The sequence below is a fragment of the Hibiscus syriacus genome, unplaced genomic scaffold, assembly GCF_006381635.1.
Source record: "Hibiscus syriacus cultivar Baekdansim isolate YM2019G1 unplaced genomic scaffold, ASM638163v2 tig00110482_pilon, whole genome shotgun sequence".
NCBI classification, from domain to species: domain Eukaryota; kingdom Viridiplantae; phylum Streptophyta; class Magnoliopsida; order Malvales; family Malvaceae; genus Hibiscus; species Hibiscus syriacus.
In genome coordinates this window covers 1,631,174-1,703,262 of record NW_024062758.1, presented here as the reverse complement: position 1 = coordinate 1,703,262, position 72,089 = coordinate 1,631,174, and the positions used below count along the sequence as shown (strand labels likewise).

General features: G+C 33.6%; 4 protein-coding genes, 1 long non-coding RNA gene and 2 pseudogenes across 6 annotated transcripts; 2 read left to right on the top strand and 5 right to left on the bottom strand.

Moving 5' to 3' along the window:
• Nucleotides 1-2,032: 2,032 nt before the first annotated feature.
• LOC120128762 lies at nt 2,033-8,619 on the bottom strand. The gene is made up of 5 exons (XR_005516657.1): nt 8,412-8,619; nt 5,569-7,671; nt 5,000-5,444; nt 2,672-2,734; nt 2,033-2,388 (listed from the first exon to the last, which is right to left on the bottom strand). It is a non-coding gene; the product is annotated as an uncharacterized LOC120128762 (long non-coding RNA).
• A 7,840-nt stretch (nt 8,620-16,459) lies between these two features.
• LOC120128905 lies at nt 16,460-17,426 on the bottom strand. The gene has a single exon (XM_039146510.1). It carries the CDS (start codon nt 17,211-17,213, stop codon nt 16,692-16,694), a length of 522 nt encoding a protein of 173 aa, XP_039002441.1. The 5' UTR covers nt 17,214-17,426; the 3' UTR covers nt 16,460-16,691.
• A 5,023-nt stretch (nt 17,427-22,449) lies between these two features.
• Nucleotides 22,450-26,306, top strand: LOC120128904 (prolycopene isomerase, chloroplastic-like). Of its 2 annotated transcripts, none has more exons than XR_005516671.1 (13): nt 22,450-23,196; nt 23,374-23,574; nt 23,665-23,764; nt 23,858-23,940; nt 24,057-24,113; nt 24,193-24,345; nt 24,461-24,539; nt 24,633-24,781; nt 24,904-25,038; nt 25,189-25,302; nt 25,572-25,680; nt 25,788-25,896; nt 26,124-26,305. XR_005516671.1 is itself a non-coding variant. In XM_039146509.1 (13 exons), exons 1-13 carry the CDS (start codon nt 23,144-23,146, stop codon nt 26,195-26,197), a joined length of 1,437 nt encoding a protein of 478 aa, XP_039002440.1. In that variant the 3' UTR covers nt 26,198-26,306. The 2 variants fall into 2 exon arrangements, 1 of the variants encoding a protein (XP_039002440.1); XM_039146509.1 differs by having other exon boundaries at nt 23,144-23,215; nt 25,189-25,308; nt 25,576-25,680; nt 26,124-26,306.
• A 347-nt stretch (nt 26,307-26,653) lies between these two features.
• Nucleotides 26,654-29,291, bottom strand: LOC120128902 (annotated as a pseudogene).
• A 4,560-nt stretch (nt 29,292-33,851) lies between these two features.
• Nucleotides 33,852-34,232, top strand: LOC120128641 (VQ motif-containing protein 8, chloroplastic-like). Its single transcript, XM_039146291.1, has one exon. The coding sequence runs from the start codon at nt 33,852-33,854 to the stop codon at nt 34,230-34,232; it is 381 nt and encodes a 126-aa protein (XP_039002222.1).
• Nucleotides 34,233-34,959: 727 nt separating this feature from the next.
• On the bottom strand, nt 34,960-37,480 carry LOC120128903 (myosin-binding protein 7-like). The gene is made up of 4 exons (XM_039146508.1): nt 37,321-37,480; nt 36,049-37,017; nt 35,434-35,958; nt 34,960-35,059 (listed from the first exon to the last, which is right to left on the bottom strand). The coding sequence occupies exons 2-4, from the start codon at nt 36,838-36,840 to the stop codon at nt 35,012-35,014; spliced, it is 1,365 nt and encodes a 454-aa protein (XP_039002439.1). The 5' UTR covers nt 36,841-37,017; nt 37,321-37,480; the 3' UTR covers nt 34,960-35,011.
• Nucleotides 37,481-39,177: 1,697 nt separating this feature from the next.
• LOC120128640 lies at nt 39,178-64,273 on the bottom strand (annotated as a pseudogene).
• Nucleotides 64,274-72,089: the final 7,816 nt, after the last annotated feature.

Below are 72,089 nucleotides of genomic sequence, written 5' to 3'. Positions count from 1 at the left end.
TAGTTGGGTTTTAGGGTTTCTGATGGGTTTACTCAGTTGGGCCAAAATTGGGCTCCTGTTTGGGTTGTAATTTGGGCCTGTAATATATAATAAATAATATTATTAATAATAATACTAATAAATAATAATAATAAAAATAAAAAAACCAAATGTAAAAAACTAGTGTCTTCATATACTATTTTATTATTTTATTTTAATTAATTTTAGTAGGTATATTTTTTATATTTAAGGTCCATATCCTTTAAATTTACAGTTTATATTTATTATTTTAATTATTTGTCTATTCTCTTAATGTTTATTCACATTATAGTATATACATATTTTTTATTTATTTTATTTATCTCTATTTACTTTTATTTATCCTTATTTATTATTTTCCTTTTATATCTTCTCTTTATTTTTTATTATTCTTGTCATATATATATATATATATATATATATATACTATTTTATTAGTTTTTAATAATTTTGGTATTTATACATTTTTCCTTTATTTTTCATAGCTTTTAGATTTACTATTTATATTTTTAATTATTTTTCGTTTTCATTAATTCCTTTTATTTTAACTCTTTGCATTATAATGTTACCATGATAATTGAATTGATTCTTTGATTTGTTTCTTTAAACTTTTTTTAATATTCTATGAAGCATGTTGTTTGATTGCATGACATCTTTATTTATTCGGATAAGCATGATATCCTCATTCGCATCGCTTAACCTTTTTCATAATAAATTAAAAGACAATGCACATTTAATTAAATTATCAAAGAGAGTTATGTTAATTCACCCGAGTAGTTTAATTCATTAATTTAAAGCGAATGTGTATCCTTCAATGAAACCATAAATATATGATAACTTTTAAAATTGATTAGGAGGGTAGAAAGGGAAATATTTAGATATTTAGATTTATCGAAGGTGGGTGGAGGTTTAATTTCGATACTTATAAATAGGAATATTCAAAACCATGTGCCTGTATTTTCGGGTACCCAAAGTACCGGGTACCCGGACTGTTTGGGTATTAAAAAATCGGCTCATGACCCGACCCGTAATATTAGGGTATTCACAAGTCGGATACCCGCATAAACAAGGTACCCGCTGGTTTGAGTAATAGGGTACCTGGTTTTTTTCTCTCCAAATTTTGTACTAACAGTAAACAATAATGCACTAAACAATAAATGATTATGCACTAACTTTTCTGTAAAAATAAAATTCTTAACTTGGACGCTTAAAAATCTGAATTACATAATTCAAACATAAAGTTAAAAAATTCAAATTGCATAATCCAAATATAAAATTAAAGGTCTATTTATTTCACTGAAAATGAATTTTAAAAAATGAATTACATTTCTGGAAAACATTTTTCAGAAAATATTTTACATTGTTTGGATGCTGCATTGTAAAATATTTTACGTTGTTTGGTTAATTTTTCTGAAAACAATTTACGAAATCTTTTTTTTTTAAATGTATACATTTTTATATCTTTTTTGTTATTTACCTTTTAAATTTTTTTTAAGTTATTTTTATAAAATTGTATTTTATAAAATTTTAAAATTAAATATTTTATTTCTATAAATACACCAAATTAAATTTGTAGATAATATTAATAATTTATGTTGATTGTGTTATAAATACACAATTTTAGGTTTAAAGTATTCATGATACTTATTTATTAGCATTTTTAAGATTAAATTTTAAAATTATAATATATGTAGGTTTAATTGATATAATCTTGATAATGTATTAAAAATATATTATCAAAGTAAATAATTAAAAATACAGCATTATTAAAGCAACAATAGTACATCACATTGGAATAATAATAATATTTTCAAAGTGTTTAATTAAAACTACACCACATCAAGACAACAATATTATCTAACCATAATTTACAAAGATATTGTCTAATTCATAATTAGTGCTACAACACATCAAACCAATATTGCTAAAGTCTATAATTAGTACTAGAACACATTAAAGCTTAAATATTGTCTAATTCATAAATAGTAGTACACCACATTAAAAGTTCACTTCTTAACTTTGAGGAAACTTTTGAAGCCAAATTTTCCTATGTTTTGATTTTTTTGCCAAGAAAGATTTGGACTCCATCTCATTTTTTGCTAAAAAAATCGAACACCTCACAATGAAAGTCGTCATCAAATCCTTCTTTCTCCATTGACATAACTTCTTCATAAAGATATGGTGTCTTATCCTCTGTAAATTTTTTTAGTGCTTCAGCAATCTCACCAAGTTTCTCACTTATAAATTGAATATGATCATCCTCGACATTCTCTTGAACATTCATCCTTTTACGTTTTGATGTACCATATGAAGAAAATTTTGATTTTTCCTCATTGATATCTTGAGTGTCGAAATTTAACGACATTGAACCTTCATTAACATCATTCAATTCTATATCAGCAAAAATTCTAGCAAAACTCTTTATTGTCATATATTTTGACCAACAACAAGTTCCATCTCATCATAAGAATCAATTTTTTTTGTTAAAAAATTGTCCAAATTTTGAGTGTGCCTATTAAATATTACATTTAAGCTTTTACCTAAGCTAAAGTTCATACTAAGTTTAAGCTTTTACCTAAGCTAAAATGGATGTAATTTATGTCGATATACTATTAAGAATTTATGTCATATATCATATATTTGAAAAACGTACCTCGTTTCTTTTTTTGATCAATGAAAGATTGTAAATTCCTTGGCTTTTGAATCAGTTTAGTTGCTGCAATAATAATAGCAAAAAATGTTAACTTGTATATTTCTTATTGTAAAGAAATAATAATAAGAAACCATAGCTAGTCTGAAAACTACCACATCCAAACTATTACTCAAGAATAAATAAACTATTACATAGTGCAGCATGTAAAGCTGGAAATTTCATGATGTTTTATAATCGATCTAGGCTAGTGCAAACTCATAAATGTGATTTTCAGGGTGAAAAACAAGCAGCATATTTTATAAAGCATTAACTATAATAGAAACATGAATCACATGAAATGTTAGTATATAAATTGAACTAAAACTAAATTCATACCATAGAAACAAGCAGCAGGTCCATAACGAGCAACCTTGACAACAACTTTAGTATTTCAAAAGTTCAATAATCAATATTTTCCAGCGTGTACCAAAAAAAAAATCAATATTTTCCAGGTCCAGAAACAGCAATAGCTAAAATGTTCACGATTCAAATCTCTATTCAACATTTTAATAAAACATAAAGCAACACTAATGATCATAAATGGAGCATAAAGAATATAAGGAATTAAAAACACCAATGGGGAATTATACAAAGACGGATCTACGAGACCTATCAGTCTGGCGGGAGAGACGGATTTTTTTAAGCACATACCTTATCATTCCCAAAGAAAAGAGGAAAGATAAATCAATTGACATAAGATGTATCGATCAAGGAAGTCTAATTGTTGATCTGATATATTGCACAATTCATGCTAAAGTAAATACAAATATTGGGAAGGCAGTGTGTCTTGCAGTAATGCAAACTATTTCACAGCCCTGTTCAAGGTTAAGCTTTTGAAAATACCAACAAAAATACAAAGAGAGCAAGGATAACTGAATATAATCAGCAGATGAGATTACTTTGTTCAGAATAACGAAGTTCTATTGGTAGAACCATGCAAAAAATTCAACGACCAAATCATGTAATCCTTGTAAATCACTCCCTGCCCTCTTTTTTTTCTAGCTTATAGTCGATGTTAGGAGTGTGCAAGTCTAGTTGTCACTCAGAGCCACTCGACCACTCCTCTTTCAGCCCTCCTTTCCTATGCCACTACGCACTTTCTAGACCTTAGACAAGTATTCATAAAACCAAGGGTACAAACACATGGATGTTAGGAAAACACCAAGTACACAACACAAGAAGGAAATCTACTTAAACCGCAATCTACATACAGAGTCATAACAACCAACTGGCGCATAATTCGCCATTGTATATGCATAATCTTCTCCGATTTGACCCACCGAAACCAGGAGGAATTCAAGAATAAATTTCCAGACAATTTAAAAGTAAGAAACAATAACTCCAAAAGTCTCCCAAATTAGCTTGACACAGATAGCTAACAGTTTACACTCTAAATGCTGGTAGACCAATAAAAGGGATTGGTACCACTTGGCATTGGTTACAAAGTACAAAATTCAACCAGCACAATGCTACCAAACACTGCACAGAGAGACAAGTTGAAGGGGACAAAAGAAAACAAAAAACCAAATATTAAAATAAGATCAAATATCACTAGAGGAATGCTTTTAAGCAATGACTGAATACATAAACACAGTTCTGCCATAAACAAAAGCTATTAGTATACAAGCAGTGATGACAATCAATATTGGAGACAGCAAAACAATGCGCCAAAAAGATGTTATATGGTACAATAATTCACACAAAAACACTAATGTCCAGGATTCTATTTGATGCCGAAGTTTGTGCATGTAAAGGTCCTTACATCTATAAACCAAACTGTACTACAAACACCAGGTATATAATGCAATACAAAAAAAAATTCGTCTTCACACATCTATAAACCAAAATAATCTGCTAAAATATCACACAGAGAATGTGTAAAAAAAATAGATAAACAACCCCAATGGAAGTCCATTCATGATGGCAAGTCCACAATCAATCGAACAGGGATATCATTAAGATTTTATTCAAATTGACAAGGATTTGTCAGAGGGTGGGGGCTTCCCTGGCTGCCGAGAGAACTAAGAAATGAAAAGGGAAGATTCTCTAAACAAGGACTGTAATAGGGCTAGGTCTCAACATTGCTAGCAAACACATTACTACAATTTTCCCAAATCATTCAGTAAAATAAATACCAACGCCAGGCTCATAGCTACTCTACACAAGAAAACGAAAGGCTCATAAAGTCTTTCTCAAGGCTGTAAACAAGGAAAAAGAAGAAGAATCTATCATTTGGAAAGAGGAGAAAGAGTTCTTAGGGATTCGGAATAATCCCAGACTTTACTTTACCTTGGAATCGTGGGCACTAGGATGTGAAACTGCTCACTCTGCTTTTGCTGGTACAAAATCTGCTGCTTTTGTTTTGGGCTGAGTAATCGTTTCTGGTGAGAAGAAGATGGTGATAGTTGATCGGAGAATTTTGGGTGTCAAAGGCTTTGAAGGGAAAGCATTAGGTTCGTAAAATGACCTCCCTTTTTTAGATGGTAAGTGGTTTTACGGGATTTAGGAGCTTATTTTACGTTGAACGTAAAACTTTTTCCATTGACCAAGTACTTTTACTTGAACCAAACACAGGAAAACATTATCCGTAAAATGTTTCCCCCCAAACAAACAGACCCTAAGATGTTAAAAGTCTAAAGAAAATGCAACTAAAGAGATATATTGCATTGCTCCAAAACTTTGCTCGTCTCATCAATGATAATTGTGGGTTGCTCCAAAGTCAAATCTTTCATTTCTACATAAAAACATTACAAATATACGTCAATAATAATATTATATGTTTAGAAATATAATTATTTAAATATAAAAAAATGTAGATAAATATTATAAAAATTAATAAATTTGTAATCGAAAGCTACCTTCTTCCATATTCTCTAATGCTTGCAAGCTCTCCTCTATCATGATGGGTTCATGAGAAGTGTGTATCCAATCTTGAGTACAAATAAGAGCATCCACCAACCTAGGAGTCAAAGAGGTGCATAAGGAATCAAGAACATGCCCTCTCGTGCTAAATGCGGACTCTGAAGCAACGGTAGAAACCGGAATGGCAAGTATATCACGTCTCACTCATAAGAATAGGATAGCTATTTGTTTGCACAGACCACCAATCTAAGATATCAAAATTATCATTATCACGAACATATTTATCCCCCAAATACTTGTCCAGCTCGGTTGTTGTTTCAGAAGTGTCATTTAGTTCTACCTTTGTCACGTAATCTTTTCTCAAATTTGTTCCTTTCAACTTCCTTATTTCTCTCTCACCACCATGAAGACCACTAGAATTAGGACCCAAAGAGTATGATCTCATTTGAGTTGAAGAAGGATGCAAAGAAGCATAATAATCAAACAACGATGTTAAAGTATCTTTAATCCGTTAACACAAGACATAAGAGTCACTAGGATCATAAGAACGACGAACGATCTATTCAACATATCTCAACTTATGCCTAGGATAAAAAACTAAAGCAATGAACATCAACACATTCACATTATTAACATTCGCCCAATATTTATCATATTTCAATTTCATTTGGCGTGCCATACTCTTAAGCCTGTTATTCAAGTCATCAACATAACGGTTAATTGTATACCCAATATCATATATTTCTTCCACAAAGGTATTACCAGACACATAGCTTGATCTAGAAAAACTCAATGTAGTCTCATAAAATATTTCAAGAAACGGCAAGAGAGATGCAACTTTATCCCAATCTTCATCATTAGAAGCACCACTGACCTTCCTAAGCTCCTTTGTGCAAGGAATGTACTTAGTTTTCATATTTTTGAACGCCTTCCTAAACACCAAGGCACTCTTAAGCATGGAATTTGTGGAATTCCATCTTGTTTCAATGTTCAAACAAACAAGAGACTTAGAACTTATACTCTCCTCTTCAACACAAGCTTTAATCTTTTGAAGCCTTGCAGGGGAAGACCTCACATATTTCACAGCAAGACAGACTCTCACAACAAAAACATCAACATCTTTCAGCCCATCTTACTTCAAAATATGTGCAACACATCTCATATGAAAAAAATTCAGCATTCAATACACTACCATCCCACAAGTTAAGAATTTGTTTCAAATACTTCATTGCTAGATCATTAGAACTAGCATTATCAACTATTATAGTCATGATTCTTTTAAGACCCCATTCTAGTAAACACTTTTCAATAACTCTACCAATAAGCTCCCCATAATGACTAACAATTGGACAAAAGTTTATGATCGTTTTATGCAATTTTCAGTCATCATCTATGAAATGGGCAGTAAGACACATATATGAAAAATTTTGACCAAATATCCATGTATCTGTTGTAAGACATAACCTAGAAGACAAATTCTTGAAATGATTTTTCAAATTCTTCCTTTTCTCAATAAACAAAGCATAGCAATCTCTAGTAATAGTAGCACGTGAGGGAGGAACAAAATTAAGAATTGCAATCTTACAAAAATGACGAAATCCTTCACGTCCAACAAAATTAAATGGAAACTCATCAACAATCACCATTTTAACAAGTGCTTTTCTAATCTCATCTTGATCAAAATGCCATAATCTAGGAACACTAAAAGTTTGTCAGTTTCAATAGGCCATCAGCATTGCACTTTGTCTTAAACTCAAAATCTAAGATTGTTTGTTTTGTATCAACATTAAAAGGAGCTTTCTTGCACCGATCAATGTGGCGTTTCATGGAATTAGTTCCATTATTAGATGCATAAGATATCTTTTGAGAACAATAAAGGCATTGCACATGAGATTTGTCACCCTCACATACTTTAAAATGATCCATATAGCAGAGGTTTTTTTCTTTTTTTCACTTGTAGCTTCAGCAGTATTTTTCCCTTTTCTTTTCTTTTTTGTATTTGTTGAAGTCTCCATCATCACATTTTCAGGTTCCTTAGATGACCCAGCTGAGGAAGATATCTTCCTTAAATCATCATTTTCCCCTATTATCGACATAATCTGGAAAAAAAATTGTTATATTACAAGTGAGTCATCAACAGTTTTATAGAATATAAATGATGATGATTATTTTAACTATCATTGCTCCTTAATTCAAGCTATCCGAAGATTACGGCGAAAGATTCGGACAACATATGTTCCTAAACATTCTAATAACAATCTTAAATTTAATCGCTCAAGATGCTCAAGATCCTTATCATAGAGATTTATGTAACTTAAACTCTTCTTCTAATTCAAAAAGAAAAGTTAATAAAAATATTTTAATAACTTTTAACCAATTGAGTTAATCGTTAATATCAACTTAATTAAAAACATTATGTATAATATATATTAGGATGATTTATCAAAATTCAATCAAGTTTGAGGGCTTGAAACAAAGTGCACTTTGGAATATTCATCCCACAAGTCTTTCCACACACAGACAAGTTCCCTTGAAGTGTTTGATCAATTTCCTTTAGTAATTGAAAAATCATATAAGTTAATTGATCCCTGAAGTGAATTGAGGAAAAGAAAGTAGAGGGAGAGCAGTTTTCCTATAAGTTAATCACCCTCACACACACTGCATTACTTTAAAAGCCAAATATCCCATGACTTCCACTTCAAAAATGTTTAGAGAATTCGATTCTTTGTTCCAATTGACCACATTTCACATAATCTCAAAGAAATGAAATTCAAATCCAGATCACAAATTATTTGGAATGAAAGAAGGCAAGTAATGAAACAATATTAATAACCCATACCAATTTTGGGTCTCTCGCTAATGCTTGCGACTGCTTGACGAGTGATTGTGAGGGACGATGATGATTAGATGGAAACACCGAACCAGTGAAGAATGCTCGCCTAACCGATCGCTTGAGGTCTGACGAGGTCGTGCGTGAGTGGAGTGGTGACTCGTGGCTTGAGAGTTTAGAGGTTGTGGCTCGTGAGGTTAGGGATTAGAAGTTTTAAATTTAGGATTACAAAAAGGGAAACGGGATAATAAAATCAAATTAAAGAAATATATAAAATATATAAAAAAAATTAAAATAAAATTAAAAGGTACCAGGTACCGGGTCAGCATGTACTCGGTTAAGTGACATATTGTGACTCGGGCTCGCCCCAAAAACTTAATAAAAGTAGCGGGTTGGGTATCTAACCCGAAAAAATCGGTATTTTCATTATAAATACTTTATATATTTTAGTCAGGTCAATAGGTCGGATCATCCGGATCGAGTATTTTTTAGCACCCATACTTATAAATTTATGAACATCCTCTATTTATCTTAAAAGCTCGGTAATTTCCATTAATAAGATTTTTATTTGTGATATAACTTTAGGTAAAAGAGTACAATTATCATAATATTTTTTGTTTCCTTTTGAATAAGGGAAAATCGTCACTCTATCTTATATTAGGTGGTGTTTCACTTTGGTTTGAAACATTGAAATGTTAACAATTTAACTTTAAATTTTTTTAGAAGAAAATTAGTGATTTACCGCTTTAGTTGGAAATAAGAGTGATGTCACTCTATCTTATATTAGGTGGTTAATTTTCTCCGATTAAATGCACGAATTGTTAATTTTCTCTCTAAAATTTTAATTGGTTAAATATCATTGTATTTGTTTAACTAAAAATGGATCATTAATTAAATTAAAATTTGAATTTGTAAATTTCATTGCAAAGACAATAATTAATCGACTAGGTATCAATTTTCGAACGTTGTGGGGAGTTAATCCTTCCCCACACATAATCAACTCCTGAAACCCTTTTTTTAGAAAATTAGACCAAAATGTTATTTTAATAATTTTTAAAATTAAAACATTTAAATATTGACATATAGTGGTTTGATTGAAATATTTAAATAGTTGAGTGGTTTGATTGATAAAATTGAAACATTAATGGTCAAAATGAAAACTAGTAATAGTTAAGTGGTTAGCCGTGTAGTTTACCCTATATTTTAGTTAAGCCTAAAATTAAAAATATTTGTATAAAAAAGTCAAAGATAAATTACATATTTAATCACTCATTATTCATATTATTTCATTTTGATCACCCAACTATTTTTTAATCGTCTAACTATTTTCTTTTTCAAAATCATCAAACATGTAGAAAGATCTTAAAAAGAAGCATGCAACTCTTCTTCCCATCATCTTTTTTACCAAAACCTAATTCTTGTCCGTTTTCCTCTCTTCAACCCCCCCCCCAAAAAAAAAAACCTCTTTCAGATCGCTCTTTCCTTTCAAAAGTTTCCCTTGCAGGGATGATTTTGAGGTTCAAAGTCATTTGAAAACAGGTTCCACTACTTAGTAGTGATTACCACTGACTGAGTCTTATATGAATGATTCTGATTTTAGTTGGAAATGCAAGAAGCTGAGACACCTTGATGAAGATTGCTTGCTCACCACATCCGAACAGGTTTATTATTAGTTATCTTCTACTAGAGGAAGTAGTTTGGTCCTTTACAATTATGAACTGTGGAAACATGCTTTTTCTTTAAGTTTTTTTTTTTCTATTTTAGGCTGTGACGAAGCCGAGCAAGCCCACTTCTCTATACAGAGATCTTCTTGAACTGTATAGAAGGTTTATACCATTCAATTTCATGTATTTATCCTAAATTAAGTATTTTCTAAAAAAGAAAAGCCTTCAAACGTTAAAAATTATTGTGCATGTGATTGCTTCATATATATTGTTTTCTTATTTATTTTTTCTCAACTGAAGGCAAATTTCGTATAACATATTCTTTAGTTTCCTTTATTTATATGTTTAGTTTATGAGGGTAGGGTTCATGCTCATCCTTTCTTCTCAAAAGTAGCTCGTACACCTGAACTTTTTATGTTAATCTGGTCTGGGTTGTTGAGCTTCAAAATCTTTATTTGACTAAACGAGCTAGATTTGCACCTTTGATCAGATGTGGTTTATTTCTTGGTTTATGTTGATGAAAAAAGGAATGACATTGTTATGTTTGAAGTCGCAATAACTTCCAATTCTTTGCCTTTCTTCATCTGCAGATGCCATGGGATAGGTGAAAACTTATCTCGTGCAAGCTGTAATGCGTGCCGTGGATGATTGCCTACCAACATGCCTTCATTGCAGCACTGTTGTTTGTAACAAGTTGTATAACCTCTATCATGTCATTTTGCTATATATTCATGACACTAACCTTTTACTTACCTATAAACGAATGGCTATTTCTAATTATAAGCTTGATACAACCCGACCATGCATTTTCTCCCTCAGTTTGCGAACCACGAGACGGAAGATGATTATGTTGCACTTGACGAATGGATGGTAAAAAAAGGTAGCAATTTGGGTAGAGGGGCGTTGGGGAAATAGTTGTATAGTGGCAGGTATATCGTTTTAGTGATTATTTTGTTAAATAAAATTAGTTGGGGTCGAAACGGAACTGTGAAAATAGTTGAATGACTAAATATATAATTTACCCTTTGCTTTTTTAATGTAGTGGTTTGAGACAAATGAGGTAATAATTTAAACTTTAGGAGCCAAAAAGTCACGAAAAATAATTTAAGAGACAACTCGATACAAATGGTATATTTGTGGGGGCAATAATGTATTTAAGTCTAATTTTATATAATTTTAAATTTAACATGGTATTAATATGATTAGTATAGTATTTAAACATATTTTATATTTAGTGACATCAATAGTAAAAATGAGTGTTATTTTTTCTAGAGGTTTCGAGTTCGAATATTTGTGTTTGTTGGGTGTGTGTATGTCAATTGACTAATAAAAATCTAAACCGATATTACTTTGTAATCATCAAAGACTAATAAATTTTTTTTTACAGAAATAAATATATTTTATTTATTCTTATCATAGCATATAATAGGATTCTAAGTTGATTTTTTTGTTAATTGAGATTATTATAAAATAGTATCTATTTAAAAAATTCTTAATTTATTGACATTGCATACACCCTGCAGGTGCAGGTATTCGAATTCATAACATTTAAGGAGAATAACATTTTCTTTTACTACGGATGTTACTTGATGTGTTCTTTTAAGTTAAAATTTTAATGATTAAAAATTACAGTTTTAATTATTGAAAATTTGGTTTAGAGCTGAGAATTCACCCTTAAATGATGAACAATTTGTTGGCAAGTATAAATAATAATAATATTTTCTAACTTATGAAGAATCCAAAAATAAGAAGGAAAAAACTTAAAGTTTTGAGTTTTAACATGTTTATTGTTGAACCAAATTCAAATAAATTTATGTGACTTGTGACAATTTCATGATTAACTTTTCGGTAAGTATAAGTAATAATATTATGGGTAAACTATACCGTTGACTATTAATTATAGTTCATTTTCAATTCAACCACTATCTTTTAATTATTGTTAATTAGATTATCCAATTATTTAAATTCAATCAGGCCACTAGCTGTTAACAGTTAACGGAAGTGTTGACGTGACAATTAATAAAATTGATATAATTTATATTTAGTCCTTATTACTTACACAATCAATCAAATTGATCATAATTTTAAATTAATTCAATATATTTAATCCTCTAATTATATGATGACATATGTCACGATATCATTGGAGGGCTTTTATTAATTTAATTTAAATATTTTTCTTTCAATTAGATGGTGACACGTTGCACCGTCTGATGGAAGGAAAATAAATTGAAAAAACATTGTCCTTGGTGGGAAGATAGAATCAAACCTTAGACTTCTTGGATGATAAGTAACAGCCTTAACCACTGCTCCAAGATTAATTTTTGGTATAATGTTTACATCAACTAATATTTATATTATAATATAATGAAGGTTAATACAATGAAAATAGAAGCAACACGAAAACGACTTGATTCGAATGAATTAATATTTTAAAATATATTGTTTATATTCAACCCGACCCACCCAGAAAATATATTGTTTATATTTGACTCGCCCTAACTTAATTCGAATAAATTAATATTTTAAAATAGTTAAAATAATATACTTATAATTATTTATTATGTTTTAAATGGTTAAAATAATATATTTTTACCTTAAACTCGATCCGTTTTGAATATATAAAAAAGGTAAACTAGTAATTTATATCGGTTGGGGTTGGGTCAGTGATTTCTTACCTTAAACTCAGCCTCGCCTTGATTCGAATGTGTTAATACTTTAAAATAATTAAAATAATACATTTATAATTAATTATTATAATTTAAATAGTTAAAACGATAACTTTTTCATTAAATCTAGCCCGATTCAAATATAGATATAGAAGAATAAACTAATAATTTATATCAGATTGGATCGAGTAGTTTTAGTGTTGCTTCTATTTTCATTGTTCTAGCCTTCATTATATTATAAGATAAATATTAGTTGATGTAATCATTATACCAAAAATTAGTCTTGGAGCAGGTTAATGTTGTTGCTTATCATCCAAGGAGTCTTAGGTTTGATTCCCCCTTCCCCTTTCAAAGACAATGTTGTTTCAATTTATTTTTCTTCCATCAGATGGTGCCACATGTCACCATCTGATTGGAGGCAAAATATTTAAATTAAATTAATAAAAGCCCTTCAATAATATCGTGACACATGTCATCATATAATTAGAAGATTAATTATATTGAATGATTTAAAATTATGATCAATTTGATAGACTGTGTAAGTAATAAGCACTAAATGTAAATTATATCAATTTTATTAATTACCACATTAGCACTTATGTTAACTGTTAACAACTAGTGGTCTGATTATATGCATTTAAATAGTTGAGTGGTTTGATTGACAAAAACGGTGGTCGAAATGAAAAGGGGCTATAGTTAAGTGGTTATCGGTATAGTTTGCCCTATTATTATTTTGGATTAAGAAATCTTAAATTTTTTAGTTTTAACATGTGTATTGTTGAACCAAATTGAAATAAATTTAACTTTTGATAATTTTATTATTATTAACTTGCAAGTTAGACTCTCATGTAAAAACTCAAACTTAAATTAGATTCACATTATTCCAATAAAATATTTTCAATTATATTTAAAAAAATGTTTAGATAATATGTTTAAGAAGTAATATTAAAGATAATAAATACATTATTTTTTTGAATAATAAGTACAATATTAATAAATATTAAAACACCATTCAAATATTAAATTAATTTAAAATAAAAACATGTAATAAAATTATAAACAAAATAATTATATATATAATTAAAAACATGTAACAAATAGATTAATATAAAAAACTATTATGTCTGATTCTTGGCATTCTCATCCTCTTAATTGGTGTAAGGTTAATATTGATGGGTCCCGTAACATAGGAAACATATTTGCTTCATATGGGGTGCTATTCGATCCTCGAATGGTGGTTGGATGCTTGGATTCTCTAAGACGATCGGAATATGTTCTATAGTTGAAGCAAAGTTATGGGGTATCTATGAAGGTATTTCTCATGCTTGGAATCTAGGGGAGAGGCAAGTCATGGTGGAAGCGGATAGTTTGGAGGTTGTCCGGATGCTAAAGGAAAACTCTAAGAGAGGCTCGATCTTTACCCTTATAGACTATGTTAGTGAGTTGATAAACCGAGATTGGAATATTACTTTGCAACATATAAACCGGATTGCAAATAAGGTGGCAGATAGACTAGCAAAGATTGCCGCAACAAGAAGTGAGGTTCACATGGTATTCTTCACTCCACCACTGGAAGTGGTCGATTTAGTTCAACAGGTAGTTGTTGGTTGCACTTTGGCAGTAGAGGCTTAACCTCTGTTTTGAAAATCGGATCAGATCGGTCGGTTCAACCGGGAACCGTTGCTTAGTCCGATTCAATCTAAATCGGTTGAACCGCTATTAGTGAACCGGTCAGAACCGCTGAACCGTTCGAATCGGACCGGCTGAAAACCGAAAAAAACCGGAAAAAAAAATCGGGATTTTTGTTTTTTTTGTTTAAAAAAATTAAACCAAACAACGTCGTTTGTTAAACGAGCCAAGTCAAACTCAAGTATTGCTGAGCTCGACTTGAACTTGAAAACTTTAAAAGTAAACTCAACTCAACTCAAACTCACAAGCTAAAAATTATCAAATTCAACTCAAACTTGAAATATAATATTGAAACTTGAACTCAAAAAAGCTGAACTCAAAAAAATTTAGAAGCTCGATTGAAGCCTAAAATTCGAGCTTGATTGAAGTGAAAGAATAGTCCACTCAATGCTCACCAAAAGTCTCCATGATTTTGAATGTCAAATTACCTCTATTATTTATAGAAGTTAGTTGTGATGCGCTTCTATGTTTCTTAGCCATGTGAGATTGTTTTGTTCTCATATTTTTACTCTTTAGACTTTTGGGATGCTCTTCTATGTTTCTTAGCCATGTGGGATTGTTTTTTTTTTAAAAAATTAAACCAAACAATATCATTTTGTTATGATTTTTTAACCCAAAATTTATTTTTTAATTATAGTTATATAATTATATTTATTATTTAATATGTTTTACCTTAAATATTATGTTGTAGTTAATTTGAATAATTTTGTTTCACTTGATTTTATGGTTTTTAACTTATATATGTTATGACTTGCTTTGAATATGACTTGTGATATAAAAAATTAATTTTTATTAAATATTTTTGGTATTTTTATTTAATTTTTTAAATAATTATGACGTCGTCCGGTCCTTTCGACCGGTCGGACCGGTTCAACCGGTTGAACCAATGAACCGGTGATCGGTTCGCTAACCGGTCCTGTTCTGAAAACCATGGGCTTAACTTTCTTTAGCTTATATCTTAGTTCACAAAAAAAATGATAAATATCTAAGAAAGTGATGAGAATGATATCATTTCAACTTAGGGATGGTAACATATTAGATTAGGATAAGATTTTTTGTCAATTTGGCTCAATTCGAAAATATGTATCTTCCAATGGAATTCGATCCGACCCGAAAATTATATATCTTCCATCTAACTAAAAAAATATATACCTTCCATTTCACTCTGACCCGACCGACCTGCTATAAAATAAGGATTTAACTAAAAATAATAAAAATTTTGAAGAAATTATATTATTATCCTTGAATTGGCTTGAGTCGGAGTTTTTTCACCCTTCATTCGATCTGATCCGACTTCACCTCTTAAAAAATTCAAGCCGAATCTAATTTTTAATAAAAAAATTGACCATGTTAGATCTGGTCAAATCAAAACTTGTCGATTTTAGGTTAAATTACCATACTTATTTCAACTAATAAAATGTTGGAAAAAAGGGTAAATTATGGATTTAATATTTACAATAAATTTATATTACTTTTAAATATTGCAAATTAAAATAATATTTATTTAATTTGAATAATAAAAGAGGAAATATATGTTTAATATTTAAATTTAAAAGATATTATTATATGTTTAAATTTAGATATTAAAAGAGTTTTGGTTTGAATAAAACTCTCAGGTTTAATATTTTAAATTTAGAATATATTTTTATTTGTTTAAATCTAAATATTAAAAGAGCTTGGTTGGAGTAAAACTCTTATGTTTAATATTTTAAATTTAAAAGATATTATTATATGTTTAAATTTAGATATTAAAAGAATTTTAATTTGAGTAAAACTCTCTCGAAATTTCTCTATAAATATTGAGCAATCCTCTCAGTTTTTCATATCTCATAATTCAATAAGGTTTCTTCTCGAGAAAAATATTTTATTTCCTTCTTAATTTTTATTTTATTTTCTTTTATTATAAAGAATTTGATTTTTTTTTCTCTTACTTGTTCTTAGGTTCTATTATTTACTGGAATTATTACTTTACTTGACGTAAAATATTACCGTTTGTATCTCTAGTAATCACTCCAAATGGAACTTAAAAATAAAATTTCAAAAAAACAAATCTCATTAATAAATAAATAGTATTGGGTACAGTGATTTGGAACAGTGTTATATATTACATTGTTTTGGTCTTTTGGATATGCTTCCCATTGCATTATGTTTCTTCATTGCCCTGCTCCTGTGAATAAAATGACCCCCCCTTAAAGAGAATTAAAGAAAACTCGTTCATGGCTTCAAACGCTGGTATTTTTGAATTTCGTCCTCGATAACTTTTTATTTTAATTTGCAGAATGTTTAATGGTGTGTGGGTCTTTCTCTCTTTGGGAAGGACTTCGCCAAAACCCAGTACCATGAAATTTTTCCCACATCTCTTTTTCAAGCTTAAACAAAGCTTTATCGTCTTCCTCCGAGACCTTCATATCCAACAAGATATCTTTAATACAAACCATGGACCCATCACTCGATTCGCCCTCTTCACAACCACAACCGTTCCTCGGTTGAAACAACCCTTTCTTCCGCAACATCCTCCGCCTTTTCAGGCGGCACAGCCCTGCCGGGACTTTATAAATCACTAAAACCAGAAGGTTGGCCAAACCACAAGGGCAACAACAACAAACAGCCGCGCAATCGGCAGTCGTCCCCCCACAAAATTCCCCGAAGTTCGCAATCTTCGTCTGACCGCTTCTATGGCTTCCATCGTTAACGCCGGAGAAAGACGTGAAATGGCTTTGCAGCAGCGGTTGCGGCTGCTGCTGGTAGACGGTACCGGTCGGCGTCCTGAGGATTATCCGATGAGACATTAAATAAAAGGGTAACTTTGATTCGATATTGTTTTGCTCCTCGTTGAATGATGATGTTTTTCAACAGAAATCCCAAAGAGTGAAACAGACGTGGTAATCTGGAAAGGCCAAAAGAAAACACAGCAAAAACAGATGAGCAGAAATGGGTAACGAAAATCAGAAACAGAGAAAGAGAAGGCAGAAGGGCATCTCCAATGTATCTTTAGTCTGGAGAATTTCTCACTTTGGAGATAATATTTTTCTCCAGCCCATCGCTAATGTGCGTCTTTAATATCACGATTTGGTACGGTACACGTCACATCTAGCCTGATATTATAGGTGCGTTACAATTCTTTTTTTGTAATTTTCTGATTTTTTTATATTCAAGAAAATTAAATTACAAAATAGATAAAAATACATTAAAATTAGATAAATAAATATATTAATTTTTTGAAACATAAACCCTACAACAAACAAAAAAACATAGAAAATATGATTTTATGTTTGTTGTAGTTTTTTTTGTAATTTTTTTGATTTTTTAAAATTCAAGTAGATTAAATTATAAAATAGATAAAATTATATAATTATGTAACCTATGTTTTTTGAATTATTATTATGAATTGTAATATTTTTATTTATTTGTATTTTTTCAATATTATTTATGAATGTTTTATTTATGTTTTTTTATCTTGACATTTATTAGAAATGTATATGTTTTATTTTATATTTACAAAATTAATATTATAATATTTAAATATTGTGAATAAAGTAGAGTTGATAGTAATGTAGAGATAGTGCTTTAGATAAATTATTGTTTCATTTTTAAAGTAAAGATAAAGATATTGTAGAGTAGAGATGAGGGCGGGAGACGACTAAAACAAAACCAAAGTGGAAATGTGAAGCTTTGAATTCTCTTCTTCTTATAACCCAAACGTTTTGGCCTTTTGGGTGTTTCAACAGTTTTGTTCCCCAAACTGATTTGTGCATACATTACGACTCGCCTTTATCAACCTTTTTTATTTTTAAGTTGAATTAAATTATTTGATTTTTATTTAGATTTTATAATAATTATTATATTAATTAATTTTAATTTAAACAACTTTCTATAGTTATATACTATGTACACATATATTTTCTTTATATTTTTTACTTGTGATATATATATGTCATGAGAGTTGAGGGTCTAGACTCAAGCTCGAAAATAAATCTATTAATTTTTAAAAATTTTGAGTTATTCAAGTCTTATTTTATAACTCAAATTTTAATAAAAAATTTAAAATTTCAAAATTACAAGTTAAATCACGTCGAGACAATCTTTTTTATACTGAATAAAGTAAAAAAATCATTTTCCTCAATCAAGTTAAATTTTGTTAAATTATAATTTTTTATATCTAAAATTTAAATTCCCTATTTTAAAACTTCATTAATTTACTAACATATAATAATTTTTTCAATAGGTTGTCTGATTCATATAATAAATTTATAAAAAAATAATTTACTAACAAGTCATTGAAAAATAAATAAGTAGAAAATTTAACATGCGACGTGAACTTGTATAATTCAGTATTAAGTGGCCATCAAAGTTTTTCCAAAATGACGTGCTTCCCTAACTTTATATCCACAAATGATTATTTATTATAAGATCTTCTAGAAATTTAAATATTTGTTTTTTTATTATTTAAAAGAAACTGTAAATTTTCATTTTGTCTTTGGGTTTACTCCAGTAGCCGCCCTCTTTGATTTACTAATAAATAATTTGGTAAAGTTGGAATAATTCGTTAATAAATTAATAACCGTTTTCTAATATATTCATGTGAACGAAAAGTCGTGGATTTCCGACTAGCAAATCGGGTTGACAGAGAAAAGAATTTAAACCGCTAATTTATATAATCCAAATTAAAAATAATTAGATTAGATATCAGGTATAGTTGTCGCACTTTAATTAATTAATTAATAAAAATTAGAATTGTGTAACTTTATTAAGATTCTAGATGAAGGGTAACTAAGCTGTAGTGGTGGGATCCAATTTAGTCCATTTAGGTGGGAGAACTTACCACGCGCGTTAGGTAAAAGTCAATGATGAAACGAATTTTGCATAGAACTTATCCCCCTATGCCTATTACATTGTTTCCAAACACGACATCGTTGGTACACGTAACATTCTCCCTAGTGATGGTCCCTATTTAGGTATAATAATTTAACTTAATTCTGACGGGTTTAAGATCAAATTTCTTTAAAATAATTTAGGTTTGGTCAAATTTGTTGAGGGGTGATGTCGGACAGGTTAAGTTAAGTGGAGAGTAAAAAATTCTAACCGATTCAATTTAACCCGGTAATAATAATATAATTTTTTTAAAATTATTATTTGTTTAATTAATTCTTTATTTTATACGGGATCTAGTTAAATTTATACTTTAAAAATTCGGATTGAATAAGAGTATAGTGGATGATATATATTTTTGGGTCGGATTGAGTTGGATGGAGAATATATAATTTTCGGGTCGGATTTGGGTAGAGTTTACATTTCCATCCCTAGACCTATTAGGGGTGAAAAAATTAATGGTAAACTATACATTTAGTAGCTAAACTATTATTTTTACTGTTTTGGTATCTAAACTTTTATATATTATGGAATATAATGAGATGCTAAAATAAAAATAAGACTTGATATAAAAATATTTTTTTGAAAGATATTTAAATAATTAAGATAAAAACATATAAATAAATGAAATATAACAATTTTTATATCCAACAGGAGATATTCTTAAAAAGAAAAAAGAATTAAATTTCATAAGAAATACTTGTAGGGTTAACTGTCTAATTGCTGCCAAAAGCAGGCAAAAATACCAATAGGCATCGAGCAATTTGAAACACACACAGGTAGAGTTTGGTTTGATGAAATTCCTTGGAATTGGGAGTAGAATATAATTTCATCACTTTTTCATGTTTGATTCAAGTTTTCGAAGGGAATTGGAATGCCTCATGGCTTCAACTTTCTATCAAATGAATGGATGTAATTCAATTCCCTTGTTGGAGGGAATTGAAATTTGATCATACTACCCTCATCAATCTTTTGATAACTTATTCATATATTGAATAAAAATATTTTTTTATTATTTCGGGTCGGGTCGGGTCGATGAAACTTTATTTTGGTCAGGTCGGGTCGGTTTTTTTAAGTGTGATATTCAAGTTGGGTCGAATTCGGGTTTAGGGTGAAAAATATCCGACCCAAAAATATATATAATTTTACCTTATATATTTAAGAATAATTACAATAATGCCCATCTTTATATATATATATTTTAATTAAATCACTGTTTTTTATTGAATAAAAATATTTTTTTATTATTTAGGGTCGGATCAGATTTCTAATTCATATATTCGGGTCGGGTCGGGTCGGGTGAAACTTTATTTTATTCGGGTCGGGTCGGGTTTTTAAGTGTGATATTCAGGTCGAGTCGGGTTTTTTTAAGTGTGATATTCGGGTCGGGTCGGGTTTTTTTAAGTGTGATATTCGGGTCGGGTCGGGTTCGGGTTTAGGGTGAAAAAAACCAGACCGACCTGAAAAAAATATATAATTTTACCGTATATATTTAGGAATAATTACAATAATACCCCTTTATATATAATCTTTTTCAATTAAGTCAATATTTTTATTGAATAAAAATAGTTTTTTATTAGTTTGTGTCGTGTCGGGTCGGGTTTCTAATTCATATATTGAATAAAAATAGTTTTTGGTATATTTTTTGGTAACTAATTAACATACTTCGATTGGAATGTATCAAAATATTGTTCTATCTTTTGATAACTTATTAACATATTTTAATTGCGACGATTTTAACTTATGATGTTTATTAGCATGATTTTTAAAATTTATTGAAATGAGTAATCAATCAATAAAATAAAAATTTAATATTTTTTTAATTTTTTATAATATATTACTACATGTAAGTTGTAAAACAAACTAAAATAAAGTAAAAAAACAATAAGGACAATTCTGTCATTTTACATTACTGAAATCAAATTCATCTAATATGTATGCGAATCAAACAAAATATGAAATTAGATTCTAATTCCATTTCCTGCCAACCAAACATAATATGAAATTGAATTCTAATTCCTGACAGATTCTAATTCCTTCACAGATTCCAATTCCCTCATAAACATTTCAACGAACCAAATGCCACCTAAGTGAATTGCATTTAATGCTACATTAGAATATTAGCATCTACTTCAATTTTAGTTATTGCGCAACTAACACTCACTTTTGTCAGATTCTTACATGTCCACGAAAAAAGTGTCAAATTTTTGCATCCATCAAATTAATTTAATATTATATTAATTAAAAGTAGAAAAATATTAAATTAATGTTTAAATTATAAAAGTAGAAATTATTATTGAAAATATTAGGGACTTTAATTATAAAATAAAAAAATGAGATTAAAAAATTAGAGATCTCAATTTTAAAAGTAAAAAGTGAAATTGAAAAAAATTAAGAGCTTAAATTATATAAGTAAAAAATGAGATTGAAAAAAATCAAAGACTTAATTATATACGTAAAAAAATATTAAAAAAAAATTAAAACCTCAATTATAAAGGTATAAAATAAAATTAAAAAATCATGAACTAAATTATAAAAGTAAAAAGTATAATTAAAAATTTTAGATCATTAATTATAAATATAAAAAATAGGCTTAAAAATTGAAAATCTCTATTATAAAATTAAAAGGTTAGGATTATGAAAATTTAAAACCTCAATTATAAAGATAAAAATTATAATTATAAAATTTAATTATAAAATAAAAATATAATAAAAAATTAGGAATCTTATAAAAAAATAAAGAGCCTGGCTGGTAGGGTTGCACCTAGTAATGGTAACGGGTCAGGTTAAGATTAGATTTTTGGTCAACCCAATCTCACCCGAAAATATTCACATCCACCCATAATCATCTGAATCGAAAATTTTATATCATATGCCTAACCCAAAAAATATATATCATCCATCCGAGTACAATTCAATCTAATTTTTTTAGAGTATAAATTGGATTAGATCCGATATAAACTAAGAATTTAATTAAAATAATAATAAATTTTTTAATAAAATTATTATTCTCAAGTCTAATCAGGCCAAATTTTTTTAACCCTCTACTCGAAGTCAATCAGACTTCACCCCTTACAAAAATCTTATCCGACCTGATCGGAATCTAATTTTTTTTAAAAAAAAATTCGATCCAATCGAATCGGAGTGCTCAGAACCCGTCGGATGTGAAATTGCCATCCCGTACGCCCCTAATAGGCGGCCCTGCATCAAGCCTTCATCATCATGTGGATACCACCATCCGTCACAAAAACCCGACTTGGGGTTCATTACCTCTTCACTCACCGCCACTCAAACTCCCTGGAACATTTCATTAACCCACTTCAAAATTCTCTATACCCATTTCCCCTAATCCCAAAGCTCACTGCTTGCTACCTTCTCCGTTCTCAAGCTTTTGGTCTTTAATGGTGGGAAAGTGCTAAACTTTCATCATCTCAGCTGATTTCAAACTCTTTATTTCCTTGAAACAGAGGTCTAGAAACATTAACTTAGGTTGTTATCAAACCCATCCAGTTCCCTACAAAATATAAGTCCGGATTTTTGTCCTGGAATCCATCGAAATGCTCACGATTAAAAGGTAACAAGATTGGTGGTGTCAAATTCGGAAACTTTCATATTAGTCACAGGAGAAAAGACACCAGGACGAGGTTGAAATCGATGTTGAGCGTAGACAGTGTGGTGGAGATAGAGGGAAAGGAAGGAGCGAATAGGGGGAGTAAATATGATGCAATTATTATAGGGTCTGGAATTGGAGGGCTTGTTGCAGCTACACAGTTGGCTGTTAAAGGAGCCAATGTTCTGGTATTGGAGAAATATATGATTCCTGGTGGGAGTTCTGGGTTTTACCAAAGAGATGGATATACTTTTGATGTTGGGTCTTCTGTCATGTTTGGATTCAGTGATAAGGTTGCTTTCTTTCTCATCTGTGTTTGTTTAGCCTCAGGTTCGGATTAGTTCATGTTTAGTTTTTTCATGCATTTGAAGTGGATTATGTAATTTGAGTAACTTATTGTGTTTAAGCATGTTTGAAGTTGCCATGGCTTTTAGTTTTCCTGGGTTGATGTGTGGTTTGATTTTTGGCAGGGGAATCTCAATTTGATAACTCAAGCACTGGCCGCGGTTGGGCGGGAGGTGATTCCTGATCCGACTACGGTTCATTTCCATCTACCAAATAAACTTTTGGTTATAGTACATAGAGAATACAGTGAATTTATCGCCGAACTCACGAGTAAGTTTCCACATGAGAAGGAAGGGATCCTTAAATTTTATGGCGAATGTTGGAAGGTCTGTTCGGATTGTGGTGACTGTTACTTACTGTGGTTTTCTATAGTTATACATTACTCACTTTTAGCACTTGTATGTGTATTTGGCTAGATCTTCAATGCTTTGAACTCGTTGCAATTGAAGTCACTCGAGGAACCAATATACCTTTTTGGACAGTTCTTTCGGAAGCCTCTTGAATGTTTGACGCTTGGTAAGGACTGCGAAACATTTAATTACTTGATGTGTAATTTTAAACATAAATAGTTTCATAGCGATCGAAATGATGGCCCCTCTTTGTCTACAGCTTATTATTTGCCCCAAAATGCCGGAGATATTGCTCGAAAGTACATTAAGGATCCCAACTTACTGTCTTTCATAGATGCTGAGGTGTGTGACAAAAATAATCTTTGTATTCCTAAAAAAAGAGAAGGGAAAATGAGTATTAGAGTCCGAGATAGTATTTATTTCAAGGTTTTTCTACTAATGCTGAAGTATTCCCGCAGTGTTTCATAGTGAGCACGGTTAATGCTTTGCGGACACCAATGATCAATGCAGGCATGGTAAGCTGTTCGATTAGTTTTTGGCAACTTTTGTCTTGTCTCTCTTATTATCGCGTCTCTCATCTGTAGATTGTGCCAGGTTCTATGTGACAGCCATTTTGGAGGAATTAATTACCCTGTTGGTGGTGTTGGTGGAATCGCAACGTCTTTGGCCGAAGGACTGATCGATCAGGGTAGTGAAATACTTTACAAGGCAAATGTGACTAACATCATACTTGATCAAGGGAAAGCTGTAAGTTCATTCTTAGTTCTGAAATTCAGTTCGATGCCTAAATCAATGATGGATCTACATGTTGTAAAATGTTATTTATTGCTTACAGAACTGTATTTCGGATCGACTTTTGTAGGTTGGAGTGAAACTGTCAGATGGAAGGGAGTTTTTTGCCCAAACCATAATATCGAATGCTACTCGATGGGATACCTTTGGTTAGTGTTAGGAAAGAACTAGTTACGTTCCGTGTACTGGGTTTTTCAGCTGTATTTTTGAATAACTGAATTGTAATCCGTGTGGTCTCTCAGGGAAGCTGTTAAAAGGAGAAAGCCTTCCAAAAGAAGAAGAAAATTTCCAGAAAGTTTATGTAAAGGCTCCATCATTCCTTTCAATTCGCATGGGTGTTAAGGCCGATGTTCTGCCTCCTGATACTGATTGTCATCATTTCATGCTCGAGGTATTTTCGTTTCTAATTGGCTTCCTTCGAACCAACTCTCTCAGACACGAAACTGATGAGTATAGATTTTCTTAGTAGTTAACTAATTGCTTCATTACATATTTGTTTCTCTATACGACAAGGATGAGTGGACAAGATTAGAGGAACCATATGGGAGTATCTTTTTAAGCATTCCAACTGTTCTCGATTCATCGTTAGCTCCAAAAGGCCGTCATATTCTACACATACTTACAACTTCTCCTCTAGAAGATTGGAAGGTAAGTTCAGGCCATATATTTAATCTAGAAGATCTTCCCATGTCCATTATCCCGACTGCCTATTTTTCAGTTATGTTACGGATTCTTTTTATATAATATGTTTTGGCTTATTGAATCATTTTATAAATATTATTATTTTGGTCGTACTAGGGACTTTCTCCAAAGGACTATGAGGCGAAAAAGGAGCTAATTGCAGAGGAAATCATTGGGAGGTTAGAAAAGATACTATTTCCGGGGCTTAAATCGTCCATTGTTTTTAAGGAGGTATATGCTTTATATTTATAATACTTTATGCCAATGTGGCTGTTACATGGTTATTTATTTATTTTTAAAAAAGGAAGAAAAAACAGTAAGATGTTGAAGACCAGAGTAACATTCTTATAAAAAAATGGAAAATGGGTTCCATCGTGAACTGAACAAAACCAACTTCTCGGTTTGTACACAAGTAAACACTCTGCATAGAGTAAATGCGACCATACTGTCCTAACAATTTTGATTCTACAGTTATGAAATCTTTTGAAAATCGCTTATAGGTAGGGACCCCAAAGACACAGACAGTTCTTGGCTCGTGACATGGGAATTTACGGACCGATGCCTCGTCAAATTCCCAAGGGCTTATTAGGAATGCCATTTAATACAACAGTGAGTCCCACAGTGAACTCCGCTTGGCTTTTTATGAATTAGGTAATTTTAACACTCTTTTAAGCTGTGCTGCTGGTTTGAGATGTACATGCAATGATAACTCGCAGGGTATTAGTGGTCTTTATTGTGTCGGAGATAGCTGCTTTCCTGGACAAGGTGTTATAGCGGTCGCTTTTTCGGGCGTAATGTGTGCTCATCGGGTTGCTGCTGATATCGGTTAGATGTCTCTTTTTTCCTAAACTAGTACAAAGATAGCATTATTGTCAATTTGAATTAGAAAAGAACGCATAGGAAGTGAGAATTTAATATAAGTCCATGTTGCTTGAACGTGGGGGCAATCATCCAACTAGAATACTTCGTTATTTTCATGTCAACTGCTTTGGCTATGGATGTTTCTGCCCTCCTGGTTGTCGTACATAGTTCTTTTTTCTTTCTTTTTTAAGGGCTTGAGAAGAAGTCTCCCATACTAGACGCCGCTCTTCTTCGATTGCTTGGTTGGTTAAGGACATTGGCTTAAGGTAACATACCTGGAGATACAACCCGTAAAACCAACATCTGCTTGGCAAGCATCACTAGCCGGCCGATTGGAGGTTCATAGAAATATTTTGTTGTTTTTTTCTCTTACAGGAAGTTGGACAAAAATATTTGTAGAAAAAGATAACATGTTAGTCGAATGCTTAAAGTTTCATTTTCTTTTTTGAGAAAATTTTGATCAAGTAACTTGATTTAATAAAACTTTACATTTCAACTGAATGCTTGAAAATGTTATCTAAATTTCCATGTCAGCACTTAAACAATTTGAACAAACAGACAACATTATAAAAAGTTGGACAGATCACATGGAATGAAAATACAGAGAATAAATATCAAATTTTAGAATAGAAAAAGGACCAAAACCATAATTTGAGCGAAGTAAATCATCTTTAAGCTCGGGAACACGTATTCATCTTCCGCAAAGACAAGTATGCCAAGAGACGGCACCATGTCCTGGTATTGAACCTTTAGAAGAAGCTTATAAGTGTGATAGTTAAAAGACATACCGAATCCAGGATATGAACACCGGCACTCTCTGCAAAATCGAAAGTGAATTTCAAACACGAATACTCGAACAAAAATGAATGGTCGGACAAACTTTGACTTCGGATTACATGAAGCTGTTCATTGTTGTTGATAAGATTTGTTAGCCTACCTCTACAAAATAGCCACCAGCCAGCATGAAGGTCATCACAGTAACTGAAGCCAGTGTGGTGGCTCTCTTTAAGTCCATTAAAGAGGCTCCAATTGCTAGTCCAAGACCCTGCAAAAGCAGCCATATTCCATGGTTGATATTACACATTAAAGGTATCTTTTGAACTATCAATTGCTGATGGGGCGAACCTGAGCAGCAACGATGCAGAGGAAGACTGTAACCATGCTGAGGAAGAAGGCATCAGCACTCAGTCTCAGGCCAGCCATGAAATAAACTACTAAAATGGAAAGCACTGGTAATATAAGATCGAGCGGAAGGTCGCTTGTGGTTCGAGCTAAGAAGTAAGCACTCGATCTATACATGTCTGCTGCTCTTCTTTGTTAAGCATTGCTCTTTCTTGAGGGAATGTGAAGATTGCTGTGAAAACAGGGAAGAAACCCCAGAAAACAGCGATGAAAAACAGCAGTCCCGCCTGCAAGTTTCTCCAGGTTATATTGTTAGTGTATTCGATTCGGAAAAACAAATCTTGATGGCCTCTAATGGCGAAACAGATGATAAAAAATTTACCTGATCTTGACGGCCTTAATTGGTTTTACTATCTGATTGCCACCATAGTAATCCCAAGATGACTGCTGTGGAAAGAACTTGAGTGATTCTCAACCAGCTGAAATAATCATGCATTCTTTCTTTGATCCCTCTGATGAACAACATGCAGTATTGTTGCCACCAGCTCGCTCCCCACTGCCGTTTCGAAGACGACACTTTCAGTTTTAGTTCTTCGTCTAAGGGAAGAGGAGCCATAATTTTCTTCTCGTTTTCTGTAAATCTTGACTCGTAGGCTTCCACAAGGTACTGCTTTCAAATGAAAGGACCATTAAGCATATTACTGTTTTCGACGTCGAAATTAGCCATGGAAATGGGAAGTATTTTACCTCGTGGACAACCTCCGGTGGTGGCTTCCCGTTTCGCGTTTCGGTTTCAGAATTCTCCATTTGAACTTTGTCTTCTAGTTCCGAGGGCACGGAGATATCATTAAGGTTCCCATTTGCGAGGTCGAGCAGAAACTCTGCTGGATTCATGGAAATTAGAGGTGAGCATCCTATAGACGAGAAATAAACCATTGCTTCCGAAGCTTTCCCGAAGTACAACAAACTGCCTTTCCCTAAGAGAATCAACTTATCGAATTTGTGAAAGAGTCTACTTCATGGCTGGTGGATCGTTGTTATCACAGTCTTCCCGGCCTGCAGATAAGTGTGCAAAATAAATTACAAAACATTTTCGAATTTCGAATTACAGGTTTGGCTTGAGATATCAAACCTCAGCTATGTCCTGTAATGTTTGAACTGTCCTTAAAGCTGTTGTGGAATCCAAACCGGAGGTCGGTTCATCGAGGAACAGAAGGGAAGGGTTGATTATGATCTCGATACAAACTCGTTTCCTCTCCCCGCCTGACATGCCGCGGACGAACGAGCTGCCGATCATCGTGTCCTGGCATCTATGTGTGTCACAATTGCAAGAACAAGTTTAGAGACTCGAAAAAGCAAAGCGTATCGGAGAAAGCTGAGATGAAGTACCTATCCAAGCCTAGCTCATAAATGACATCTAAGGCTCGTTTTTCCTTCTCCTGTCTCGTCAACGCCGGCGGCAGTCGCAGAAGAGCTGCATATGTCAATGTTTCTTTCACCGTAAGGTGAGGAAACAAGACATCATCTTGAGTCACGAATCCAATCCTGTCGTGAATACGACTAATATTATTCCAATTCTTATAATTTGACACGTCCAATTCACCGAAGCATGAAGTTTTACATTCTTACCTGCTTTTAAGAAACTTGGAGTAAGGCTGGTCGTTATACGAAATCGAGCCGCCTATCGTCGACTGAGTTAATCTGCCGCCGAGTAGATTAAGAAGTGTGGTCTTCCCACTGCCTGAAGGTCCCATAAGTGCAAGAACTCCGGGGTTTACTGAACCTGAGATTCCATACAATATATCCTTCTCTACACTACTTGTCATTCCTTTGATAATCACCTTGTAAGTCACATCTGTGAACTGCAGATTTTCAGGATTCAAATAAAACAACCTTTATTAACACTTGAAAACTTCTTAAAATATGTATATAAAAATAAAATAATCTATGCCGGACACATACTCGAATCCAAAACAATATAACAATTCTCCATCCTTTGCCTGTCCAAATAGATGGGTTACTAACAAACACAGATTTCAAGACCTGAAAATGCTATTGGGAGCGAATACTGGGATATCTTCACGTTTAAAAACCGTTACCTTCAAATAAATTGGCAAAGTAGGCTCTGTTTGAAATTTTGGCTTGCAAGTTCCAGCTTCAATATCTTCAGCTGCAATTTATTATTTGCTTAAGAAATCCAGATAACTGATAACATGATACCACTCATAATTCACTGATTAATATCTAATAAGATTTGCTGATAATCACATATTTCTTAACATGTGCTATATTTATGTTTATAAGAAGTTCAAGTACCACATATATTCCATTCCATACATATATATACATATATAGCACGAACGAAGTGACTTCAGCGGTAAAAAAATTGTTATTATTCTTTGAGGTCCCGAGTTTAAATACCATAAATATCAAGGATATAAGCGTTCAATATGAAAATGGTTGAGAATGTTATTTGAACATATATTATCTTGTATTTAACTAAGATTAATCAAATATATATATATAGGGGTAGGATCCAACTCTTTTAGTTTTACACATTTTTAAGATCATTGAATGAGAGAAATTAAAAGTTGAGATTAACGGTACAAAATGAGTTCTTCACTGGAAAAAAAAACAAGGAGTTATTCTCAGTATTTGATTTCCCTCAATCCAATAATCCTAAAAGTGTATAAAACTAAATTTTTTTTATATAATATAAGTGGATCTTAACGCGTGCACACACATTTAGATAGGGGTTTAGTGTATATATACATTTAGATAGGGCTTTAGTGTGTATATTTATTAAGCCTTTCATTTATAATAGATACAAAATTCAAGAAGCAAATGGAATTTTATAACTAAATCTCTAATGCCTTGCACGTCATCAAGCCACCTTAAGCCTACTTATCCAGTTTTTATTTCTTCTATCCGAGGCCATCATGTGAAAAAAGCCAGTGTTTCTATCAACTTCCAGAATCCATTGATTTCTGGGAAATGTTTTATAACTAAATCTCTAATGCCTTGCACGTCATCAATCCACCTTAAGCCTACTTATCAAATTTTTATTTCTTCTATCCGAGGCCATCAAGTGAAAAAAGCCAGTGTTTCCATCACCTTCTACAATCCATTGATTTCTGGACTTTTGTTTCCGTTCTCTTTCCTCTTTTCTTAAAAAATCGCACAAGGAAGATCTTAGCAATTATATTTCAGACTGCAGCGCATCATTTGGACCATCCTCATGGATCTGCAGCTCCAAGCCATTTATTTTCTCTTCAGTTTCTTTAATTTTGCCTTTCAGACTCAAACTTCTTTCTTTTGGTAATCATTCTTTGATGGCCACTTTTGAACCCTTGAGAAGATTTCCAATCCCTGAGCCTTGAAGTGAAGAGAGATTACCCTTTATCATACCATTGAAATTCAAATCATCCAACCAATGGTTAAAAAAAGTTGAAGGGTCTAGGTCCCGATCAGAATCTTTGGCAAGGATAGGGTTTTGGTCTGAAATTGATTTAAGCAGAGCCTCGAGCACCAGGTTAGGGAACATCTGAAAGATTTTAGGGGAGACCATCAAATGATCGAGTTTGCACAGTGTGGCGTTTTCTCTAAAATTACTCTAGTAAATCTACTTCCTTTGATGACATCCTTCAACCTGTAGGAAACCTTAAATTCTCTCCCACTTTGTTCTTTCATGTTATCTTTTGAAGACTTTTTAGACGGTTACCTCCCTCCCCATCAACATATTTAGCCTTCGATACAGCGATGAAGAAACCGTCCATCTTATGGTTATTGTCTTTTTCAATCGCCATCAGCATGCCTGCCTCTAAATTATATCTGATAAAAGTGAAGGTCGTTCTCTCAGATCTTTTTTTATTCCAGTAAGCTATGTAGACATCGCCAATCTCCCCATATGCCCTGAAAGCCTCCCATAGTGATCTTCTATGAATACGCTTGCTAACCCTATCAACACAAACTTTGAATCTCTTATCATTTCCAAAATCCCCGCTCTTTTTGCTTCTATCGCCTTCATGACTTGCTAACTGACTTCTTCTATAGTAGGGATTATAGTTTATGTCGAAAGATCCGCCTTCATCTCCACCTCGAATTGTTCCTCTTCTCTCGCCTTTTCTTCTCCCTCTCTCTCCCCCTCTCGCCTCTATTATAGTGAGCTGGATCAAGAATCTATCTTTTTTAAATGATTAAGTTGGTAATTGAAGATATTTATCTTTGAGCTGGCTGTTTGTGAGTGATGGTGGTGACTGGTGAGAGTAATTGAATGGTGAAGACGAATGAGGCAACAAGGTAGTCGGGTATCAGTTAAAGCGAGACTGTGAGAGAGATGCAAAAACGAGAGAGCATTTTTTATTTATTAAAATAATATATATATATATCAGGTACCGGGTAGTCGGTATCAGGTTTAAAGATAATTTTTTTGACTCGAGCCCGACCCGGAAATTCGAAAAAAAAGTGGGTCAGGTATCCAACCCGTAAATTCAGATCTTTTTATTTTGAGTACCTGATAGTTTTGAATCGAGTAGCCAGATAATCAGGTCGGGTTATTCTGGTCGAATATTTTTAAACAACCCTAAATTACTAATGTACATAGATGGACTATTGGGATATGTGAGACAGTCGTTCTCCTAAAACTTTAAGATATTTTTATATTTTATTTTATATTATATATTTTTTTGATAATTTATTTTTATTCTTTAAAATTTTATAAGTTTAATCCTCTAACATAAAATCTTACATTTATTTTTAATTACGTGTATTTGTTATTACTTCACATATATTGATTGTTTTCTTTTATGTTTCGATATTTAGGTTAGCAAAGACTTTTAGGTTTATTTCTCGTCTTTTATATATGAATTTTTTATTTTAGTTTTCTATGATATTGTGTAGACATATTATTGATGGACAACGAGTAAGATTACGATTCATTGTGATTCAAATAGTGACAAATGAAGAGATTTAATTGATGATTCAGTTCTTTTAAAATGAGGGAAATAAGTCGGTTCTAAGAGTGACAGAAGAAGAAAAGAGAAAAGGTTTTTCATTTTCTAAAATGATTAATTCAAAAAAATGTTATTTATCTTTACTTTTTGTATATTATGTAATTTGAATAGTATGAAAATTATATTAAAATGAAAATTTTAAAATATATTAAATTATTTATGTAGATTTTTTTAACAAAATAAAAATATATAAAAATTATAAATATTAAATGATGTATTTTTAAAGTAATAATACAACTAAACTTGGATAATAAAGAATAATTTTATTAATAGATAAACTTAAATAAAATTTTGAATTCATATATTACATGTGAGGCTAAACATGGGCCTTGTTGAATTCGGCCTAATCTAGCCCATTTATACCTCTACAAGAGACTCTACCACACGCCTACATGTACTTGTTAGTAATTTCGGTACGAGGGTGAAACTAGAAATTTTGTGTTGGGAAGATCGATGTAAAATTAAAAGATTCAGAGGGTTCAGTTGTGTCAAAATAATTTAAATTGAATATTAATATAGTTTAGGAAGCAAATGATTCATTAAATCTTATACTGATTTAGAATGTTACAACTTTTAAGGGGACTAGACAATAATTTTACCGTTTAGGGTCAGTCTGACAGTGCCGTACCGGCAAGTGCAAAAGGAAACCGTGATTTAAGCTAGGTAATTTAGACCTTTGAAGATATATTAGAAGACGTCCATTGCATGTGCATGCGTTTAATTATTATTGCCAAAAACAAATCGATTTCCATGCAGCCATCGGATGACTGATTCATAGGGTTTTACCATCCAATAGATCAGTATTACTGGCGGTTTTTAATATTAATAATATGATGTAATCAGGAGAAAATATTTTTTAAGAAAAAACAACTTGCATTTAATAATAGTTACAATCATATAAAATAACAGAGTTTCTGTAACTTCACAACTGTGTTGAGAGGTCGATTGGTGACACTAACTCAATCAAACATTTAATATATAATGTATATGATAGAATATTTTTTTTTATCTTTTTATAATCACTAATATTCGACTCATCGATTGATTAAATCCAAAATGAATGCTATAAAAATATGTTCAAAAAATTACTCTTTTTATAACGTTTTAGAACTATTGACTTGACAAATTTTTAAAAATTTTCAAAACCATATCTAAACTTACGTTTTAGTTATGTTTTGATCACCCGCCATTAAAAAATTAATAGAACTATTGACTTGACAAATTTTTAAAAATTTTCAATGATAATGTGATATTATTTTATGATGACACGTTAACACCACCATCAATTTTTAACAGCGCGTGATCAAAATGAGACTAAAATATAAAGTCAAGTATAATTTTTAAAAAAATAATTGAATGGTAAAAACGAAACCACGAGATAATTTGGTGACTAACACGTAATCTGCCCTTAATTTCCCAGAACATAAGGTCAAGGTTAGTTAATTGTGAAGGATAGTTGGTTTGGCATTTTTTTTCATTTATTTTATACATTAAAAAAATCTGGTTTGACATTCTTGGAATTAAGGATTGGATGGAAAAAAAAAAGACTTTGTCTTGACTGAATCTGTCTTAACTCCCCTTGCTGTTCCAAGTCTTTGAAAATGTAGCCGGCAGATTCTACCAAAACACAGCAGAGATATATTCAAAACCCAGACCCATACCCAGTTCTGTCTCTACCCAAGCAGGCATTGACTCTTTCTTGCTGCGGTATATGTATATATACACACACATGGTTGGTCACTAATTAAGCTTAAAACCTCAATTCACTCTCAAAAATCTTTTCTAATGGGTAGTGAAAGTCGTGAAACCAAGAACAACTCCAGTAGCGGAAGAAAACTGCAAGGTTCAAGGCCTTCAGCTTTAAGACTAGGCGGCATCAAGAAATCATCACATGGTAATCCGAACCGAATTTCCAAGGCTATTAAACCCCTTGTAATCTATCTCAGCTCACCCAAGATTATCCACGTAAGTCCGGACGAGTTCATGAACGTTGTGCAGCGCCTTACCGGGAAGGACTCGACGAACAAGCCGTCATCGGCATTGATGTCTCCCATAGAGGATGATGAATCGATGAAGAAGATGAGTAAGTGGGACACTTTGTTCGATGGTGATGATCAAGTCCTTGGAATGTCTCCAACTTCCCTGCATTTCTTAGCTTGTGTATAGGAAAATAATTCATTACAAACATGTTTGTTATCCATCCTATATTCATCTTGTTCTTGTTGTAGATGATACTATAAGATCATTTGATTTTTATGAATAAAATTAAATTCAAGTATCAAACATAAGTATATATATAACCTTTAAAATTATTATTATAATCAAACATTATTTATTTCTTGAAAACTAACCATTATGAAGCAGAAAAACTTGACACTATCAAATCAAAATAAACAACAATCACAATCAATTTACATGACGTTTTAAATCAAATATTAATACCAAATAAAACCAATTTTATATGACTATCGAATACCTAAATTCATTGACTAGGTATTATTACTGTTGTTAAAAATAATATAATCGTGAATATTTTATTATCATGAAAATTTTAAAATTTAAATAAAAAACTAAATCAAGTCATCAAATAACTTGAAATATCAATGAGATTAACAACGATAACTCTAGCGAACTAACCATTGCTGAGAAAAGAAAAGAAAAAGGAGAGGATACTTGAAGCGAAATCATACAAGAATCTGATATATACCGGAAACCAGAGCAATAAAAACATAGCTTAAGCTAAAATCTCATAAATCATAGGATTCATGCGTTCGCAGCAAAATGTATTCATTCAATGGTGAGAAAACTTTTTTAAAAAATGTTAAAAATGAACGAACGTAGAGCAATATACCAAAAGCTACTCCAATGGAGCCTATACATGAATTATGCTAGTTTTAAAGTATAGTAAAGTCCAACAGTAACTATTTACATAACATGTATACTACTTACTTGCTTCGACGATTCCGTTTCCAGTAAAATAAGGATATAATCCACTGAAAGAAAAATTTCACAAAGATGAGATGTCAATATTGAACCAGATATTCTTCATGTAATATGCAACTTATTTCTGCATAGTCTATCCTATAGGTAGGCAGTTCTAATGTCAATTAGTTTTGAAAACATGGAACTCATCTTGCAGAACACCTTTATGAATATAATAGTATATTCCAGCTATTTCAACAGTAATATAGAACATTATAACTAAAAGAAGAGTCAATTTGGAGAGCACCGAATAAAAAACCCCAACTAAATTGAAAAGTTCCAAGAATAAGGCCTCACAAAATATACAGACATGAGAACGTCAATAATAGAGCCAGATGGTGTAAAATATATTCAAAACGCAACCTTCTGTTCAATCAAAGATTACCTTGAAGAATGAAGTGAATGGAAGGCTTTCAAGAATAGATGGCTTCCTCACAGTCACTTGTCTTTCAGGTGACATTTCCTTGCACAAATGTTGAGCTATTTCCTTCAATAATACCAACTGTGCGTTTTCAGTTCGCATCGATATTATTGCTTGTCTCATTGATTCCCTATCAGCCTCAAGGGCCTGAAGCCTCGCGTACAGCTTCTTTATATCGGGATCACAAACATCGGGCAGATCAAATGCATCCCTTTGACTGTATCCATAATCATCACGATCTCCAACTCCAGGTATAGGCTTGGAGGTTCCCTCATATGGCACCCCGGTATGGATTGAATCAATCGTATAAACTCTGTCACTCATATCATCTTCAATTTCCGAAGCATTATCCATTCTTCTCGAGCCGGAAATCTTGTCCGTTTCTGAAATGAACTCCATCCTCTTGAAGCTATTATCGAACCTGGGAGAATCACCGATGAATTCTGAACCGGTCTCTTTAGGAAGGAACGAATTTGAACTATCACCATCCTTCAAAAAAAAAAAAGAAAAAAGAATTTGAACTATCACCCGAAAGCCTCCTTGAATGCTTGGTAGCCTAGGAGATTGACCAACTATTACCTTCTCTGAAACATTCTTTGTTGCAGGGTAACATCCATCCCCATGACTCAGATGACTGCTGCTCAGATTCCTCTCCATTATGCAGATCCTTTGTTCCAGATTTCTCAAGTATTCTCGGGGGGTCTCGACAAATGAATATTTCTCGATATCTTCAACATAATCACCAGGATTCTCGTTCAAACTGCACTTCGGAGGTGGATAATCATATGGAAGGAAATCATCTGAATCACCAAAGTTCTCAGCCATGTTGTGAAACTCCCCGTCCGGCTCACCTTCAACCTCTTCCTCTGTAAGCCCATAACTCAACATCCTATGTTTGTAAGCCTGAGCTTCGCATGTAAGAGCTTGAATAGTCTGCTCTCTCTTAAACAACAGATCCTCCAATACCATTATGGCCTCCTGGTCATGTGCCATTTTCTCGTCGGCATAACTCTTGAATTGCCGTGCCTCCATTTGGAGCTCCGCCTTCTCACTCTGCAACTTCAATATCATCGACATGGCCTCAGTAGCAGCCGATGATGAGGCATTTCTCTCTTCCTCCAAATCTCTATTCAACTCCTGTATTGTAGCCTGTTGGCTGCTAACCGTCTCCCGTAAAGCAGCACATTCATTCTCGATTTGGACTTTAGCATTGGAGTCAAGATCCAACTCCGGAACAGAAAACCTGTTTGTTGTCTCAAACTCATCGTATTTTCGTTTCACAGACCGAAACCAAGTACTAGAAGGATGACCACACTCGCAGCATTTTACCAAATCTCTTGGAATTGAAACTGAAGAAACTTTTGACTCCATTTATCAATATATGCATTCAAACTATAGCAATCTAATTATTTACTGACAATTAAATAAAATAAAATAAACAATCTAAAGAAAATATAAGAACTCATAAAAGTTCTCTCTTGAGTCTTGGATCCTCCAATGAATATTTGCCCTCCTTTTTACTCGACCCACAAGCTACATAAATTCCTCCTGGATAAATCAATCACAAAGAAAAGTTCCTGAAAAAAATTAATGAAAGGCATGCAATTAAAAAGTTCCCTTTTAGAAATAAATTCTACAGGAATCCTTACAAACAATTCAGTTAACATTCAAATACTAAAACTTTCTCCAGAAAATCTAATTGAAAAGGATTTTTTTTATGAAACAGAGAGAAGGGGAAAATGAAACTTGTCATTGCATTTTCCCGCGAATACAAACATCTAGAGATGAAAATTCAAGCTCTGTCTTGTTTCTAATTTTATCAAACTTGTCATTTGAAAGAAAACCAATCACCTGACACCGAGCCCAATAGCCAGAAAACGGTTTCCCAAGCGAAAACCGGTAATCATTGCAATTGTGTTTGGGGGAACAGGGAAAATTGAAAAGAAGATCAGAAAGTGGAAGCCCTAACCTTTCCTTGTTGGATGTTTGTCTGTTTGGTGGGTGGGAAAGTGTTGTTTGTTGTTCAGTTTCGTTAAGGTTTATCGATTTCCGTGTCGACCATAAACGACAACTACCTGAGTTTTTGATTGAATTCTATGGGAAATACTTACACCATCCAATCAACTATCGCCATGTCAGATTATTTTTATTCTTTAATTAACAAATAACAAGTCAACAAAAATCTAGGAAAATAATGGTGATACGACGCTAAAGATCAGCTCTTGTATACTTTTTTTCTTAAAATATATTAAAAAAAAATCAATATAATATCTTTTTTACAGTTGTCTTTTAGTCTTGTCTTTTGATTCGTTCTAATTTTTATTATATTTTAATCTTTTAATATTATTAAGTTGTTTAGTATTTCAGTAACTGTGGTTTGATTTGTTGCTATTATTAACTTTTATATATTGAACAACACATATTGTTTTAATGATAAATTATTTTGTATAATATTTGATCATTTTGTAAATAAACTAATTTCATTAAATCACAATCAGCAGAACTCTTCATTTCAATAATACTCGACAAAAACAAACTTGCCCACTTGGCAAACAAAACAGCATTGCATGTTTAGAAAACAAAAAATGGATAGCCTATGAAGTAGTGACTAAAATAATAAAATGCGAGGGTGTAATGCAAGTAATTTACCTCTTTGATGATCCCTTTGCAGCATTGATAAGCTCATCGGCTGAACACTCTGCAATGCTTTTAATGTTTCACCCAAACTCAAGAGTTCTTTACAGCATTGATAAGAACCAAATTCTTTACAATCAAGAGTTCTAGTCATTAACCCAAACCCACTGAGCATAATTCATTAGAATAAGCAGCAGAGAGCTCAAATTGGAGACAGACAGCAGGTAGAGGAAACAAGCATTTCATATTCAAAAAATAGCTTGCTTCTAAGAAGCCTGCCTACCTTCCCTGAAAATAGCTTTTCACTTCAATGGATGTCCTGCTGACTCTCATATACAAAAAATGGAGATGACCCACCCAAGCCTGTCCTGTGCCATGCCCTTTCTGATTGGTTTCCTGATTTGCAGGATAAATATTCAACATATGGATATTTATCCGGAAGCCACTAATTCTTTTGATGTTTGGACGCTTCTAAGAAACCGAGAGAGCCCATGCTTCAAATGCCGAAAGCCAAGATCAAGGAATATGTCACCGGGTAGGACTTTTACTTCACTCAAGGAAGGCAAGGTGGTTCCGTGCATTCCAGATATAGTTCTGGTAGCAGACCTTTGGCATTAGGATAGTCTATCGAAGCTGGTTATTCATGAGATTGTCACGAGGAACCGGTGGATATTCTGGAAGGAAAAGTTCCGGAATGAGAGATTGTGTGATGGATGCTTCAGCTCAAATGGTCAGTCTCAACCGAGGAGTTGGAGCTAATGATCAATTTCCGGTTACGTTACGTCTTTACAGTCCAGCATTTTATTAGGCCATTTAACTTCGGTTACCAGTTTTTGTATTTTTAATCTATGGATTTTGTTGAACTTTATTATTCCTCATTTTAGTTTTCTTTGGTTGAAGAAAATAACCCAATATATGTAATAAAGGAGATACATGTAAAATAAAAATGAAAAGTTCAAAACATAAACGAAAATCCGAATATTATTCATCTTCTAAATTTCTTCTTATGGAAGAGATTAGAATAACCAAGTGTCCTCTCAAGTCTCTCACTCCCTCAACGTGCTAAAAATAAAATTTTAACAGATTGATCAAGGGTAGAAAAATATTGATCCAAAATTCAATCAAAATGAAATAATATTGGGGGGAAATCCACATACAGCTATATATTGTGGAGGCTGAAGCTTTCTTCATCTCAAGTCTATGGCTTGTTAAAGTCGTATGGCATGAAGCGCCTTTTACCATCTTCAATCTTCACTAGTTTCGTTCTTTGATTAAACTTCCGAACCCTTGACAGAATTCTCCATTGTTGCTTCTGGAGCTTCAGCATCCTCGACAACAGTCTTCGGAGCTTCTTCACTATTTTCATTTGACAGTGGAACTTCTTGCGATGGCAGCTTTGGTTCAGGATCCTTGGTTTCGGTTTCAGAAACTTCTTCACCATCTCTCTTTAATGGTGGGACTTATAGTGACCGCGGCTATGCTTCAGAATCTTTAGTTTCACTTTTATTAGCTTCTTCACTATCTTTGCTTGATGGAGTAACTTCTAATGGAGGCAATGCTCTGTGTCGTAACCGGTTTTCGTCCGGGCACGAAATATTAAATTTTGGCGGGGAAATTGATGTGAATAAATAATTTTGAAAATAATTTTAGAGTCGCCATCGGCCTTTTGGGTCAGGTAGGTCGAATACCTAAAAATTATCTTTAAAAAAAAAAAAGTTTTTTTGAGAAAACATTATTTAAAAGATGCACTGATCTGCGTTTTATAACCAAAAATTCGTTCTTTTTAATAATAAAAAGGAATTCGTGGTCGGTTACGTTTAAGGAAGGATTAGCACCCCTACAACGCCCAAAATTGGTACTTTTTAATTATAAATTGTCTCTATTATTAAAATTTAAAAATCCAAAAATATATTTAATTTATAATCCTATTATTTCAAAATTATATAAAAAATATTTATTTATTTAAAAATATCCGAAAAGAACTTCTAGGTGCCTTAAGACAGCTCTTTTCTTTGATATTGATAAATATTAATTTAAATAATATTGTTTACTTTTTAATTTTAAAATATCAGAATAGGACATCCAGTTGTATTAAGACTGTCCTTTTCTTCGATATTAAAAATAAATATTAAAAAAAAATACTATTTATTATATGTATATTTATGAATATATAAAAAATGTTTAACAATATAATAAAATAAAAATATTACTAAAACAATATATTTAAAAACAATAAAATAAATGAAGACATATAAAATGAATAACTAAATTATAAAAATAAAACTAATTACTAATTACTAATTAATAATTAATTGAAATTATAGAGTTTAAATATTTTATTTTCTAATTTAATAATTTAGTGACCAAAATGAAATTATTTAAAATTTAAATTTTATAATAGAATAAATTAAAAATATGAACTAGGGATAAAAAAATTATTTATTAAAATTAAGGGATTAAATCTGTCATTTATCCTAAATATATTATTTTAATAAAAAGGACTAAAATGAATAAAATTAAAATTCAAAGACTGAATTAAAATTATTATAAATTCAGTTTAGTGACCAAAATGTAAAATTTACAAATACGAAGGACTGCGGAAGGGATTTAACTTTTCCATAATTACGCGCATAGTCCTTCCCGAAACGACGTCGTTCGGGAAGGACTATAAATGATCCATACCGGCTGGCCCGAAGGGCCAACCATTTCATTTCTTTTCTTCCCTCTCTCTCTCTTCTCTGAGAGAGAGAAATTTCTCTCGCTTCTCTCTAACACAGAGAGAAGCCCAGCCGGCCGGCAGCCGTTAGCCGGCGTTCATCCGCCGTCATCCACCGCCGCCGGCCACCGTCTTCGGTGGCCGGAAAAATTTTTCTTTTATCTAAACGTAGATCGGACCGTCCTAATGACGGTTCCGATGTTTTTTTTTTCGTTAAACGGCTCCTAATCGGAGTAAATCTTGAAAAATACCTTCGGTTTTCGAAGGTTTGCTGTGGAGCGTGGAGGCGCGTGGTTACTCCGGTGGTGGTGTAGCTTTCCTCAGTAAGTCTCTTCTTCCTTTTTCTCTCTTTTTTCTTCTGGTTCTTTGCTGCTGAGATCTTTGGTACTAGTTTGTTTTTTTTCTTTCTCTGTATTTTTTTTCGTTTTCTGTTTCTGTCTCTTCTTTCTGTCTCTCCGTCCTTTTTTTTTTTTCGCAGGTGGGTGGTGGCTTTTATAGCCACCACCGGTGTTCGTCTCGGATCGGTCCGAAGAGGGGGCTTCGGTGAGTCACCGGACTACCAGTGGTGACTCACCCCGTAGCCTTGCATGGACGGCTGGTATATGATCTTCTGGAGTCTTCGGTTGGGATGTGGCAGCGGCGGAGGCGGCGAGGGCTGTCGGCAGCCGCGTGGAAGCTGGAGCGGCGCCGCGTGGCCCTAGGGTATCAAACCCTAGGGTTTCCTTCTGGCATCATCTGGACCGTTGGATCTTATCAGATCCAACGGCTGTGAGCTGAGGCGGCTGATCAAATTAGGGTTAGGAAACCCTAACTGGAAACCCAAATATTTAGGGTTTCTGGTTGGATTTGGACCGGTTTTAGTTGGTTTGTAACTGGGCCGGTTTAATTGTAACTGGTTTGTAATTTATATGGATTTAATATATTTAATAATAATAGTAAAAATAATAATAATAATAATAATAAAAATAATAATATTAATAATAATAATAATAATAATATGGATAAAAAATAGTATCTTCAGCTGCCCCTCTTTGCCCATTCTTGTGTTAACAAGAATAGGGCAAAGATGAAAAGATAATAAAATTTTTTATCCATTTGACTTTACTTTGATCATAATGGAGATATTGAGTAAATTCTTCTCTCTCTCCAAATAAGTTCTTCTTATTATGAACTTTCTGCTGGGGATGATGATGACCTCCTTTCTGTGATAGAGTCATTCAAAAGGTTGAATAAGTTCTTGATGAGTTCTTCTCATTATGAACTTTCTCTTCTTTCTTCAGATAATATCAAACAAAGGTTGAACAAGCTCTTCTCATTATGAACTTCTTCTTCCTTCTTCAGATGAGTTCTTTTCATTCATGAACTTTCTCTGGCAATGTTGATCCATCAAATGATGAATTTAAACAAAAAGTTGAACAAGTTCTTCTCATTATGAACCTCTTCTTCCTTCTTCAGATGAGTTCTTCTCATTACGAACCTTCTCTGGTAATGTTGATCCATCAAATGATGAATTTAAACAAAAAGTTGAACAAGTTCTTCTCATTATGAACTTCTTCTTCCTTCTTCAGATGAGTTCTTCTCATTATGAACTTTCTCTGGAAAAGATGATCCACCAAATGATGGATTCAGGTAAAAGGTTGAACAAATTCTTCTCATTATGAACTTCTTCTTCCTTCTTCAGATGAGTTCTTCTCATTATGAACTTTCTCTGGAAAAGATGATCCACCAAATGATGAATTTAAACAAAAAGTTGAATAAGTTCTTCTCATTATGAACTTCTTCTTCCTTCTTCAGATGAGTTCTTCTCATTATGAACTTTCTCTGGCAATGAATGATCCATCAAGTGGATTTGAAATCTTTGCTAAAATCTTTGAAATTTCTGTTAACAATTCAACAAGAATAAAAATGAATGAAAATGCATCTATTTTTGCAAATGCCTAAATATGATGCATGAATATTAAGTTGTTTGATTTCAGACTGGTGAATTGAGTATTTCTTCAATTATAAAAACCCAATATATCTGTCTTCTTCAAATCAAAGAATCTATCATTTTTGACAAATGTAGATGTAGATATAATGTCACAAAACCTCTTGAGAATAAAACTCAATAGTATAAACTTTTGAAAAGCTTGCATTCAGGCAACATGTCGATTCTGATAACAACTCATCTGATTATGAAGTGACCTTTCAAGATGATTTCACAGATATCGATAGTTCTTTTAATACCGAGAAATCTTGAATTCTGATTCTGATGAGGAGAATAAACTGTTATACTTGACAAAAATGGGATTCTCAAAGGCTGAAACTTCAATAGCCATGTAGAGATGTGGTCCAAATTCATTAATTGCAGAATTGACAAATTTTATATGCTGCTCAAATGACTAAGGCTGCTGATGCACTTCTTTAGATCAAATAACTCAAAGAACACTTCCAGAAGATGCTATTGAGTATCCTTATTTTTACTATGAGCCAATTTATCTTCCAAATTCAATGATTGTTCTGTCCAACCAAATCAGATAACTCAAAGAACACTTCCAGAAGATGCTATTGGCAAATTCATCTTCTAAATTCGATGATTGTTCTGCTAAACCAGGTCAGATAACTCAAAGAACACTTCCAGAAGATGCTATTGGCAAATTCATCTTCCAAATTCAATGCTTGGTTCTGTCAAACCAGGTCAGATAACTCAAAGAACACTTCCAGAAGATGCTATTGGTAAATTCATCTTCTAAATTCAATGATTGATTCTGTCCAATCAGATCAGATAACTCAAAGAACACTTCCAGAAGATGCTATTGGCAAATTCATCTTCCAAATTCAATGCTTGATTCTGTCCAATCAGATCAGATAACTCAAAGAACACTTCCAGAAGATGCTATTGGCAAATTCATCTTCTAAATTCAATGATTGATTCTGTCCAATCAGATCATATAACTCAAAGAACACTTCCAGAAGATGCTATTGGCAAATTCATCTTCTAAATTCAATGATTGATTCTGTCCAATCAGATCAGATAACTCAAAGAACACTTCCAGAAGATGCTATTGGCAAATTCATCTTCCAAATTCAATGCTTGAACTGGGATATCACAGTACTTATTCGATGTAAAGCCAGAATTTGTAGATTCGAAGCATTTCCATGCTATTACACTGAAAAGGGCTATATAATTCTGCCAATTAAAAACAAAGTTTCTCTTATTATGCTTCATTCATGTGCTGATGCTTTTCCATTGACAAAGAAATGATGGCTTTCATGGGATCCAAGAACAAAGTTGAACTGTTTATAAACATGTACAGGAAGTGCCAAATTGACAGAAAGGATCTGTAAGGCTTTTGAAGCTTATGACAATGAGCCACCTTCGAGTGTCCAGAAGTATGTTCTTGATGAGTGCTGAAAATGGAATCTAGTATGGGTTGGAAGGAATAAAGTTACTCCACTTGAACCTGATGAGGTGGAAATGCTTCTAGGTTTCCTTAAAAATCATATACAAGGATCTGTATAGAAACATGTTTCCTAGTGATATCAATGTCTTGTTTCTTTTTGCTGGAATCAGTACTGCAAAGATCATCTTCTACTGTTTTGAAAACAGATGTGCAAGAACTGAATGGTGATCGGTTGGAGCAATTGATGAGTAGATTTGGCGGATTCGACCTTGTTGTCGGTAGCACCACTTGTAACAATCTTGACGTTCATGGCTTTAAGCTAGTGATGATTTGCCTACTTTGTATTCCATGTACTTAAAAGTATTAACATAAAGTGATATTCAGAAATCTTTAAATTATTTCAAAATGATGTTAATTCAATAGAAAAGAATAAATTGAATTTCCAAAAATAAATTGACTTTCAAATAAATTGAACTTGAAATAGATATAATTGTATTCAAAGTTATGGCAAGCATAAGAATAAAAATTCAAATGTCTCAACAAATTATAAGCATAAGTATTTCTAAATTAATCAAGTTGACACAATTTAGAGTAATGATGTAAGCTTTTGTCTGGAAGATCTCAAACGTTGTCAAAATGCTTGTAGATGTGAAGTTTCTCCCAAACTGTCAAAATCTTAAGAGGGTTCAATTGCCAGATGCCTAATATCAACCTGCATTTGAGCCGCCTTTTCAGGTTTTCAACTCAAATCCTTCATTTGGTTACAAGATGCCCTTTGCGGGTTTTCACCTTGACCCCCTTTCTTTTTCTTCTCTTTTTTTTTTATTTTCTATTTTTTTTCTATTCTCTTCAAGCATAATATTTCTTGACAGAATCCGAGTTTATTGGATTTTTCAGAATTTTTCCATCCATTTCTGCCAAGATCAACGCTCCTCCGGAAAAGGCCTTTTTCACAACGTATGGCCCTTCCCAATTAGGCATCCATTTCCCACGGAAATCTTTATGTATAGGCAAGATCTTTTTTAGTACTAGATCACCTTCTTGGAATTCTCTTGGATGTACTTTCTTATCATGAGACTTCATCATCCGTTTTTGATACATCTGTCCATGGCAAATAGCTTTCAATCTTTTCTCTTCAATAAGGTTCAATTGATCAAATCTAGCTTGGATCCATTCAGATTCATCCAATTTTATTTCTCTCAATATTCGGAGCGATGGAATCTCAACTTCAATTGGTAAGACTGCTTCCATCCCGTAGACTAAAGAAAAAGGCGTTGCCCCAGTAGATGTTCGAACAGTAGTTCGGTATGCATATAGAGCAAAAGGTAACTTCTCGTGCCAATCTTTGTAAGTTTCAGTAGTCTTTGTAATGATTCTCTTGATGTTCTTATTTGCTGCTTCAACTGTCCCATTCATCTTTGGACGATATGCCACTGAATTTGCATGTTTGATCTTAAACTGTGCACAAAGTTCGGTCATCATTTTGTTGTTCAGGTTCAGAGCATTATCTGTAATGATCCTTTCTGGTAGGCCATACCGGCAAACTATCTCTTTCTTTATGAATTTACAGACTGTGGACCTCTTAATATTGGTGTATGAAGCAGCTTCAACCCATTTGGTAAAATAATCAATTGCCACCAGGATGAAGCAATGTCTATTCGATGCTTTTGGTGTGATTGCCCCAATGACATCTATTCCCCACATAGAAAATGGCCAGGGTGCTGTCATTACATGTAAAGGAGATGGGGGTACATGAATCTTGTCTGCATATATCTGGCATTTATGACATTTCCTTGCATAATCAATGCAATCTGTGTACATAGTAGCCCAATAGTATCCATATCTCATTATTTTTCTGGCCATGGAAAGACCATTTGCATGTGTTCCACATATTCCACTGTGTACTTCTTCAATGACCTTTCGAGCTTCATTGGTATTTAAACATCTCAACAGCATTTGATCACTGCTTCTTCTATACATAATCTCTCCATCAAGAAAATATCCAGCAGCCATTCTTCTCAAGGTTCTTTTATCAATTTCTGATGCATTTGGTGGATAACTTTGATTTTTGATATATTGCAGGATATCATGATACCATGGTTTACCATCTACCTCTTCTTCCACACTATAACAATGTGCAGGAATTTCATACACTTGCATTTTGATTGGCATCATATCAACTTTCTTATTTGCCTGAAACATAGCAGCTAATGTAGCCAAAGCATCTGCTATTTGATTTTCTTCTCGAGGGAGATAATTGAATGTAACTCTCTCAAATTCTTTCACTAATTCGAGTATAAAATTTCGATATTCTAACAATTTGGGATCTTTTGTTTCCCACTCTCCTCGCAATTGATACACCACTAACGATGAATCTCCATATATCTTGAGAAATTTGATTTTTCTTTCTATAGCTGCTTTCAACCCCATGACACAAGCTTCATATTCTGCCATGTTATTGGTGCAAAAGAACTCTAGTCTGCTTGTAAAGGGATAATAAATATTTTTTGGAGAAATTAACACTGCCCCAATTCCTCGTCCCAAAGCATTAGATGCTCCGTCAAAGTAAAGCTTCCAACATGCAAATTCATCATTTGTTTTGACTTCTTCATTCATGGATATGCATAACAAATCTTCATCAGGAAAATTGAAGTTCAAAGGCTGATAATCATTTGATACACGACTGGCCAGGAAATCAGCTATGACACTTCCTTTTATCGCTTTTTGGTTGACATATACAATATCAAACTCAGATAATAACATCTGCCATCTAGCCATTCTGCCTGTCAAAGCTGGTGATTCCATTAAGAATTTCAAAGGATCAAGTTTTGATATCAACCAAGTAGTATGTATAACATATATTGTCTGAGTCTTCGAGTAGTCCACACCAAAGCACAACATAATTTTTGTATTGGTGGATATCGAACTTCACAATCAGTAAATTTCTTGCTCAGATAATAAATAGCTTTTTCTTTTCTTCCAGATTCATCATGCTGTCCTAGTACACCTCCCATCGAATTTTCGAAGACCGTTAAGTAGAGAATTAATGGTCTATCAGGCATTGGTGATACTAAAATGGGGGCATTGGATAAATATTTCTTAATAATATCCAAAGTTTCTTGACATTCTTCATTCCAGACTTCAGGATTGTTCTTTCGAAGTAATTTGAACACTGGATCACATTTGTCAGTCAATTGAGAAATGAACCGAGATATATAATTTAATCTCCCTAAAAAGCCTCGAACTTCTTTTTTTGTGTTGGGTGGTGGAAGATCTTGAATTGCTTTTACTTTATCTGGATCAATCTCAATTCCTTTTTGCTGACTACAAATCCCAAAAGTTTCCCAGAAGTTACCCCAAAAGTGCATTTAGCAGGGTTAAGCTTTAATTGATACTTCCTCAATCTCTGGAAAAGCTTCCTCAGATTTTGAATATGTTCTTCTTCCGTTCTGGATTTGGCAATCATGTCATCTACATATACTTCAATCTCTTTGTGCATCATGTCATGAAACAAAGTTACCATGGCTCTTTGATATGTTGCCCCTGCATTTTTCAATCCAAATGGCATCACTTTATAGCAGAATGTGCCCCACATGGTTATAAATGTTGTTTTCTCCATGTCTTCAGGATTCATTTTTATCTGATTATATCCTGAAAAGCCATCCATAAATGAAAACCATGCATGCCCTGCAGTATTGTCCACCAATGTGTCTATGTGGGGTAATGGAAAACTATCTTTCGGACTAGCTTTGTTGAGATCTCTGTAATCCACGCACATTCGAACTTTTCCATTTTTCTTAGGTACGTGAACAATGTTGGCTACCCATTCTGGGTATTTAGATGCCTGTAGGAAACCTGCATTGATTTGCTTCATCACTTCTTCTTTGATTTGCAACAACATTTCTGGCCTCATTCTTCTGAGCTTTTGTTGGATTGGTTTATATTCTGGATTGATTGGAAGCTTATGTATCACTATATCTGTGCTCAAACCAGGCATATCTTGATAAGACCATGCAAAGATATCTTTGAACTCTTGAAGGAGATTTATCAATTCTTGTTTTATCTGGACTGTCAGAGTGGTACCAATTTTCACTTCTTTTATTTTTTCATCTGTTCCCAAATTCACAGTCTCAACCTCTTCCTTGTGTGGTAGAATTTGTTTGTCCTCTTTTTCTACCAATCTTAATAGTTCAGTAGGAACATCACATTCCAGTTCATCTTCACAACCATTGATTTCTTCCAGACATATAGGCTGCTCTAAATTTATCACTGGATTAAATCTAGGAATAAACATGCTATTAACACGGTGACACCTGCAAATTTAAGTCGGAACATTTCCGAAAGAATATAGTAAATTTATGAAAATAAATAAATGTAAAATGTAAGAAAATGTAAAGAATGATTGCCATCTGAAAATTTTAAAGAAAATTTCTTATATTTAACATAATTTATTTTACAAGATAACAAAAAGTTTTCATATTTTGAGCTAAACATAAAGATTAGTTCTGAATATTACTCTGCATTAATATTAAAACTATAGGAAGATCTTCAGTGGTCCAATTGGTGAGTGTTTCTCCAGGAAGACATGGTCGAATCCTATCCAAGTACTTGCCAGTCTTGTTGTCATTCATGATCATGTTGATAAATAATCCATTCATAGCTTCTTCAACTATGTCTTGATCTTTCGTCAACTTTTCTTCTTTAAAGGCTTCAACAAGCTGCTGTTCCACATTAATTGTTCCCCCTGATCTGAATATGGTCTTCAACCGTGAGAAAGACATGTGTTTCCAAAGGATTTCTCCCCCTTTCAATTTTGCCTTTCTGTCTTCACATCTTCTTTTCATCTCTTTGTTCTTTTGCTGAAGATTGGGCTTAAATCCCAGCCCAAAACGGTCTTTTTTCATCTTTATACTGATAGGAACTGAAATCCCTTGAAGATTCTTTCCTAGACCTCTCCCAATTTTAGCTCCGATGCCTAAAGTTTGTTGTACCGTCATCTTGGTGCAATCAGACAATTTGGGATATGGAATTTTGCTTCCTTCCGCAATAAAGGTTGCATTTACAAATTCAAGAGCTCGAAAAGAGCATTCAAGAGCCTCATCATTGGTGTCGATATATGGAACATCGCTTGTTACAGACGCAATGATTTCTTCTTCAGCACTGACGCATATTAGTTGTCCATCAACAACAAATTTCAATTTCTGATGTAATGAAGAAGGAACGGCTCCTGCTGAATGAATCCATGGCCTCCCTAATAGACAATTATATGTGGGATTGATGTCCATAACCACAAAGTCAATATTGTACACGACTGGGCCAATTAACAACGGTATTTCCATTTTCCCAAGCACTTCTTTTTGAGTACCATCAAATGCTCGTACCACATTCTGATAACTCTTCATGTGTGATTGATCCAGAGGCATTCTTTGAAGTGTAACTAGGGGCATCAAGTTGAGAGCGGATCCATTGTCAATCAATACTCCTGGCAACACATGACCATGACAATGTGTAGTGATGTTCAAAGCTTTTACTGTCCCCATTCCGCCCTCTGGTATTTCATCATCTGTGAACGTTATGTAATTGTCAGCGGCTATATGTCCCACAATTCTGTCAAGTTTATTGAGGGATATATCTTCGGGGATAAATGTTTGATTGAGGATTTTCATCAAAGCATTCCTATGCGCTTCTGAATTCATCAAAAGATCAAGAATAGAAATTCTCGCCTGTTGTTTGTGTAGTTGTTCAACCACACTATACTCACTATGTTTCAAGAATTTCAAAAATTCTTGAGCTTGCTTTTCTGTCACAGGTTCATTGAATGCTGGAAGGAATTCATCCTCAAATACCTTCTGAGGTATTGCCATGGCTTTTCCTTTTGCTTTCACTTGTTCTGAAGCATTGGATGTTTCGGGAGAGTAACATCTCCCACTTCTTGTAAAGAAACCGACCTCGCTCACTGCTTCAGACATCAATGTAGTACTCAAACTCTGCATTTTCTCTTCTGTTTTATCTAGAGAATCAGATCCTCCTACCATTGAAACATTGGTAGTATAATTCCAAGGTACCCTGCGGGTATCTTTGTATGGAAATGGTAGAGGAGTGGTAATAACTACTTTTGGCCTTATTGGTGCCAGAATCACCGTGGATGATTTCACATTAATGATCACAGGGTCATTTATTCTTTGATTTGGTTTAGAATCCTCTGATGAGCAAACATCATCTTCTTTTTTCCCGGGTTCTTCTTCAAAGAATTCTATTTCTCTGTTGTTCATCAATTTTTGCACCAAGTTTCTAAACTCAGGACATAGTTGAATTTTATGCCCTTTCTCCTGATGATATTCACAATAATTCTTGCCTTCATTCTGCTTTGGCCTGAATTGTTGTGGAATTATACCGGCTAAAGAAAGCTGTTGGAATATCCAAACAAATGGAGATTTAATTTCAGAAATGTCAATCTTTGCTTTCTTTCTGTTCTCTTCCTGAATTGCATTCACGTTTTTATCTCCATGATTTGGCAATGGATGACTTGATGCAGATGGTGTATTGAATTCCAACTTCCCAGTGTTGATCAAATTTTGAACCACCCTTTTGAATGCTAGACAGTTTTCAATAGAATGTCCTGTAATTCCTTCATGGTAAACACAGTGTGCCTTTGTATCATACCAAGGAGGGAATGGTGGTTGCATGGGAACCAAAGGATAGGGCCTTATAACATCTGCTTTTAACAGCGAATCATAGATCTCTGCATATGGTACTGGTAAAGGTGTAAAAGACAACCTTTCATTTTCCTTTCGAGATCCTCTGGACTCTGCTCGATTAGTGTTTGTTTCCTCTTTCTTAACCCTTGGCTGGGTTATTGTAACACTTTTCGATGAATCTTTGCTGTAAGAATTGGCATTGTTGACCTCATTCTCCTTTTTCCGGTATGTAGGTCTTTTGGAACTAGACCCATCATTCGATTCAATCTTGCCACTTTTCAAGACATTTTCAATTAATTCTCCAGAAATGACCAAATCCGCAAAATTTCTGGTTGCATTCCCCATTAGATGGTTTAAATAAGGAGCCTTCAATGTATGGACAAACATCACTGTGGCCTCTTTTTCTGACAAAGGTGGTTGAACTTGGGCCGCAGTGTCACGCCATCTCTGGGCATACTGTCTGAATGTTTCATTATTCTTTTTCTCCAAGTTTTGGAGAGTCCATCTATCAGGGACCATGTCTGTCACATGGCGGTACTGCTCCAAAAATGCTTTAGCCAAATCTTTCCAAGATCTAATGTTGGCTTTGGTCAATTGAGTATACCATTTTAAAGCCGGTCCTGTCAAACTATCCTGAAAGCAGTGAATTAACAATTTCTCGTCTTTCACATATCCTGCCATTCTTCGACAAAACATAGTGATGTGGGATGAAGGGCATGTAGTACCATCATATTTATCAAATTCGGGAGCCTTGAACTTAATGGGAAGGATTAAGTCTGGAACCAAACTCAACTCACTAGCATCAAATCCATAGAATGATTCAGTTATTTCCACGGATTTCATTCGCTCTTCTAAGCTCTTGATCTGTCTGGTCAGTTCTTCATTTACTTTTTGTTTCTCATTCAGCTCATTCAAATCTGGGATCAAATGTTCAGTATTAAGATCCCCTATTTTCACATCGGATATAAGCGGATTTTTGTTTGAAGATGCAGGATCCACTTGTTGATCTTCATGTGGTTTGACTTCTTGTAATGCAGATGTACGAGCATTGATTTGTATAGGTGTAGTACCAGAATGATAAATTGGTTCTGGTGGGAAACCTAGAGGATACATAGATTCTTGATCAAAAGATACAGGATTTTCAGGCATTTTTCCAGTAATAGCCTGCCTTTTAAACATATCCTCTATTTTCTTCATCATACTATCTTGTGAATTTGCAATACTGGCTTCAATTTTTTCCAACTTCATTCTCATTTCTTCTTGTTCTTTATGATGCTGTTCCTCAATACGCTGTATTTTATCCTCCATAATTTTCCTAGTAGCTTGTCTAGTACCGTAGTGATGTAGTATTTCTCTTTTGGCCAGAGTAACTGCGATTGAAAATTTTTTTAATATTATTTTTTCAAATTTTCATTAATGAATTTTAACTTAATAAATAAAATAATAATTCATAGCGAAAATTATGAAATGAATGATGAATGTATGCAAAATGTATGTATGTAAAAACATTGATCCCAAAAAGTTAACTGTCATAGAACAACTTCCATCGGCATACAAAAGTTTCTTTATAATATTTCAGAACTACAGATAAGGCATAGCTTTCCTATTGAGCTCTATAACTTCTTTCATTAACCATGAAACCTTCTTTCCACACTTAGAAACTGGATCAACTTGATGCTCAATTATTTTGGCTTCAACAGCTAGTTCCCCAACATATCTGGCAACCTCGCTCATTTGTACCATGGCCTCGAACACCATATTGCTTCTTTCTTCACTTCTTTCGACATAGAACTCAGTTGACTTTTGCCATCGTTCAGTTGTTCCTTCAAGAGTTTGCTCTAACTCAGTGATTCTGACTTGACAATTGTGCAGAATTTTTTCAAGATCTCTAATGCGTCTTCGCAGTGAAGCATTTTCCTCATTACTTTCTTTGAGATCATTAGGTCCTAGACGAACCTTTTCTTGAAACAACGATTCTTCAAGTTGCAAAATGTAAGAATTAAACTCTGAGTTTTTGTTTCTAGACTGATCCAGATCCTCTTCAAGTTTTGTTCGTGCTTCTTGCGTTCTTTGATTAAGCTTCTGGATTTGAACATCTTTGTTTCTGCATCTTTGCATCCAATTGCTAGCCACCTCCTGCTCTACCTCAAGTCTGGTGTTGAAATTTTTTCTTTCTAGCTCCCATTTTTCTTTTTCAACATTGGATTCTTCCATCTTTTGGCCTCTGACTTCAAGTTCAGCAATCAACTGGTTCATTTCAGATTCAAATCCTTTGAACATACTATTTTTCTCACCTTCAAATTTAACAAAGATGTCATTCTTCATCTCTTCTAAATCTTTGGCTCGATCTCTTTCTCTTTGCATTTCATTCATGATCTCACGGTGTTCAGCCTTGTGTTTTATAATTCGCTCTCTTCTGTCGACCTCGAAATCTTCCATTTTTTGCTTTCCTTTTTCCAGACTTTTGAGTAGACGGCTATTCTTTCCTTTCAGATCTTCAACTCGTCTTTTCTCAATGTTCAATTCTCTGGTCATCTGTACCGTTGATTGGTTGGGTCCTGATGCTTTTCGGGATTTATATAACTCCTGGTAATTTTTCTGTAAGGCTCTGTACTCATCCTCACCTTTTTCTTTATCTTTTCTCAACATTGCACATTGTGATGAATGAAAGTCAATGTCAACCCCCAACATAGCTTTGTCTTGTCTCATTTGCTCTAACTCTTTCGACCAGCTATCTCTTTCTGTTTCAAACTCAGCTCTCAAGATTTCAATCTCTGATGGAACCACCTTAATGCGATCTTCCATAGAGATATCCTCATTTTGATCTGGTAGAGGAATATTTTCGTTTTTTCTGACAGATCTCCAATCTTCATAATCAGGAGTTAGCATTTCTTTTGCTGCTTTAGCTCGGATACAAAAAGTTGTTTTCCAAGCTGTAACGGCTTCCATGATATTTCTTTTATAATTTTTGCTGTGAAATGCGAACTCAGATGACTGTAATCCAGCAGTGATAGGTACAAATTGACGACCTTCATACTGTCTTATGACCAGCAGTGGTGCATATCCAATTCCTCCCCATAATCCGAGCAGCATTATCCAGTTGTAATTACCACACCTGTAAAAGAATTCCCTTTGGATTTGCCACGGGGCGCGCCAAACAACGTCATTGCTTTGCAGATTTCGAAAGGCATTAATCCACATATCTTTCTTAATTTCTTTCGGCCATTCCTGCTCTAGAAATTCTTTTAATGGTGAATAATCCGTATTAAAGCGTCGGTATGAAACCTTTTCTGTTCTCCAGAAATGACTACGGATCCAAACATATAACAATTGGGTACACCCTGAGAATCGTCCACCTCCTAGCCTTCTGCAAGCATTTAACGATCTGAAGGTCTCTGCTAGGATGGCAGAAACAGGATTAATCTTCTTCGGTAGCTGTTCAAACAAGTCTACCACTGCAGCTTCAACATATCCCAATACTTTTGGGAAGATGACCATACCATATATACCCAGAGCAAATAGATCGAATCGTACTTTAGCGTCTGGATGACTCTGAATAAGCTCTCTGATGTTGGTCCAAGCAATGCCTTCGCTTTCGCCTTTTTGTTTGGTACGGGATGCTACCCATTCTTCTCGTACCCCAGCAATCTTTGCTAATTTAACTCGAAAAGGTTGAGTTTTAATTGACTTTGAATATATTCGATTCTCCAAAGCACCTTCAAGATGTAACAAAGTTGTATATTCTTCAATAGTAGGGACCAAGTCCTCCTTATTGAAAGTGAAGCAATTGTACCCTGGATTCCAGAATTGAATTAGGGCTCTGAGTAATTCATCATCAACTTCTACATAGAGCAGATATGGAATGTCTCCGTAAGTCTGATAAAACTGCAATTTTTTGTTTGAATCCCAACTTTCCCAAATGCTTCGCAAATCTTGCATATCATTTCTTTTTAATGAAACTGGAACATAACTGGCCAAGTCAGATACATAATCATCCTGCAGACTGTCTCCTTCTTGTCTTTGTAAATCTTTAGCCCACTGTCTTACTTCTGAGTTTAGAATTACTTGACTTGAACACTTTTTATCCATAGATGAAGGCTTTCCAATGAGACAATTAACACAAGGATCAATGTCTTTTATCCTGTATGATGCAATGCAAACAGAAAAATAAAGAACACACAAAAAGAAAATAAATTAGTTTACATAATAAAGAAATTTAATAATAACATTTACATAAATATTCTTTATTTAAACATGATTTTCTGAATTTAAATAGTTTAAATAAACATGTAATTTAAACAATAAATAAATTAACAGAAAAGACAAAATTCATTTCTCCTGTGTGTACACCTATTTTGGACAAAATTTCGGCATGACTTCGGATTGGAAGAGTTTCTAAGGTTTTTTTATATGCAAGGTTTCAGATCTAGGAGTAAAAGGTACCCGAATTGTCATTGTTAGTGCCCCCTTGGGTTGCTAACCCTCAATCCTAGTCCATTACAGACTAAATTGGATCGAGTTCAATTCGAGGGGATACATCTCACGAAGACATAGAGCTGAACCCCTACTTGCTAGGTCTGACACGAAGAATAAATTCTTACGAAGACGTCGCTTTCACTTCCACTTAAAAGGGACAACTCAATTATAGAGCTTTATGTAATGCAATGCAAGTGTTGTATGTGAGGAGAAATGTTCAAACCTTTGACATAAAAATAAATACTGAAATAAAATACTTGCAAATAAAATAAAACATATAAATATTATAAAAATAATAAATAAATAAAAAAATTGAAAAGAAAGAATTAAAAATTAAATATATAAAATTTTAATTAATAGAGACAATTATAATTGATTTTTTAAAAGTTTGACCAGTATCCCCAGCAGAGTCGCCAAGCTGTCGTAACCGGTTTTCGTCCGGGCACGAAATATTAAATTTTGGCGGGGAAATTGATGTGAATAAATAATTTTGAAAATAATTTTAGAGTCGCCATCGGCCTTTTGGGTCAGGTAGGTCGAATACCTAAAAATTATCTTTAAAAAAAAAGTTTTTTTGAGAAAACATTATTTAAAAGATGCACTGATCTGCGTTTTATAACCAAAAATTCGTTCTTTTTAATAATAAAAAGGGATTCGTGGTCGGTTACGTTTAAGGAAGGATTAGCACCCCTACAACGCCCAAAATTGGTACTTTTTAATTATAAATTGTCTCTATTATTAAAATTTAAAAATCCAAAAATATATTTAATTTATAATCCTATTATTTCAAAATTATATAAAAAATATTTATTTATTTAAAAATATCCGAAAAGAACTTCTAGGTGCCTTAAGACAGCTCTTTTCTTTGATATTGATAAATATTAATTTAAATAATATTGTTTACTTTTTAATTTTAAAATATCAGAATAGGACATCCAGTTGTATTAAGACTGTCATTTTCTTCGATATTAAAAATAAATATTAAAAAAAATACTATTTATTATATGTATATTTATGAATATATAAAAAATGTTTAACAATATAATAAAATAAAAATATTACTAAAACAATATATTTAAAAACAATAAAATAAATGAAGACATATAAAATGAATAACTAAATTATAAAAATAAAACTAATTACTAATTACTAATTAATAATTAATTGAAATTATAGAGTTTAAATATTTTATTTTCTAATTTAATAATTTAGTGACCAAAATGAAATTATTTAAAATTTAAATTTTATAATAGAATAAATTAAAAATATGAACTAGGGATAAAAAAATTATTTATTAAAATTAAGGGATTAAATCTGTCATTTATCCTAAATATATTATTTTAATAAAAAGGACTAAAATGAATAAAATTAAAATTCAAAGACTGAATTAAAATTATTATAAATTCAGTTTAGTGACCAAAATGTAAAATTTACAAATACGAAGGACTGCGGAAGGGATTTAACTTTTCCATAATTACGCGCATAGTCCTTCCCGAAACGACGTCGTTCGGGAAGGACTATAAATGATCCATACCGGCTGGCCCGAAGGGCCAGCCATTTCATTTCTTTTCTTCCCTCTCTCTCTCTTCTCTGAGAGAGAGAAATTTCTCTCGCTTCTCTCTAACACAGAGAGAAGCCCAGCCGGCCGGCAGCCGTTAGCCGGCGTTCATCCGCCGTCATCCACCGCCGCCGGCCACCGTCTTCGGTGGCCGGAAAAATTTTTCTTTTATCTAAACGTAGATCGGACCGTCCTAATGACGGTTCCGATGTTTTTTTTTTCGTTAAACGGCTCCTAATCGGAGTAAATCTTGAAAAATACCTTCGGTTTTCGAAAGTTTGCTGTGGAGCGTGGAGGCGCGTGGTTACTCCGGTGGTGGTGTAGCTTTCCTCAGTAAGTCTCTTCTTCCTTTTTCTCTCTTTTTTCTTCTGGTTCTTTGCTGCTGAGATCTTTGGTACTAGTTTGTTTTTTTTTTCTTTTTTTTTTTTTTTCGTTTTCTGTTTCTGTCTCTTCTTTCTGTCTCTCCGTCCTTTTTTTTTTTTTTCGCAGGTGGGTGGTGGCTTTTATAGCCACCACCGGTGTTCGTCTCGGACCGGTCCGAAGAGGGGGCTTCGGTGAGTCACCGGACTACCAGTGGTGACTCACCCCGTAGCCTTGCATGGACGGCTGGTATATGATCTTCTGGAGTCTTCGGTTGGGATGTGGCAGCGGCGGAGGCGGCGAGGGCTGTCGGCAGCCGCGTGGAAGCTGGAGCGGCGCCGCGTGGCCCTAGGGTATCAAACCCTAGGGTTTCCTTCTGGCATCATCTGGACCGTTGGATCTTATCAGATCCAACGGCTGTGAGCTGAGGTGGCTGATCAAATTAGGGTTAGAAAACCCTAACTGGAAACCCAAATATTTAGGGTTTCTGGTTGGATTTGGACCGGTTTTAGTTGGTTTGTAACTGGGCCGGTTTAATTGTAACTGGTTTGTAATTTATATGGATTTAATATATTTAATAATAATAGTAAAAATAATAATAATAATAATAATAAAAAAAATAATAATAATAATAATAATAATAATAATAATAATAATAATAATATGGATAAAAAATAGTATCTTCACTCTGGAATTTACGACTTCTTTAGTTTCGGCAGCATTTTCAGAATTCTCATTTGTGCCACTAACTTCAGTAGATTCAGGCTTTGCTTCTACCTCTGAAGTTTCTTCCTCTTTTTTCTCTGTCACAATTACCAAGGGTGGGAGCTTCGCGTCTATATCCTTGACTTTAGATGTTAGAGATCGCACAGTTTTCGCATTTGCTAGCCTAGAACCGGCTTTCTGCCATGAAAATGTAAACGTAAGAGCTTTGATTGAAAGAGATAATAAATTTATCATCTACGTATAAACAAAAGCAGATAAAGACCAGCATAGAAGCATGGCGATTAATGACTTCCATAACCAAGGCTTGGGGTTTGGGAAACAATCAGTGATGTGCACAACAACTAAATCTGCAAGAATCAAGATCACAAGTAGATGTGCATTGACTGTCTATAAAGCATATATTGAAAAGCAATAGACCGTATGTGAAAGAAATGCTGCAAAATGTATGTGCATTAGCAACTCCTTCAAATATCGTATCGATCTTGATATCCTACATCTTGTAGGCACCTTTTGATGCAACTTTCATTAACATTTTTCATCTTCACATAGAGTTGTTCGGCTACCGTAAGTACATACTAACTGTTTGGTTCAAAAAACTGGACTCATAAAGGTGTCTATAAGTTCAATTGTTTTCGAGAGAAATTTTAAGTGATAAAAGTTGTAATGTTAAAAAAACTCTTTGAACTTCTTCATCAAGATGATTCTTTCAATGACTTAAAAAACAGTAAAGAAAGATATGTATTAGAGCAAGAAATTCTCAATCACATTTTGACTTACCTCCTCTATTTTATCAACCCGTTCTTTTAAAACCTCCTCAGATGCTTCCTTGTACATGCCTTGAAGAATATAAAGGATGTGATAATGGAGTTCTTCAGATTGATGTTCTTCAATTTTACAACTAGGTACGGCTGCTTTGCAACCCACTGAAAAGATTCACGAGCTTCATCGGACAGACGGTTATGCAGTGTCTGTCCATATCACGTCTCATGAGGAAATCTGGGCACTTCTGTTCACATGGAATTATCTTGAAAGGGCAAACTGAATCGTGCTTCTCCGCTTTATTAGCCGAAAATCTAGCGTCACACCCTTCACTTGAACAGGTCATTACCCTAAAGCTGCAAGTTGGCATATGCAGCAAAAGTTATTCTGCAGTTTCAAATTTCATGCTACAGTGATATTCGTTCTTGACATCAACATTCTTCAGCAGAGTTTGTACAATTGCTTCTCTCTTGTCAACCGGCCAAAACCCATTAATTTCCATCTGGTGAGCAAAATCATCGATACTGTCTTCTCTCCTCTCGCTTAGTAGCAATGCTGAAACCCGACTAAATAAATTCCTCTTTGAAACAGAAAACTCATCAATAAGAAAAGCAATGATATCATAAGGATTGTCAAATGCTTCCACCTCTGGAGCACCTTCCAAGACAACAGATTCAACCACATAAGTTTCAGTTCTTTGTGTAAGATACTCCACCAATTCTTTTCTTAAGTCCGCAGCTACTGAACCCGGGGACGTGAAAACACCACCGGTTGTATTGTCGACACAAGCAGTAGCTAAACCCGGGAGGAGCGCTTGAGTTATCTTGAAAAGCAGTTCTGCATCACAAATATCACAGTGAAATGCAGGACCTGCCTCTTTTGCATCTTTGATCTTGTCCGGTTCATTTTCTACATCACCTGCAGGAGGGTTTGTACTTGCCGGTGGGCCCGTAGTTGTAGGGGGATCTGTGGTGGAAGGTGGATTCGTGGTTGTAGACGGATCTGTACTTGGAGTCGGAGATGCCTGCACAAATATTATGTCAACCACAACATGTAAGTATCTGGTTTGGTAACAAATCTACTTAACAACCAAAATAGTCTTCCAAGTCTTAAACCCTTTCAGAAATAATGAAACCTATTGATTGTACTTCTAAGACAAAATCAAAGACAGAAAACAACTTATATCCGTAACCAGATTTCATCCGAAAACAATGTCCATCGCCAAATTTAATCACTCAATCAATCTGTGAAATATATTTTGCTAGCAAATTTATTTTATCTTTCAGCTCAGTCTTTGTGCTTAATTTGGTGTATAACGAATCTCAATTAATTTTTCTGAAGATATAAGCGATCCTGGGCAACGAAAAGGATCGTAACTGGAAAATCAAATTCTAATTGTTTTATTAATCAAATGTAACACGAAAGTAAAAAAAATGAAAAAGAGAGACGTGTCACTCATTTCCAAATGCTGAAGAATTTAGCGATCTACGGTCATCTCCAGTCTTCATCTCTACTCTGCAGCATCTCTATCTCTACTCTAAAGATAAACAGTAATTCATCTTCTGCACTATTTCTACATTACCAACAACTCGACTTTATTCACAATATTTAACTATTATAATATTGATTTTGCAAATATAAAATAAAACATATACATTTCTAATAAATATCAAGATAAAAAGGATAAATAAAACTTTCATAAAGAACATTACGAAAATACAAATAAATAAAAAAATTACATTTCATAATAATATTTAACTATTATAATATTGTTGTGTTTGAGTTGTTGGTTAAAATGTTGTTTGAGTTTTATTAATATTTTCTATGTTTTTATGTTTGTTGTAGTTTTTATGTTTCAAAAAATTAATATGTTTATTTATATAATTTCAATGTATTTTTTATCTATCTTGCAAATTAATCTACTTGAATTAAAAAAAATCAGAAAAATTACAAAAAATTAGTATGTTTATATATATAATTTTAATGTATTTTTATATTTCTTATAATTTAATCTACTTGAATTTAAAAAAAAAATTGTAGCGCATGCTACAGTATCACGCCAGATGTGGCGCGAACTGTAGTGTTTCTTCAAACTGGAGATGATTTTGGCGATGCACTGGAGGAAGTTTTTTATCCACAATGGAGATAAGCAGGGATTATAACGCAACATTGGAGATGCCCTAATGACTTAACCTCCAAATTTTGGCTTCATTTTTTACCGCTCTGGTTCTCTCAAGATTGTATATTCAACTAAAAGGAATAATTCAAACCTTACTAAGAGTAAATTGCAATTAAATTTATACAGATCCAAACACCAAAAATTTCAACAAAAAAACTACATTAAATTATTAATCTTAGAAGGATCGTAAAAGGAGAACCAAGTTTTAATTAATCCATTGATCAAACATAGCTCGTAAAAAGGACAAAATTACCTCCATTTTGAATGTTGAGAGAATTCAGGCGATTTGACTAAACTGACACCTTTTAGCCGAAATTTTTCCTTTCTAACACCCTTTGACCAATATTTCCCTAAGTAGCACCCTTTCGGCTGAGGTGGCACAAAGACGCATCCTCGGGTACGAGCTTTACCTGATTTTTGCCGACTGATATGCCACGCGTGTAAGGCGCATCCCCGGGGATATGGGATCTGCTGAGGCGGATGCCACTATGGTATTTTTTTAATAATAAAAAAATTATTTTTATTGTTATTATAAATTATTAATATATTATGTAAAGTGTTTTGGTTAAAATTTAAGAATTATCGAATGTATTTTTTAAATGTGTGTTAAAGGTGGAGTGAATTTAGGTTTTAGTGTTATATGTTTCAGGGACTTTGGCATTCACCAATTCCACGCGACATTAATCGGATGGAACAATAAATCAAAACCAGCTTTGATCTTATTGTAGTTATAGGAAAAATGTATGAAATTATAATATTACACATATGGTTATATATATTATTATTTTTTATTTTGATTATCGATCTATTAATTTTATCACTTAATTATTTAAATGTTATCAATCTAGTCATATGTTATCAATCTAGTCATATGTTATCAATATTTAACGAAAATATTGATGCATAAGTTAATAAAATTAGTATAATTACACATTTAATCTTCAATACTTACATATTTTATCAATTTAGTCTTACTTTTAATTTAATTTAATAAATTTAATCCTCCAATTAGAACATGAAATGTGTCATCGAATACATAAAATTTTTTATAACTTTTAATTTGTTTAATTTAATATTTTTTTCTACATAGAAGGTGGAATTATTATAATATTTAAAAATTAATAATTATTTTTTATAATAAATAATAATAATATTAATTATTATATTAAATAAATATAATAAAATAATTTTTTTTAAAAATTATTTAGGTGTACATACATTGAGAAATTATAGAAAATGCACTTACATTTAAATATTAGAAACAAAAACATTCATTTAAATAGAATATTAATTACATAAGGGTTAACGGTTATGTGATGATAACAGAGCTGGACATTTTTTTCTATTGTGCCCGATGTTTCTACAATGCCCACATCGTTTTTGTTCTGTTGACTTCTCCCGAATATCCATATCACAATGTATTCTAGTAGATTTTGGACGACCTGAGTCCCTCAATAGCAATGGATCTGGTACAATTGTAAGCCAAGTTTGAATCTCATCTGGGTCTCTTTCGTTTCCTATGGGCGGAAACTCAAATTCATATACCTTGAATACTTGTGAAAGTTGGTATACGGGATCAACATAATTTTTGTAGTCTAAATGCGAATGTGAGCAAGTTGTAATGACATGAAAGCATGGATATTTGAGTGCTTGAAAGAAACCACAATCGCACCACCTCTCTTGCAGATTAACTCTGAAAGAGTTAGCTTCAATCCCTTGCAGCGAATGTGGCATTTCGGTAACACGAAACAATTCACGGGTATGAGAAAAATTTGTAACCAACATCCCATTTGATGCAACCACTTTTTTTTCCTGTAAATCAGCTACTAGTCTTGGGTGGTAAATATGGTCGTTTTGCAACCAAGTAAGAGCTTGTCCACTGAGCTTTACAAAGAGTTAACCCAAACAAAAATAAATCGTTTTGACCAACGCCGTGACTGGTAAATGACGCGTCCCCTTTAAGGTTGAATTTATTGCTTCAGCCAAGTTGGTTGTCATATGACCATAACGATACCCCCCGCCATACGCATTTGTCCATATTTCTTTATTGATGTCCATAATGTACTCGTACCCCTTTTTATTTTTGCCAAACAACTCTTGTAGCATAGACTCAAATCTTTGAGGTAAGAGTTCGTAACCTAAGCCATTAGGAATATGTAATAGTTAATATGAAGTATAAATAAGTAATACGAAAATGATAGAAAAATTGGGAAAAAGTAACATACCCATCCGCACGACTAACTGACGTTCATCATTCTTCATGTATTTTCCGTAATAGTTTGCAGCAATATGACGGGCACAATAACGATGTTGAACATGTGGAGGTCTATACATTGTACCCAAAGACTCCATTGCTGCTTTTATCCCGGCTCCTCGGTCTGAAATAATGCATACTTGTTCCCTGGTGACAACATGTAAACGTAAATTTTTAAGGAAAAAAGCCCAGGACTCAGTGTCTTCTCCTTGAACGAGGGCAAACGCAACAGGAAGAATATTGAACGAGGGCAAACGCAACAGGAAGAATATTGTGGTTTCCATCTTGGACCACAACCAATAATAAAACTTGCTTGTATTTCCCATACAAGAAAGTACCATCAATTTGGACAACTGGTTTACAGTACTTGACTGCATTAATACACTGAGGGTAAGTCCAAAAGACACGGTAGAATTGGCAGCGATCGCGAACCATTCGATCATTCACATAATGATATTGAGTTTCGAACTCAGCAATTGTCCCGGGATTGAGTCTTTGCACAACATGAAACCAACTGGGCAGCTCGTTGTAAGAGGAATCCCATTCGCCATGGAGTTTGCAAATGACATTCTGTTTTGCCAACCAAGCTTTTTTATAGGATACTGTGTACCCATATTGTGACTGTATAGCAGAAATCAACACTGCAACAGCTATATGGGAGCTTTGCTTCACAATGGGCATGATTGCTTGGCAAATAATGTTGGAGTCCAAGTTGGGATGATCCTGGTTTATACCCCTTGCACAACACGTATGAGGACCGTTGTATCTGGTTAGTTCCCATAAGTTGTTCTTCCTCTTTCTCTTTGATACACGGGCCATCCGTTGTCACGTTGGACGCAGTAGCAGACATATTTCTCTGTGGTAGATCGATCAACTCGAGACTGAACTGAGTTACGAATATTGTAACTCTTTATTACCATCATTGCTTTCTCATTCAATGCGAACTCCATTCCAATATGTAAATCTCCGTCGTTGACTGATGACTGAAGTACATAGTTGCCAACATCAGGAAGATCTGGAAATTCAGGCTCGTACATTGCATTATAATCAGCACCATACATATGTGCAGGAAGTTCGACTGGTGTTGTATTTATCGGAATGCCATCCTCATCATCATCAGAATGTACGTTAAACTGTGGTAAGGCAGGTTCAACGAATAATCCCGTTTCAGCACCTGGCTCCCTAAGAGGTTCTTTTGGTGGAGATGAGGGTTTCTCCGATAATCCAATGTTGAGGTCAAATAAGTTCTCGCTTGCATGTCCTCCCCTTGAACTTGAGGCCATTGTATCATGTGGGATGTGAATAGATTGTCGTCTTGATGTCATTTCTATATGTAAGTCAAAAACATTAACAGTTAAATGTTTGCCCCTTAAAGTAGAATAGATGTTGCCATATGGATTATTGGTGAAGCCATGTGGGTTGAGATCATAAGAAGTTGCTGATGAATGTCTTCCTATTGAGCTTGGTGGCATAGCATCTGGCGTTGGATCCGCCATTAATGATGTGAAATCATTACAGATCAGTTGCGTCGGGCTATCAACTTGATCAATTTGATATACAATGCCAAAATGAGACGAATATGAGAGACCACGAGAAGCACGAACTTCAATAAAAGTAGCATACATTTCAATAAGAGATTGTGAACTCCCCATATAAGCATCAACTATCGTAGAAACATCATCATCGTTGGAAAGATGAAATGATGTATACGTGAGTGGAAAAAGTTTAGTAGGAAATTTATACTGAAGTGAAGATAGTCTTCTCCGGCCAGCTACACGAATCTTTAACGAAATATTTGTGATTAACTCCTTAAGAGTGATTTTTCTCTTCAAGGTTAAGGGGATATAATGATCTGACTAAAAAATAACCCCTCTTTAACTTCCTTAATTTCTCCATCATACAAAACAACAATAGGAAGATGACTCAGAGAATAGAGGATTGAGATTTTTTGAGAAATTTAGAGTTTGAGAATATGAAAGCTTGTGAACTGAGGTTTGTTTTGAAAGTCCATAATATGTTGCATATATTAGTGTCTATAACCGGGTACTATTCACATGAAGACGCGTTATCGGGGGGCACCTTCTATTATTTTCTCAGAGAATATGTTATCAGTGCCCTATTATGTCACTCATGTCCCTCGGGGGCTATGTTATCATTACCCTATTATGTTACTCATGTCCCTCGGGGGAACTATTCATGTCAGTACCTAAAGTGGTGAAAACACGTTCACGGGTGGGCACCTTTCATTATTTTGTCAGAGAATATGTTATCATTGCCCTACTATGTCACTCATGTCCCTCGAGAGCTATGTTATCATTACCCTATTATGTCAGTCATGTCCTTTGGGGGCACTATTCATATCAGTACCCAAAGTGGTGAAAGCGCGTTCTCGGGGGCGTGCCTTCCATTATTTTGTCAGAGAATATATTATCATTGCCCTATTATGTCACTCATGTCCCCCGGAGCACTATTCATGTCAGTACCTATTATTTCTGAGGCATAGTGGTGAAAGCGCGTCCCCAGGGATGCGCCTTACCCACGTGCCATCCGACTCAGCAGATCCCATATAAAGCGCATCCCCAGGGATGCACCATATACGCGTGGCATCCCAGTCAGCAAAAACCAGTTAAAGTGCGTCACCGGGGATACGCCTTTATGCCACCTCAGCCGAAAGGGTGCTACTTTGGGAAATATTGGTCAAAGAGTGTTAGAAAGGGAAAATTTCGACTAAAAGATGTCAGTTTAGTCAAATCACCAAGAATTCAGAACTTATGATCAAAGAAAACCTCTCGTCACCTCAATAAAGAGAAAAAGAAAATCTGAAAAATAAAGCCAAAGCTCAAAAGAATAGGCCTAAGGTCGCTTCTCATTCACTTTTATATTCATTGTAATTGTTTTCAACGATCCTTTTGGCTTTTTTACGTTTGATTGAAAAATCCGTCTTGCCCTTGCGTTTAATTAGACGTGTTTATTCGGGTTCGGTTCAAAATTTATACCCGTTTTTCATTGGTTCGGAAACATGATCATCCTAGCCCACAAGAGTGAATTTAAGTATTTTAATACTTTATATGTATAATTTAGGGTTTAAATATAAAACAAGTGGTTAAACTATACCGTTTTTTATGAATTGGTGTCTAAATTATTTTGAAATTATTCAGGTGCTTAACGTTATAAACACTATCACTTTAGGTGTTTCGATCGTAACGATGGTTAAAAAAACCGTCATAACCTTGTAAATTTGAAAATTTTATTTTTTAAAAAAAACTTTAAAATATTATTATATTCATAAAAGAAACCCTAACATTTTTATTTTGCACAAAGTACCCCACAATTCATAAAACCATAATTTTCAAATCTAAAAAAACTAGGCTTGCTGCCTCAAGAGTTGCAAATCTCCTTAAAGAGCTTAAGTTAAAAAAGAAGGATCACATTGTTAAAGCAAATAGTTTATTTGATAGAGACAAAGAGGGTGAAACCATATCTCCTTCCCAATGATCATTTGCTTCTGGATTATAAGAGGATTAAACAATCCTAAAAAACAGAATAAAGTGCTTCATAGGGCTAATCTTTATAATGTTGATGTTCTTTGTTTGATGGAGACTCGTGTCAAAGCTGATAAATCTTATAATATCTTGCACTCTAGATTTGGGAATTAGAATGTTTTTACCAATTATGACTCTGCTACCAATGGTAGAATCTGGCTTCTTTGGAAAAAAAAGAATATATATCTCTTTCTGTCATTCTTCTTCTCAAAGCATCACTGTCAAATGCCAATTCAATAGTGATCCTTTTGTCATCACTGCTATTTATGGCAACAATGATGGTCCTTCTCGGAGACTTCTTTTGCAGCACCTAAGAGCTTTTGATTCTTCTTTTGGCTCACTTCCCAATGATCATTTGCTTCTGGATTATAAGAGGATTAAACAATCCTAAAAAACAGAATAAAGTGCTTCATAGGGCTAATCTTTATAATGTTGATGTTCTTTGTTTGATGGAGACTCGTGTCAAAGCTGATAAATCTTATAATATCTTGCACTCTAGATTTGGGAATTAGAATGTTTTTACCAATTATGACTCTGCTACCAATGGTAGAATCTGGCTTCTTTGGAAAAAAAGAATATATATCTCTTTCTGTCATTCTTCTTCTCAAAGCATCACTGTCAAATGCCAATTCAATAGTGATCCTTTTGTCATCACTGCTATTTATGGCAACAATGATGGTCCTTCTCGGAGACTTCTTTTGCAGCACCTAAGAGCTTTTGATTCTTCTTTTGGCTCACTTCCTTGGCTTCTTGGAGGGGACTTCAACACTTACCTTCACCCTAAGCAAAGTTCTGATTTTAACCTTGTAGGACCTTATTTTTCTTTAGATATGAAAGATTTTCATGATATTATTCATGATCTTCTACTATATGATCATCCTTATTTTGGTCATTCCTATACTTGGAGTAATAAGCAAAAGGAAACTTACCTTGCAAGAAAACTTGACAGAGTTCTTATTAACTCTCACTAGGCAAATTCTTTCCAGAAGTCTTTTGTTGAATTCTTAGCTCCAGGACCTTCAGATCACTGTATGGCTCTTGTCTGGTTAAGCAAAGAGATTCAAACCAACCGCCCCAAACCATTTAAAATTTTCAATCATCCAAATTTCCTTGCTGAAGTTCAGAAATCCTGGCAGCAGCTTACCCAAGGAAATCCTATGCAGAGATTGTTTTATAAATTAAAACGTCTTAAACCTTGTTTACAGATCTTAAACAAGGATTTCTACAGTAACATATTTTCTAGGGTAAGACAAAAGAAAGAAGAACTTGAACAAATACAAATCTCAACTCTTAGAGGAATCAACCCTATTGAAAGAGAATTGAATATTCAAAATGAGTTGATTGCTCTTGAAGAAGCTGAAAATATGTTTCTTAAATAAAAAACAAAAGTACAATGGCTCAAAGAGGGAGATAAATGTACCAAGTATTTCCATTCAGTCATTGCTAATAAAAATAAAAGAAATACTATCAGGGTACTTATCAATGAACAAGGAAAAAGGCTGGAATCTTTTGATGATATGGCTGCTGAAATCATAGATTTCTTTAAAGCTCAGCTTGGAACTGTTGATCCTAATGTTCAACAAACTGACCCACATTTCTTGAAAAATCTGCTTCAAATCAACTTGCCTAGTGAGGCTGTTTCTGATCTAACCAAGACCATCATAACAGAAGAGATCAAAGAAGCTATCTTTAATCAAGAAAATGACAAATCTCCAGGTCCAGATGGGTTCACCCCTCTCTTCTTCAAGAAAACTTGGGCAGTGGTTAGAGATGATGTAGTCAATGCTGTCAAATTTTTCTTCCAAGAAACTTACCTTCTGCCTGCTTTCAACTCCACCATTATTGCCTTGATTCCAAATATTCACAATCCAAGCAAAGTCAAGGACTACAAGTCAATCTATCGCTGCTCAGTGGTGTACAAAATTATCACTAAAATTCTTGTTAAAAGACTGAAAGTGCTGCTGCCAGAAATTATATCTCTTAACCAGACTGCTTTTGTTAGAGGAAGAACTATAATTGATAATACCCTCCTTGCTCAAGAATTGGTAAAAGGTTATGAAAGGAAGACTATTTCTCCAAGGTGTGCTCTTAAAATTGATCTCCAAAAAGCCTTTGATTCTCTTCATTGAGACTTTATTTCAGCTATTCTCATTACTATTGGACTATCAATCACTTTCATAAGATGGATTGAAGCTTGCTTTAAAGAAGCTAGATATTTTATATCCTTCAATTGAAGCTTGATAGGCTACTTCAAAGGTCAGAGGGGTATAAGGCAAGGTGATCCATTATCCCCTATTTTATTTGTGCTTGCCATGAATATTCTTTCAAACATCCTTAACATTGCTGCTGCTAGAGGAATCTTTGGGTATCATCCAAAATGCAAAAAAATTGGCCTCACACATTTATCTTTTGTAGATGACCTTTTAATTTTTTGCAAAGGAAAACTTGATTCAATTGCTGGAATTATTGTTGTCCTTAATCTTTTTTATGGCTTCTCTGGTCTAAAACTAAATGTTAACAAGACCGAACTGTTTGCTACTGGTATTTCACCGAGGAACCTTGAGATTATCAAATGTACTTCTGGGTTCAAATAAGGCTTCTTACCTGTAAAATATTTAGAGGTACCTTTAGTCACTCAAAACGTAATACTTAGGACTGCCAGCCTCTTATTGATAGAATTAAAACAAGGCTGCACCACTGGTCTGGTAAACTGTTAAGTTATGCTGGAAGATTTAAACTTGTCAAAATAATTCTTTTTAGTGTTGCTAACTATTGGTGCATGCAATTCATTCTTCCTCAATCTGTTATCAACAGAATAGACCAACTCTGTTCTCAGTTTCTTTGGAAGACATCAGATCAAGCAACATCCAGAGCTAGGATTAGCTGGAATAACATTTGCTGCCCAAAATCTGATGGAGGCCTTGGTTTAAAGAACATCAAATCTTGGAACAAGGCTTGCATGATTCAACTTATTCAGAACATTGTTGCTGTAGAAGGTTCACTTTGGGCTGCTTGGATTAACAATTATGTGATTAAGAACAAAGATTTCAGAGACTTGAGTAAAAGTCCTACTTACAGCTGGGGTATCAATAAACTTTTGAAGCTAAGGACTGAGACCCTTCCCATACTTAATGCAAGTGCTTTGAAGACTAAAGATATATGGGAAGAAATTAGAGATAAAAGAAATAAAGTACCCTGGCATAAAGTGGTTTGGTTTCCTCTCCATATTCCTAAGTTTAGTGTCATTACCTGGATGGCTATACTCGATAGACTCCCAACTCGGGAAAGACTTTCTCGGATGGGAATTGTTACTGATGGTCTTTGTGTCTTATGCAAAGAAGATATTGAAACTAGGAATCACTTGTTTGCCAATTGCAACTTTGCTATTTCTCTGTGGAATTTGATATTGCAGCTCACTCACTTGCGCAAACCCCACATGTCTTGGGAAGCAATGTTAGAATGGTCTTGTAAAGACTGGAAGGGTAAATCTTTTATCTCCACCATTTTGAAGATAGCATGGACTACATTCATCTATTTGATTTGGGAGGAAAGAAATAGAAGAATCTTTTAAGGAAAGACTAGAAACGTGGATCAACTTTTGAAGAACATCAAGGAGCTTGTTCAAATTCAACTAATTGGCAGGAACATTAATAGAATCGATAAAGTTAACTTTAATCTTTGTAACTATTTTTTGTTGTATGTAAACTGTTTATACTCCTTTTTGGGATGTTTGTTGTAGCATAACTTTGCTTATTTGGATAATAAAATTTAACTTATCCAAAAAAAAACTAATTTCCTATTTGTCTGGCGATAAAGGGGTGACCAAAAGTGAAATCTGAAGATTGATACCATCATCGTGGGCGATCACCCACCCACTCGCTGGTCACCATCCTCACTTTCGTTAATTACCCAATTAAGATCAATATATTTTATGCAGGCAATTGATTTCCTAGCGCAATTGATGTGCAATTGAAACCCAATAATTGGATTACTCATGCACCAGCACTGCACTCCATTCGCGACAATACGGTGAGAAGATTCCCCATCGACAAAGACATGAAATGCCGATAGTAATGTGAAATTTAGGGTTTAGATATTAAAAGGAGATTTAGAGATTCAATATTTGTTAATTTAGAGTTTAGAGAGATTCAAAGTTTTCAGGTCGTTCGTGATGGGATGATATCAATAGTTAAATCCGACGATGGACGAGTAGGAAGACGGTGACAAACAATGTAGATCAGGGTGGACGATAATGAATTGATGTTTTGGGTTTATCCGATGGGGTGGAATCAGAGATTTTGGGAGTTTAGGGCTTTTTGTATTTTATAAAAAATTGGGGCTTTCAAAAATAAAACATTTATTTTTAATTTTTTTTAAATTATCATTTTATGACATTGTCACTTAACGGATTTTTTAACGGATGTTAAAACACAGACACCTAAAGTGACAATGTTTGTAATGTTTAGACACAAAATGATTAAAAAATAGTTTAAGCATCAATTCGTGAAAAGTGGTATAATTCGATATTAAAAGAAAATTTATGAAAACACTTCATTCTCATATATCACATTCTAAACAGTACAGACATTTATATACAAACTAAGAACCTGTAAAGCTAACAAGCTACTTGACCAACTAACTGCGGAATAACAAACATAACTAACTTTAAATAAGCTAGTTAGCCCTCAACACTCCCCTCAAGTTGGGACTAAAAATATCTCTAAGCCCTAACTTGGACATTAGATATTCATGTTGTTGTCTTCCCAAAACTTTGGTCGTAATGTTAGCCTGTTGTTCCGTTGTATTTATATGATTTGCCTGTATAATCCCTTCTTGAGTCTTCTCCTACAAAGTGACAATCTATCTCAATGTGTATAGTTATTTCATGGAATACATGATTAGTAGCTATTTATAAATCTGCCTTGCTATCATATTTCATCTTGATTGCCTTGAGTCTTTTAACATCTAGTTCAATCAACAAGCCCTGCATCCAAACAATTTCAACTACCGTAGAGGTCATACTCCTATACTTTGTTTCTGTCGAGGATCGAGTAATTGTGTTTTGTTTATTTGATTTCCGAGAAACCAAAGACTCCCCCAACTTAATGCAGAACCCCATAATGGATTTCCCTAACATGGGACAAACTGCCTAGTCAGAATCACAAAAAACATTTATCTAACACTTACTCGTAGCTTCCAGCATGATGCCTTTGCCCAGACTCTTCTTTATATATCTCACCAATCATAGTGTTTCTTCAAGATGAGGTTGTTTTAACCATTGTATAAATTAACTTAAATGATGCACTGCATAAGTAGTATATGACCTTGTATGAGT

Bases quoted from the DNA above. Each gene is read 5' to 3' on its own strand.
- LOC120128905 (XM_039146510.1), bottom strand. From the start codon at position 17,213: ATGTCTCATCGGATAATCCTCAGGACGCCGACCGGTACCGTCTACCAG.
- LOC120128904 (XM_039146509.1), top strand. From the start codon at position 23,144: ATGGATATACTTTTGATGTTGGGTCTTCTGTCATGTTTGGATTCAGTG. The intron at 24,540-24,632 runs GTTAGTGTTAGG...GTGGTCTCTCAG, and splicing joins TACTCGATGGGATACCTTTG to GGAAGCTGTTAAAAGGAGAA. The intron at 25,039-25,188 runs GTAAGTTCAGGC...TGGTCGTACTAG, and splicing joins CTCCTCTAGAAGATTGGAAG to GGACTTTCTCCAAAGGACTA.
- LOC120128641 (XM_039146291.1), top strand. From the start codon at position 33,852: ATGGGTAGTGAAAGTCGTGAAACCAAGAACAACTCCAGTAGCGGAAGA.
- LOC120128903 (XM_039146508.1), bottom strand. From the start codon at position 36,840: ATGGAGTCAAAAGTTTCTTCAGTTTCAATTCCAAGAGATTTGGTAAAA. The intron at 35,959-36,048 runs GTAATAGTTGGT...TTTTTTTTGAAG, and splicing joins CAAAGAATGTTTCAGAGAAG to GATGGTGATAGTTCAAATTC. The intron at 35,060-35,433 runs GTAATCTTTGAT...TTTTTCTTTCAG, and splicing joins CATTCACTTCATTCTTCAAG to TGGATTATATCCTTATTTTA.